Here is a 72,089-nt window from a genome sequence, read left to right on the forward strand (position 1 = left end):
GTTTTTTTCAACTTAAATTTGACCAAATTTAATCCAGTTCTTTCTGAAAAAAGTACACACATAATCATCTTATATCCCGATAGCAAGTCGTCAGCTGTGTGCTATCTTGTGACAACGACCATTTAGTACTATTTGAGAAAGTCGATTTTTAAAGTTTGATGATAAATATTTTCAAAATTATGAATGGTAGAGCCAAACTTTTTGAAGCAATCGGTTTGTATACTATCGCTTAACAAACGCTCCAAGTTTCAACTAATTTGGTTTTACCAGTTAAAAGATACAGTAAATTATGTAAACAAAAATCTAAAAAGCACGTGTCACAAGTGTGTTTCGAAAGTAAATTTGTATTGTACAAGTGTGCACAGAATTCCCATACAAACTAAAATAGGCTCAAATCAATAGTTTAACCGACTTAATCAGTATATTTTCAAAAACAAAAGATTGCATTGCCTTCAGAAAATGTGTATCAACAACATGTATGACGTGTCACACGTGTGCACGATCATTTTGATGATAAATTGGTCTATGTCACAAGTGTGTATTGCGATATCCGGGAAACGGAAGCGAGTTTTCAAAATCGGGTTAAAGCGTCTTGTAGTGTTTGTTAAGTATGGCAAAACGTCATTTTCGACCAAAATGGTCTATGTCACAAAATAGCACACAGCTGACGAAATGTAAATTTTCAGGAACATATAAAGAATAATACAGCCATTCCACGTCAAACAGGAAGTCTCCAAATCAAGAGTGCTCCGATTTGGCTCAAATTTGGAGTGGAGGTTCTTTGGCTCAAATAATTAGACCCGTATTTTTTTGTTTGGTGATTAGGGTGGTCATATCCGAAAAAGGGTGGTCCATAAAATTGCGTTTTTCGTCGATTTTGGCAAAAACCACAAAATCATATCTCCGCAACGGTTGAACCAATTCTGGAGCGCCATAATTCAAAAGAAAGGTTATTAGTTGGGCTTATGGAAAAATATGTTGAGGTCCAAAAAAACTAGCTGAATATTTGAAAAGGTTCTATGAAAATTTCATTTGCCGATTTCAAGGTCTCGGGACCAAAGAGCCCATGTCTGAAAATATGTTTTGCTGATTCCTTGTAATATTTTACACAACATATAAAAAAAATTGTGAATATCCATTAACGCGTTTCGGAGATATGATTTTTTTTAACATAAAAACTGGGTTTTCGACGCGCTGCGTGCAAAAACGGCAAAATGACGAAAACGGGTAAAAATCAACTTTTTTCACTAAAACTGCAATAACTTGAAAATTTCAGCAATGACTTATACATGTCTGGGTACCAAAAGTTGCGTCTTTCAATTACAAAAATTTTCTTTGGTCCCGAGACCTTGAAATCGGCAAATGAAATTTTCATAGGACCTTTTAAAATATTCAGCTAGTTTTTTTGGACCTCAACATATTTTTCCATAAAAGCCCAACTAATAACCTTTCTTTTGAATTATGGCGCTCCAAAATTGGTTCATCCGTTCCGGAGATATGATTTTTTGAAAAATGTGGCTTTTGCGAAAATCGACGAAAAACGCAATTTAATGGACCACCCTATTTCGTATATGACCACTCTAATCGCCAAACAAAAAAATACGTATCTAATTATTAGATCAAAAAAACCCCGCTCCCAATTTGAGCCAAATCGGAGCACTTTTGATTTCGAGACTTCCTGTTTGACGGGGAATGGCTGAATAATCACTTTTTATGGAAATCGGAAAAAAATCACTGACAACACATAATCAACGAGTAAACTGAAACCTCTCTTTATGCGGCGAAATCACTAAGTAATAAAGTTTCAGTTCAAAAAAATTAAAAAAAGAAGTGTCGAAAGTTTTCCAAGCTTCTAAAACATATTTATTAAGGAATTTCCTTCATGAAAATCATGAACAAAAATGACTTGTTCGAAAATTTTAGTGAAGGATTTACTTTTTTTTTTAAGATAATCATTTTTTCATTTTTGTTTTTTTTTTAATGCATTTATTGTATCAAATCTTTTTGTAATTTTTGATTTTTAAGAATCATTAAACCAAAAAGTCATTTTGCATAATTAGTTTGTCCATACAAGTTTTCATACAATTTTGGCCGGTGCCCAAACAAAAATGCTACAAAAAATTTCAAAAATCGGTATCTTGAGAAAGGATGTTCTAATAGATGTGGTATCTTTAGCCAAGCTGTAGGTATTGCATAATACAATTCAGAAAAAATAGAGAGACTTTTAAAAATATTTTTCAAGTTTACGTCCCTCAACTTTTATCAAAGTCTTGGAGGGGACAAAATAATAAAAAAAAGTTAAAGAATTGAAATACAAAACGAATTTCAAAATATTTACGAGTATTGCGGTGTTAAACATTGTAATTTCATAAAAGTTGAAAATATGTTTAAACGTTTAATATTTTAGATTGATTTCAGTTTATTAAGCTTCTATTTTCCTTTAAAATTTTGAGTTAAAAAAATGGGTAATTCTTAAAAAAATGTTTTAAAAAAGCTACTTTTTGCGTTTTTCTTTATTTCGTCGTCCATGTCTGTCGCGGGTGACCATGAACGGCCATGGTTAACGATAATCAACTCATATATTTCTTTTTGGTAAAATCGCGATAACTCGTGATGTAGCAAATCCCTTATGTTTACGCATCAAAATTTTTCTAATTGTCTCGTCTACATCTTTGTAGAACATAGTTACACTCTAAAATATAACCCTGCAAAGTTACAAAAAACACAAAATTTTAAAATGAAAATTTGTGTCCCAAATAAAAAAAATCACCCTTCTGGCATTGAATTTCCCTTTAAATGACATGCTCCAAAATTTGTTTATTGTTTACTAATGGAAAATGGCAGATTTTCAAAAACTTTTTAAGTGTTTTTTATGAAAAATACGTTTTTTAGAAATTCATAGTACGCTATCAAATTGGGCGTCCAATTTTAGAAAAAAGCCCCTTTGACACTAAATTTCTCTCTCATCGCCGTTTCAAGCTGTAAATTATTGAAAAATACTTTTTTTCGCACGTTCAAAAAAAAATAAAGCAATGTCTTCTTTCATGATATTTTTTCGACCTTTTTCAACTTTTTCAAATAATCCTGATTTTTTCGATTAATTGGCAACACTGCCAAAAGAATTTTGACCAACTTTTAACATAGCTCATACGATGGAATATTTGGTCATCTTAAGAATATATAATTATACTATGTCGATGACACAAAATCGACCAGAAAAAAAACCGTTCTCATGATGCGATCATTAACCATAAACCACGTGGACACTTTTTTTGAGATTTCAAATTTCAAAGTATGTTAATTGATTAAAAAGCCTTAATTTGATGAAACGTTGTTATAAAATGTATTTTGGATTGATCAAAATCGATTTTACAAGTTTTTCAATCAATATGACATACATTTGTAATTGTTTCAATACGGTGAATTTGCTTAATTTTATTTAATACCTACCCTATTATGAGTTCAGAACAAAACAATATTGTTATTATTTTTATTATTATTATTATGTTTAACCACAAACCACCCCTTTCTCAGCACGTGTCACCCGTTGGAAAATTCGCGCAACACGTGGCAACCACTCTCTTTATCCACTCCTACATTCCTTCCCGCGAGTGTCTCTCACTGGAAAATGAGAGAGCGTGGCTTGTTTTGGCGCGCAATTTTCCAGACGGCCCCCCTTTTAAGGGAGGGGCAGAAGCGGGCAAGTCGGAAGTTGAGGAATGCTGGCAGTCTAGGACCATCCATTCACAGACACAGTTCAGAACGGTTCAGTTCGATTTCGACCGGCGACGCGACAAGAAGCGTTTTCTGAACGGGGGTGCGCTTTGAGGGATAAGTGTCAGTGCTCAAAGTAAAGAAGTGAAGCGGGGCAAATTGAAAAGAAGTTTTGCTTTCGATTTCGAAATCCGATGGAGAAGTTGGGAAAGTGGGAGTTGAGCAGATGAAGCGGAAAATTAATTTCCCATTGCCCGAGTGATGGTCAAGTGCATAGAGGAATAAAAAGAAGGAAAAAAAGAAAAAAAGTGAAAGTGAGCAAATGGAAAATGCAAAAAAAGGAAATAATTTAATGCTGATTTTCCGGGGGCAAAAAAAAACGCAAATACGAATCCAATTCCTTCACTGATGGTGTTGATGGAGGAAAAGTTTTTCACTCAATTGTTGATCCAATCTTTGGAAAGAAGCTGCTGAAAGCGTGAGCTGCATGTTGATCCCAAGGAAGAAGATTGTGATTTAAAAGCTTTTTTTTTTCATCTGGATGGAATATTGTTCGATAAATGTGTAAACTGCAGGTCGAAAAATATGATACCAGTTCAAAGGATGTAAAAGTTGTGCCAGAGTCGAGTTTTTGCTGACCAGTTGGAGGCGTTTCCCACGCAAACATTGTTTGGATTAAAGTGAATCAAAGGGGTGCCAAATACCAATAGATTAGGAAGGTGAGTTAAAGTTTATGGGTGTTTATTTTATGGATTGGATAAGTAAAAGACGTAGAAAATAGAATCATAACATTTTCTTGAATGTTTTTTCTGTACATCGTGTGGTTTACTTAGAAAATAAAATCAGTGAGTCGATTGTTGTAAAATGTACTTGTCAATATTTTAAACTTGAAAAAGATATCACTTTAAAATATCATCTCCTGTAAAAAGTCTGCAAAAAATCAACTAAAATAATTGTTGAAAAAAGTTATCAATAATAATGTGATATAATTTTTTATGTAGTTCTAACAAAAGTTTTAAATTTTGAGCGCATCAACCAGAATTGTTAAATACTGGAACCATAGAAGCATGCTAATCTGAAAATTAGACGAAAATTTGAGCTCATTTGGTTAAGGTTTAGTGGTTTAGGTTTGAATAGAATTGAAATCAATCTTTTTTTTTTAAATCACATTTTAAATTGAGGCTTGATTTTTTAAGGTAGTGCTTTTGGAATATTTGAAGAATGCATGAATTAATAATAAATTTCAAGGTTTTGAACACGACGTTTTCCATATCAAACCTACCAGACATATTTTAGGTTGGAACTTGTAGGGATTAATTCTTACGAAACTACCAAACAAATTATGTAGCACTTTGAACAAATTCTTCGAACTCCGACAATTTAAAATTGGACTACGGTTTAGTGTCGTTAATATTGAAATTTTCTTCTTTTATATTGATAAAAACATTGAAACATCATGCATTTCCATCGAGCTCTAATTTACAAACTTTCAGGAAAACCTTAAGATCAGGGTATAACCCAATGAAGGGAACGTTTTTGGGACCTTACCAATCCACAAGAAATTTTCAGAAATTTTTTGAACATTACTAAGCGATTCTCTGAGATTTCGGTCATTCGATTTTTCTTTTGATTTTTTTATCCGGCTGAAACTTTTTTGGTGCCTTCGGTATGCCCAAAGAAACCGTTTTGCACCATTAGTTTGTCCAATTAATTTTCCATACAAATTTGGCATTTATGAAAATTTCAAAAATCTGTGTGAGGAAATTTTTTGATCGATCTGGTGTTTTGGCAAAGTTGTAGGTATGGATAAGGACTACACTGAAAAAAAAAATAAAACACGGTAATTTTTTTTTTGTGGTTTTTAATTTCACTTTCTGTCACTTAAACTTAACACACAAACAACCCATCATTGTCTAATTTTCAAATGTTATGAATTTTTGAATCAATACTGATTTCTCAAAAAATCGAAATATTGGTAGCAAAAATTTTTCAACATGATTGTTCGATGTAAAATCGAATTTGCAATCAAAAAATACTATGGGGAAATTCAGGTAAAGTGCACCGTTTTCAAGTTATAGCTATTTTAAGGCAACTTTTATTGAAAATAGTCGCAGTTATTCATTTTTATTTAAATAAGTGAACTTGTTTGCCCACTTAAAAAATTTTAAAGGCTGAAAAAAACTCAATATTTTGCTTTTTTGAACTTTGTTGATACGACCCTTAGTTGCTAAGACATTGCCATGCTAAGATTTAAAAATAGAAAAATTGATGTTTTCTAAGTCTCATCCAACCATTTTCTTATATTGATATCTCAGCAACTTATGGTCTGATTGGTCTCAATGTTAAAATATGAAACATTCGTGAAATTTTCCGAACTTTCCGAAAACATTTTTTTTTTTTTTCATTTAAGACTAACATTTGATATTACGGTCTTTTGAAATGTTAGTCTTGATTTAAAAAAAAGTTTTCGGAAAGGTCGGAAAATTTCAAGAATTTTTCATATTTTAACATTGAAAATCGGACCATTAGATGCTGAGATATCGATATAAGAAAATGGTGGGTTGTTTAGGTGAGACTTAGAAAGCATCAATTTTGCTGTTTCTAAATCTTAGCATGGCAATATCTCAGCAACTAAGGGTCGTATCAACTAAGTTCAAAAAAGCAAAATATAGAGAATTTTCTCTGCTTTTCAAAAATATGAAAAAATGAAAACTTGTAAACGGTGCAGTATTGATTCTAAAATTCATAACTCGGTCAAAAAATGTCGGCACATTCTGGAAATGTCTGAACAGTTTGCATTTGATATCCCCTAAGACATATCAGAAAATAAAATAGTGTTATTGTAAATCAAGCTTTAGTGACCAAAAGTTAAATTAAAAATCAACAAAAAAAGTTTACCGTGTATTATTTTTTTCCAGTGAAGTCCGTATCCATACCTTCAACTTTGCCCAAGAAACCAAATCGTTAAAAAAATCTTTCAAAAGATACATATTTTTTAATTTTCATAATCATTTTTGTATGGACAGCTGCAAAATTTGTATGGAAAATTATATGGACAAACTAATGATGCAAAATGGCTTCTTTGGGCACACCAAAGGCACCAAATAAGAATCAGCTGAGCTGAAAAATACAAAAATTAAAATAAAAAAAATAATATCGATTTCGTGGACCATTCTTCTACTAGTATCTGGGATCGGGGACACAAAGTTTTAAGGTTTCAAAATGTCCAATATCTTAAAATGGCTGTAATTAAAAATAGGCAATGCAAAATATAAAAAAATCTATTATCAAATTTGGTTTGATCTTAATAAATTAATAAACAATCCATCCAGATGTCCACTTGGTTCAAATGTTTTGACAGTTTTAATTTTTAATAATATTTTTTTATGTTTTGCTTTGAGTTTTAGTGGAATATTTTCTGTGGCCTAAACTGGCGGTAGGAAGTTATCAAGATTTAATCAATTCCCGGGCAGACGGTAATAACAAAATTCATGCCATTTCAATAACAAATACTGTTAAAATAACAAAAAGCGTTATGGAATATTCTTGCAAAATCCATTTTTGCATAAGAGTTGAATATCAGTTTATGTTGTTATAACAAAATTTGTTCTTGGTCTGATATTGATTGAAAGCAAACACAACTTGGGAATAATATTTTTTGTTATGGAAGGATAACTCCAAATGTTATTGGGATGATCGGATTAGTTGTTAAAATAACAAAAAATAATAACAAAGATTTGTTCGAAGAATAACTAAAAATGTTATAAGTCTGTTATTACAATAACAGTCCAATAACAAAAAAATCATAACGGCGAATAACAAAACTTGTTATAAATAACATAAAATGTTATTGGCCTAGTGTTTTCAAATATTAAAAAATGTTATTCCAAAGTTATTACCGTCTGCTCGGGTTGGAATATTTTACCCTTTATTTTGTTGAATTGCTTTAGCCCTTTTAGTTGATTGTTGAGTTTATAGATTTAATTAAATTTTCCTTTGCTATAGACATTTTAGATTTTTTGACGTGTTTAACCCTTAAAACTTTGTGTCCTGATTTGCCCCACTCTCATATTATGCCTAGATGTTAGTAATATATGTCCAAACAACCCTTGGAAATTTCAGACGGCTTGATGAGGTCAAAACGAGATGGGTGCCAAGAGGCACAATACTTTTTTTCAGCAATGTCAAATTCACGATAATTTTAATGCACTATGAAATGAGGCTAATGCTTGTAATACGATGCTGATCAATTGCTCCCCGAAAGGCGAATAATATTTGAGTTCATAATGATGCGGATGATTTCTCAAGTGTTCCCATTTTCATAAATCTTGACGATAATGGAGTTCATACGTGTGTATTAAATATTGATATAAGTATGTGGGGTATGGGGAATAAGGTGGTGTTGCTTAAACGTTGCCTTTTAAAAAAAATGAACTGAAACCAACCGGTGAAACGTTTATTTACCCCCTGATTCGATTCCTCAGACAAAAATTAGATAATGTTAAAAATTTTGAACAAAATTGGTTCGTTAAAGTTGGTTAAAATAACCTTTGTATACAAAAACATCTTCTTTAAATGGCTGATAACTTGTCAGAGTTAACTCAGATCGTTTTGCAATCTTTGACAAAGTTATTTGTCATAAAATTGTACAAAAGAATCTCACACTAGACAATGATCCGACTTAATTAACGGGTGGCATTTTGAAACTTTGACATTTCCCCATAATTTTTTGCGATTTTTTTTCCATACAAACGACATTGGCAAACTTTAAACCTTAACCGATTTAGTTTAAAATTAGCACAGTTACTTGTTTTTACCTAGGCGCCATCCATAAAGTACGTCTCTAGGGTGGTAGTGGGGGTTTTTGCAAAGGGGGATGGAGGGGTCCGTGCGATTGTGACGTAACGTTTAATCTTTTTTTTTTGAAAACTGAAAGTTAAAATGTTTGATAAACTTAATTCGTCAATTAATATGCTTAAATCATATGCTTAAATCATCAAATTTAACAAAAAATCTATTGATGGTGACTGCTATCACTAAAACATTTAACAAAATTAACCATTAGAACCAGCTTCGAATTTTAAAAATAATCTTTTTTTTTAAATCGTGAAAAATTGTACATAAAAAATTAATGGTTTGGGGGTCCGATTAAACGTGACATCTTTTTGATGGAGGGCAGCGTGAAAAAGTGTGACTAAGGGGGATGGGGGGGAGGGTGGGTTGATTTTGGCGACAATTATTCCTGTCATTCAAAGAATCATTCATACTTTGTGTTGTTTATTAGTGGAAATTTAACAAAAAATATCAAAATATATATAAATGGCTACAATTTTTATTATTTGAAACTTGCGAAAACCTTATTCTTCCAACTTTGCGATGTGTATCAACAAAAGTTTATCAGCTCATCTTTTTGCAAGCTTCATTCTTAATGTGCCCAAAGGCAGCCTAGTATGCCAAAGTTCCACAGAAAAGGGTAGCAAATTTGCATATATATTTGCCGAGGGAGCAGCTTAATCCGCGAAAATTTGCGAATACTTAGAAACACCCACGTCGGATGAAACATTTTATGCGGTGCCAACACATAAGAGCTTTATTCATAAAGCGCGAGCAGCGATGGATGGCAAACAAATTCAACGAGGGATTCTGACTATGGAAAAAAATGAGGGATTCTGATTGTCAAACAAATATGACATTCCAAGAACACTGAGTTAAACTGATGAACCTTTTGTATGTTGCATTGGAGAATGGTTCAATTCACTTGGGTTTTGTTTGATAGTTTCTGACGCTAGGCGAACACATGGTTTAATTTGTTAGCCATAAAAAAAATCTAAATGTGCACACATGTGGAGCAAATATGCTACTCACGTCCTTGTTTTCAAATTTATCGTTATCTTGTGGATTTCTTAACCCCCACATTTGGATTGGGGAATCTTTAGTTCATCAATCTTAGTACCCAAAAAGAAAGGTTCACCACAAAGAAAATTACGGACCTGCTTGATTTCATGCATTATTAACTTCCAATTTAGAAGAAAAGCCCCGGCTGTAGGATTCCTTATCTGTTTCGTTCCAGACAGCTTAAGGAACAAAATGGTCATTATTGTTAGTCCAAATGAAAGTTTTTTTCACTTTATTTTTGTGTAATGAACGAAACAAATTTCACTTTGTTTTAAGTATAAAGCTTGGAAGATTTTTATGGATTTTCCAGCTCGTTTCCAGCAGTAAAAATTCAAGGTTACTTTTAAAATGGAACTTTTCAACTTCACTGATATTTTTCTAATCAGAACAATAGATTGATTACGAAAAATCTTATTCGCAGCATTGTTTTTTTTTATCAACAAATTGACTGGTGATGCGTTTTTTTAAGGATTTTTACAAGAAATAATTAACATATGGATAGAATTGCCTCGTGATTAGTTTCAAGGAATTTACAACCGGTTTGGCCACACTGTGCACTGTTTAACCCAAAACTTTTTCGTTTTCCCCCGTATTGACACTATATTGTTGATTTACACCATGCTTAACATGAAAAGATAAGTAGAACATCCAGCTTCAGATTCTTCAACCCACGTAGATGATTTATTGCTTCGCTCAGTGGTTTAATGGCAAGCCATAACAAAGTCGTGATTTAGAGAAAAATTGTCGAGAAAAAACAAAAGCTGATTTTCAGAGTCTCAGTAGTACTCCTCATAATTTTATTTTTGCAATTCCGTCGTGAAACTACTTACTTTTCCTGTCATTCTTGAACGACGAAATAGCCTACTTTTCTGTACCAAAAATAACAGAATCGAATGGCAACACTTTTCAAAATAAATGCTGAAAAGTTCTACTTTTCAGCACTCAAATGGGTGCTGAAAAGTTTAATTTTCAGCACTTGTTTCGAAAAGTAACACTTTTCAACATTTTTTTAGATTTAAACGATTTATTGACAAAATACATGAAAATTTGACATAAAATTTCACTCAGTGTGTTTTTTTTTTGAATTGCAAAAAATGTTGTTTGGAACTCGTTACAAAACTTGATTTTTTCAGCACTCTTCGTATTTATCCAACTCGGTGAACCTCGTTGGATAAATGTACGACTCGTGCTGAAAAAATCCTCTTTTTGCAACTTGTTGCATAAACTACTATTATTATATCAATTGAATTTTATAACATTTATTTGAACCGTACTAAATACTAAAATGGATAACAAAACGAAAACTGTAAACAATGGATGTTAGTCAAAGTCTTGGGCAAAACTGATACCGAAAAAGTGCCTTAACAACAGTCAAATCACCCAAACTAGTAATATACTGAATATTAAAAAGCTTTCGTATGCAATACTTCCATAAGATCATTTTTTCAATGCAATTAATTTGTGAATTTTGAAGAGTAATATCATTGGCAATAAACGCAAACTCACTCATCTTTTTTTCTGTACTCATTTCAGCATGCACGTTGCGGATACGATAACCTACCATTATGCAAATAACTACACGTTAAATATAAGTGATGCGGAAATAATCAACTCACACGGTAATGCAAACAAAACTAATTTGTATATTATAACTAAATTGAAAACGTCTAACGCGGTAAAAATTTAAAAATTGGCGGAAATGCTTGCTTACAAAGAAAGTTAACATTGATCAAAATGCAAAATATAAAATATTTGTTTGTTTATGGTTGAATGTAACCTGTTTTTCGTGTATTTTTAACCTAATTAGGGTGTCATTACAAGCAAAGATGTCTCTCAATGCAAAAGCGACATTTACTACTTTTACAACATGAAAAATTAGATAGGTAAAATGTAATGTTAGAAGGTGGAAGAATAGGCCAAATACAACTAAAAAACATAAACTTAACATGATATTTGTATATTAAAATACCGAAAATCAAACAAGAAAAACATAAAACAACAGATGAGCGGAATCGGTCTATTTTCTTTAATTTTAATTTTTTTGGTGCCTACCTTATGCCCAAAGAAGCCATTTTGCATCATTAGTTTGTCCATATAATTTTCCATACAAATTTGGCAGCTGTTCATACAAAAATTATATGTGAAAATTCAAAAATCTGTATTTTTTGAAGGAATTTTTTGATCGATTTGGTGTCTTCGGCAAAGTTATAGGTATGGATACGGACTAAACTGGAAAAAATGTTACACGGTAAAGAATTTTGTGGTGTTTTTTAATTTAACTATTTGTCACTAAAACTTGATTTGCAAAACAACCTTTTCGAAACAATATTTTCAAAAATAAAATAAATCAAGAATAACATTTCAAACGGGCCAAACATTCAATATTACGCCCATTTAATATGTTTCTCTTGATTTGATTTTTTTTAAATATTGTATTTGATCGGAAAATTTCACGAATGTTTCAAATTTTCCATTAGTTGCTGAGATCTCGACATTAGAAAATGGTGAGTTGTTTGGGTGGACTAAGAAAACATCAATTTTCCTGTTTTTAAACCTTTGCATGGCAATATATAAACAACTAAGAGTCGTATCAACAAAGTTCCAAAAAGCAAAATATAATGAATTTTCTTAGCTTTTCAAAAATATTTTTTTCAAGAGTGGGCAAACATGTGCAATTTAAAAAAATGAAAAACTTCGACTATTTTCAAAAAAGTCACCTAAAAATGGATTTATCTTGAAAACGGTGCACTTTATCAAAATTTAACTCAAGTACTTTTTGATTGCAAATTTAATTTTACATCGGAAAATGAAATTGAAAATATTTTGCGACCAATATTTCCATTTTTTGAAAAAATCAGTGTTGATTAAAAAAATCATAACTCGGTCAATGATTTTTTGCACAACCTGTAAATTTCTGAAAAGTTGGCATTTTATGTCCTCTAAAACATATCAAAAAATGAAAAAAAATGAAAATAGTATTTTTTTGCAATTCAAGTTTTAGTGACAATAAGTTAAATAAAAAATCACCAATTTTTTTTTACCGTGTGACATTTTTTTTCCAGTATAGTCCGTATCCATACCTAGAACTTTGCCGAAGAAAACAAATCGATCAAAAATTCCTTCAAAAGATACAGATTTTTGAATTTTCATACATCATTTTTGTATGGACAGCGGCGAAATTTGTATGTAAAATTATATGGACAAACTAATGATGCAAAATGGCTTCTTTGGGCACCGAAAAAGTTTCAGCCGGATTAAAAAATACAAAAAAAAATCGAATGACCGAAATTTGAGAGAACTGCTCAGATGTTATTTTTTCGTAGAACAAAAGTTGCTCAAAATATCCTTCTAAACACGGTAAAAATAAAAAAAAATCGAAAAAAATGGCCAGTACAAGGTTAACCAACAAATAAATTTAAATTGTAAAGCTAGGAAACAACAAAATGTCAACATTCCAATCACTCGAACATTGACTTTATGTCGATGGTCAAAATTGAAAGACAACACTTCAACGGGCTCGCTTTCCCGAGAGTCATCTAACGGAGTGAACATTCCAGAGCAGAATATCCCGCCTCCGTCATGCTTTCTCGTTGCTGTTGCCTTTCGATGTGTATACGAGTTGTAGTGTTTCCTCTAGTTCGAAAATTCTGAGATGGGCATTTCTTGACATTTTATTAGGGGACCATCCACAAACCACGTGGACACTTTTTTGGAAATCTCAACCCCCTCGTGGACAATTGTCCATACAAAAAAATCTTTTTGTATGGATCGTGGACAATCGGCGTTACCCCCTAAAGTGTCCACGTGGTTTATGGATGGTCCCTAGGAAAGGTTTTTCACTTAACTTTGAAGTCAGTCCAATGGCAATTGGAGTAAGAGCACACAACAGCTACGTCCTGCTTCCAAGGAAAAATAGAAAACGAACATTGACTCTCGTTCCGAAAGTATGTTCCACCAAAGCAATAACACATTCCTCAACTCCGGGCCAAATCCTCTCCGCCCTCTCTTTTCCTCTTCCGCAGACGTCCTGTACGACGTTCCGGTGGGGCTGGTCGTGCTGCTGTCGGTGTTCTACGGCACCATCAGCGTCCTGGCTGTGATAGGCAACTCGCTGGTGATATGGATCGTCCTGACGACGAAGCAGATGCAAACTATTACAAACATGTTTATAGCGAACCTGGCCCTGGCCGACGTCATCATCGCGATGTTCGCGATCCCGTTCCAGTTCCAGGCCGCCGTCCTGCAGCGGTGGAACCTGCCGGACTTTATGTGCCCGTTTTGTCCCTTTGTGCAGCTGCTCAGCGTCAACGTGTCCGTGTTCACGCTGACCGCGATCGCCGTCGACCGGCACCGGGCCATCATCAACCCGTTGAGGTAGGTACTTTAACCATAAATGATTCTCCGCGACGAAATAGTAGTTCAGCAACAAGTATCTAGGTGCGATAGAGCCTAACCTGCATCTGGCTAAACATTGGGAAAACAAGGAAAAATGCTAATCAGTTTAGGCTAATGCAAACATCATCATTTCCATGAAATATCCTCTCATAAACTAAATAGCCTGCAACAATGTCCTCTCCCACAGGGCCCGCACCTCCAAAAACATCTCCAAGTTCGTGATCAGCGCCATCTGGACGTTGTCATTTTCGCTGGCCGCCCCGATGCTGGTCGCCCTGCGGGTCGAACCGGTGTCCAACCTCGTCCTGGGGGAAAACAACGACACGTACGTCAACGTGACGAAACCCTTCTGCCAAGTGGTCAACTTTGAGCAGTCCGAGATGCTGTTCTATCGGTACATTCTGACGCTGGTGCAGTACTTTGTCCCGCTGTGCGTCATCAGCTTCGTGTACATCCAGATGGCGTTCCGGCTGTGGGGCTCGAAAACGCCTGGAAACGCGCAAGATTCGCGCGACATCACCATGCTGAAGAACAAGAAGAAGGTTGGTGTGGGAAGGGGGAAGGTGGGAGATGCGTGCAATTGCTAACGCTTTGTTTCACTTAGGTTATCAAAATGTTGATCATTGTGGTGGCCCTCTTCGGCATCTGCTGGTTTCCGCTCCAACTGTACAACATTCTACACGTAACGTGGCCAGAGGTTAACCAGTGAGTATTAATTCAGTTGCCTTGCCTGTGGATTGCTAATTAGTTTTTAGCAATCATAATGCCCACCACAATCCATAGCAATACTATTGTGATAAATACGTCGAGTCACACTCATAAGTTCAACACAAATCTAACTTAATTAATTCATCGAATTTCCATCCATCTTTTTCCAACCACTACAGCAGCATTATCAGATTTTAATTAATATTCCAAAATCCACTCTATCCCTCCGTTTCAAAACCAGGTACCGGTACATCAACATCATCTGGTTCATATGCGACTGGCTAGCGATGAGCAACAGCTGTTATAATCCGTTCATTTATGGCATTTACAATGTGAGTAATGAATATTGGCTTGGAAAACATGTATCTAAACCACTTCTACCTCAGCGTATGTTTGAATTTCCAAAACAAAGCCAAGTACAGAATTTTTTAAGTCTTTTTTTTTTGTTTTGGCATATTACGTAATTTTTTATGAATGGCAAAATATGTAAATAAAGATCATTCAAAAAGTGACCTCTAACATATTAGTTTTGATCAGCACAGAAATATCGACGTTTGGTGTCAAAAATTCATTCCCCAATTGGGTACTAAAGCCCTATTTAAATTTTAATGTAAAACGTTAAAAAACACGATTAAAAACCATTTCTGACCACTTTTTTTTTCATTTTAATGCAAATATTTTTTTGGCAAGACAACATTTTTTCGATGGATTAACTATGGTCCCCTTGGAACGAGCTGTCAAGTAGCAGCTTTTCTGTCAAGAAGGACCGCGAGGTTAATTTTTCAAAATTGATTTAAAAATCCGTTTTAAACTCTTTGTGGTCGTACAAAGGATCATTGTACTCAGAAAAATAAGCTTTATCGCTGTAAACAATAATATCAGCAATCTAAGCTTCATTTTAGGACCCAATTGAAAGTACACTCAACCCCCGGTGGTTGGTCACTTTTTCGTTTGACACTTTTGTAGTTTGTACCCTGTTGGTTGGTCAAAGTCGAACTGTCACTTTTTACACGGCCCTCACGCACACTATCAAAACAAACAAACTCCGTGTAAAAGGAGTATCAAACTAAAACACCCGTTTGACAACAGTTGGTGTCGTTTGACAACAGTTGGTGTCAAAACATCGGGGTTTGAGTGTAACATTCATTTACAACTTCTGAGCATCACCTCTGACACTGCCACTTTTTGCGTTACTAGCGTTTTTTCGTCACCCAGAAAATTGAAGATCAAAAGCGGTTACAGGCGTCCTGCGTAGCACAAAAAATAAACACGCATAACTATCGTCAATCATCATATTTCAGCTGCCTGTCAACGCAACGGCTTGCGCTCTAATCTATATTTACTCGCCGATGACAACAACATCAAAAACAACACCACCGGGACATCGTAAAAACTTTATTAATTAACTTGGCTTGATTAGCTTCCTGATGTACCTAATGCTATCTTGACCGAGTTTCCATTTCCATTGCAACTTTCTTTGCATTGTGATAGCTTTGTTGAATTCAGTATCAGTTTTAGTCCTGAAATTTTTTTAAAGTTCTCATTGGTTTAATTTAGTTTTAATTTTTTGTTTTGCCTTTCTTACAAAAGAAAGGTTTAAGGTTTGCTTTTGGAAAACGCTTTTCTCAGAAATCTTTAAAAAATCGTGCATGATAGGGAATCGTTCCAGAAAAAAATCCTTTACTAATTTAAAGGTTCTGATGCGCTCTTTCGATTGAATTTTGGCCCGAAACCCGGAACTCAAAGCCTGATTTTTGAATGCTCTTTTTCTGAAATACTTGTGCGATGTCTGTATCCGATCTTAAAAAAATGTGTCTTCCTTGGAAAACCGACCCTAAAACCCACAATTTTTATATTAAAGATTTATAGCCGTGGGGTAGGAGAGGAACATTCTATTTTTCGATTCACAATTTTCGACCAGGAAATGTGGTCAAAGCCATTTTTGGAGGTATTTTTAGGACTATTTTACATATAACACTATCAAATAAAAAGAATTCAGTTTCAAACAAAAAGCCATTCGAAAACAAACGCCATAAACTGCTTGGGCACAATTTTTAGGACCAGTTCTCTCAGATTTTGGTCATTCGATTTTTTTATGTTTTTTAATCCGACTGAATCTTTTTTGGTGCCCTCGGTATGCCCAAAGAAGCAATTTTGCGTAATAAGTTTGTCCATATAATTTTCTATACAAATTTGGCAGCTGTCCATACAAAAATGATGTATGAAAATTCAAAAATCTGTGTCTTCTGTTGGAATTTTTTGATCGATTTGGTGTCTTCGGCAAAGTTGTAGGTATGGATATGGACTACACTGAAAAAAAGATACACGGTAAAAAATTGTTAGGTGATTTTTAATTTAACTTTTTGTCACTAAAACTTGATTTGCAAAAACACTATTTTCAATTTTTTTTCATTTTTTATGTGTTTTAGAGGACACTAAATGCCAACTTTTCAGAAATTTCCAGGTTGTGCAAAAAATCTTTGTCCGAGTTAAGATTTTTTTAATCAATACCGATTTTTTCAAAAAATCGAAATATTGGTCGCAACATGTTGTTGAAAATGGAACCACGAACAAAGTGTTCAAATTTCATGGTACGTTTTTCAAAATCGTACCATGGAATTTGAACACTTTGTTCGTGGTTCCCATTTTCATGAACGCTTGTTCACGATTTTGGGAACTCTTTTTTCTCCGTGCAAATTGTCAACTTCATTTTTTGATGTAAAATCAAATTAACAATCAAAAAGTACTTTAGTGAAATTTTGATAAAACGCAAGTTAAGGCCATTTTTTGGTAACTTTTTTGAAAATAGTCGTAGTTTTTCATTTTTTTTTGTGTAATTAGTGCACATGTTTGCCCACTTTTGAAAAAAATATTTTGGAAAGGCTAAGAAAATTCTCTATATTTTGCTTTTTTGAACTTTGTTGATACGACCCTTAGTTGCTGAGATATTGTCATGCAAAGATTTAAAAACAGGAAAATTGATGTTTTCTAAGTCTCACCCAAACAACCCACCGTTTTCTAACGTCGATATCTCAGCATTTAATGGTCTGATTTACAATGTTAAAACATGAAACATTCGTATAATTTTCTGAACTTTTTGAAAACAATATTTTCAAAAAAATTAAAACCAGGAATTTCATTTTAAACGGGCGTAATATTAAATGTTTGGCCCGTTTGATATGTTAGTCTTACTTTTAAATTTAAAAAAAAATTCGAAAAGATAGGAAAATTTCACTAATGTTTCATATTTTAACATTGTAAATCGGAGCATTAGTTGCTGAGATATCAACATTAGAAAATGGTGGGTTGTTTGGGTGGGACTTAGAAAACATCAATTTTCCTGTGTTTTAACCTTTGCATGGCAATTTCTCAGAAACTAAGGGTCGTATCAAAAAAGTTCAATAAAGCAAAATATAGAGAATTTTCTCATTTCTTCAAAAAAAAAAATTCCAAAGGCGAGCAAACATTGGCACTTATTCGAAAAAATGAAAAACTGCGACTATTTTCTTTCTGAATTTGAAAAATTTTTGCGACCAATATTTCGATTTTTTTTTAATCTGTATTGATTCAAAAAATCATAACTCGGTCAAAGATTTTTTTGCCCATTCTGGAAATTTCTGAATAGTTGGCATTTGCTGTCCTTGAAAACATATCAAAAAATAAAAAAAATAAAAATAGTGCAAAATCAAGTTTTTGTGACAAAAAGTGAAATTAATAATCACTTAATTTTTTTTAACCGCGAATATTTTTTTTTTATTTTCAATGTAGTCTATATCCATACCTACAACTTTGCCGAAGACACCAAATCGATCAAAGAATTCTTTCAAAAGATACAGATTTTTGAATTTCCATACATCATTTTTGTATGGACAGCTGCCAAATTTGTATGGAAAATTATATGGACAAACTAATCTTGCAAAATGGCTTCTTTGGGCATACCGAAGGCACAACAAAAGTTTCAGCTGGATTAAAAAATACAAAAATTAAAATTCAAGAAAAAGACCGATTCCGTAGATTCAGCAATTAAAAGAAGGATCAAAAATGTAAAATCATAAATTATTTCCTAATCCATAAAAAAAACTATTTTTACGATAAAAACAAGAAAAATAAATTGCAAATTTTTACTTAATCTTTTAAAATTTATCAAACTCCGTTTCGATAGGATTTTTTTTAAATCTCAACTGGGAAATTAAATGGTTAAAAAAATCAAACCATATTTTTTTTAGAGCGATATCTTTTTTAAGACCTGACCACAAATTTACCAAGGACACGCAATCGATTATTTTAACATAACTTTTGAATGTAAAGCCTCTGAATTTGTATAGAGTCTTGTATGGGGAAATAAATGATACACGTCTACTTTTTTGGACGCAAGGAATAAATCAACTTTATGCTTAATTAAACAAAACAGTTGCGTAAGTTTAGGTTTTTATGAATATTTAGAATAAAATAAATATTCATAGGGAGCTTTTATAACGTGATAGTTTATTTGAAATATTTTTTTTTCTTCAACAATTTCATTAAATTATTTCTTTCGTAATTTTGATTCGTAAAATTGCATCGATTTTTTGAAAATATTTAAAAGCGCAATTTAATATACCAAAGTAGCTTTAATTCATGAAGCTTGTTTGCCATGAAAAACCATGAGGGGAGGGGGCGGGGCAAAAGTTTTAGAAAAAAAGGCACGACTTCATTAAAGGCAAAAGAATAGTTTCCGGATTACGAATCTGCCTTCATCTGTTTCCGAGATTTAAAGCACAAAAGTGATTTTAATTTTCAATTTCTGATCAAAAATTGTTACTCACAAATGAGTACCTACCATTCCAAACTAAAATTTTCTTCAGCATCGATGAAAATGCGTCAAGAAAGCATAACGATGTCACATTGACGTTGCATTTTTGCTTCCAGCACTATCAGCTAATCAGGTTTTATCACTCTTTATCTCTTGCCCTCCTTATCGCAGGAAAAGTTCAAACGAGAGTTCCACAAGCGTTTTCCGTTCCGGGGCCGAGGCCAGGGCGGCTACCACCAGGACCAGTCGATTGATAAAACCCTGTCGATATTCACCCGCGTCAGCTCGGTCCGGTCCAGCTACGCGACGTCCTCGATCCGGAACAAGCACGCCACCGGACGGCTGGCGGCTGCCATCGGTGGCTTTGGAACGGGCACAAACTTTTATCACCAGCAGGCACTGCAGTACAAAACGACGAATCTCAACAACCAGGACCGCAGTCCGAATGGCCGACTCAACAACGGCCCGGCACCATGGGATTCCAAGGCTTGTTCCTGCCGCAAGTCAACCAACAGCAACGGTTCAAACTCCGCCAGCGTGCAGCTGCTCGGCGCCGGAACCGACTCCTCGTTTCCCCGCAACGAACCGGATTGTGCGCGATACCAGGCCGGATCGACGCCCCCGAGCGAGCGGAAGCTTATCAACGGAACTGCGGACAAGATCGATTTTATCGACATTGTCTCGTTGAATCATCCCCACCCGGACAGCGCCGACGACGGTGAGGTGGATGACGAGAATGGTCTGAACGATCTGAACCGGAGGCAAAAGTCGGCGGCTTCCGGCGATCGGTTTCACTTGTACTGTAACAATTTGCAGACCTTTAAGCTATATGACTAGGTCCGGCAATGAGACAGGGATGGGTAAAAGTGGCAGCTAAAATAAGAATGATTAATTAATTGGAGTTGTATTCAATTTCCCTTTCTATTGAAACCAAAGAGCACACGAAATATATCTATGTATATCTGTTGAAACACTAACAACTATGTTGAAAGCTGATAAGTGGTTTTTAGCTCCAAGAATAATTGAAGATTTTCAAAATTAGCCGTAACTAAAAAACCAACTATCATGTTTTCATGTTATATTCATTACTGATGACCAGGCCTGCAAAATGTTTCCAACCCAGCGTACACATGAAGCAACCCAAAATGTCAGTTCACTGCTAGCATCTGACTAAAGGCCTACTGTGTCCGTTCAACCACTGCCGCCTGACTCGTGCCGGTCGGCTGCTGGAGAATGAGAGACGTGAAAAAATGAGCTACACTCACTCAATTCGTGTCGTATGACTGACTCATAAAATCCCCTCTAAACACTATTTTGACTATTTTTAAACAATTGAATGGTTCGAGACTGTGCAAAACACTTAAAACAACCATAACTTATATTCAAAATTACATTTCCACGCATAAATACCAACTTTTTGTGTAAAAACATGTTTCTTTATGTGTGTGCGTGCAACGTCGAATGAGCGTTGGTCGACTACTGCTTCGCATTGCAGCTGCTCAGTGAGCTAGGGCACTCACGACTGAGTCGGGTTTGTTTATGTCACGGTTTTGCGGTTCAGTGAATGAATTTGAAAAAATCGTGTATGCGTCGCCGATTTTCGCGTCAGGACCCCTGACATTTTCAGCTCTGCTGATGACATCTCTCAAATTTTTAAGCAGTTTTTAGTTAAGGTTAAGGTAGTTAAGGTGAGTTAAAATATTGCAACCTATATTAGTCAATGTTTTGTTTTATTTTGGTTTAAATACTATGAATAAAATTAGGTGTCAAAAAGATTGTTTGTGTAAAATCGGACGTCGGATTTGATTACGTTCTCGAAATTCCAAGTTACGTATTAATCATTAAGAAAAGTTGAAAAATATTTTCAAATTATGCCTTCTCCGTTACTCAGCTGTCAAAAATTGTGAGACTTGTGGGTAATTCTCCGCCAACTCACACAGCAGTTGCCCCGATCCCTCTTCGATTTGCATGAAACTTTGTCTTAAGGGGTAACTTTTGTCACACGATAACGATACGAGGTCCGTTTTTTGATATCACGTGACGGAGGGACGGTACGACCCCTTTCATTTTTGAACATGCGAAAAAAGAGGTGTTTTTCAATAATTTGCAGCCTGAAGCGATGATGAGATAGAAATTTGGTGTCAAAAGAACTTTTGTGTAAAATTGAACGCCCGATTTGATGGCGTACTCAGAATTAAAAACCATATTATTCATGGAAAAAAACGCCAAAAAAATTTAAAAACTTTGTCATATTCCGTAACTCAACTGTTCTTTTTTTGGAAATCTAAGTCATTTATTTTACTTTTTTGGAAATCTAAGTCATTTATTTTACTTTCTGAGTCTACAGTAACAAGGGTATTTTTCATTTGAACAACATTTTTCATTTTAAAATTTCGTGCTTTTTCTAACTTTGCAGAGTTATTTTTTAGAGTGTAACAATGTTGTACAAAGTTGTAGAGCAGATAATCCGAAACTTTGATGTATAAACAAAGAAAAACACAAAACTAAACCGTACCCCAAAAAATGTACTTAAACTAAAATAGGTGCATGGATACAACAAATGTTCTAAAATGCAAAATGGATAAACTTTTGGTGAAAAATCTCAAAATTAAAATAAAATAAAGATAGAGTTTAATAACACAGTTCGTCGACGCAGCTCAAGAGGTTCGGACGTGTTTAAAGGAAGCTGGACAAAAAAGTGTGAAAGTACTGCTATTGTGTTCTGGGCATTGTTGCGCAGAACAATGGAGCCGAGAAAGGAAGCAACGATAAAGATTAATTTTGGATCTCAAGGTCGAAACCCTACCAATGAAGAAATCTTCAATTTCTTCAAGGTTAAACGATGGAGCGCAGCTGAGTTGAGCGCGATGTACCGCGAAAATTATAGCGTTTTCGTCCGGTTCCAATCGGTGCTTCTGATGCGCAAAGCTTTGCAAAAGCTGGGACCTCAAGAAATTTTCACTTACGCGGATGGAAAAACGGCACACGTGAGCATATTTGAGGCGTCGGGTGCATTTAAATATGTTCGAATTTTCGGTTTGCCTCCAGAGGTTGAGGATGGTCAGATTGCGGAAGCGATGGGCAAATTTGGAAAAATCCACCATCAGGTGAGGGAGCGGTTTGCGGAGGATACTGGTTTTCCTATTTGGAATGGAGTTCGAGGTCTGCTGATGGAGGTTATGTCGGAAATTCCGGCAAAGCTTCGCATCCAGCACGTGGAATCCCGGATTTATTATGATGGTTTGAAGAACAAATGTTTCAAGTGTGGGGAATTGGGTCACCTGAAAGCAGGCTGTCCAAGAAAAAGTGAAATTGTGATGAAAGAACCAGCAGCGGAGGTAACAGGAAGCTCATTTACGGAAGTTTTGATTGAAGGTACAGTGGAATCGCAACAAAAGGATTCGAAGCAGGTAGTCGTCAACGGAAAGGGATCAGAAGTTATTGACAAGAGAGTAGAAGCAGAAAAGGGAAAACAAGCAGCACAGGTTATTCAATGGAAAGGAAAAGAAAGTATTCATGGAGCAAATAATCAAGTTACCAGAACAAAGTATAAACCTGAGCAGTTAGCTATACCACCTTACAAAGGGAAGAAGATCACGATCGAGATCGCCTATAAGGGAAGCGTATACAGATGATGAAAGTTGGTAGTAATGTAACGATTATGTAACGATTATTGTATAAAATATTGAAAATAAACAAAAACAGAAAAAAAAAGAAAAAAAATAAATTAAAAAAAAAAAAATTAATTGTCTATTGTTTAAAATTAATTTAAAAGTCGAAATAAATTTCGGGTTTTATCGATTCAACGTCACAAACATATTTTTATGTGAAAGCAAAATATTTTTTCAATATTTCAACAAAACAAAAACATCCTCTCTACACAATTCATCGAACATCATTTTTTTTTTATTCAACTCCATACCTTTCAAAATCACAATACAGTTGACGGAAACTATTTAGTTTACCGTTGTTGACAGTCAATATGTATATGGATTCCAATTTCTCTAAATTCAACATGAAAACTTCACTATTGACACAAAACTGTCCACATTGAAACACTAAACGAACTGTTTTTATCCAGTGGATATCCACACACACACACAAAACACCGAAACTTCCAACTTTTCCAACTTTTCCATCCCACTTATCCGACCACTGTGGTGCAACCACCTCTTTCATTTTGCACAATTTGTTGGCTTTTCCGGCCGGGAGCTGTGAGGGGGAGGGAGCAGCGTTATGCAATCAAAAGTGCAAACAAATTTTCCGCCACAAACTTGGACGTGACACGGGTCATCCGCAGGCAGACCCAGATCCACACCAGCTTTTGGACGAGCCTTTTCATGAAATGGAACCTGAAACGAAGAGGAGAAAAAGTTTAATTAAAATGTGCACTTGTTTACTTACCATGTCGAGTCAATTCTGTTTGTTAGTTATGAGGTTTGTTGAATTGGCAAAGGAATGGTTTTTTGTAAGATTTTATGATTTTATGGTTTTATGATTTTATGATTTTATGATTTTATGATTTTATGATTTTATGATTTTATGATTTTATGATTTTATGATTTTATGATTTTATGATTTTATGATTTTATGATTTTATGATTTTATGATTTTATGATTTTATGATTTTATGATTTTATGATTTTATGATTTTATGATTTTATGATTTTATGATTTTATGATTTTATGATTTTATGATTTTATGATTTTATGATTTTATGATTTTATGATTTTATGATTTTATGATTTTATGATTTTATGATTTTATGATTTTATGATTTTATGATTTTATGATTTTATGATTTTATGATTTTATGATTTTATGATTTTATGATTTTATGATTTTATGATTTTATGATTTTATGATTTTATGCTTTTATGATTTTATGATTTTATGATTTTATGATTTTATGATTTTATGATTTTATGATTTTATGATTTTATGATTTTATGATTTTATGATTTTATGATTTTATGATTTTATGATTTTATGATTTTATGATTTTATGATTTTATGATTTTATGATTTTATGATTTTATGATTTTATGATTTTATGATTTTATGATTTTATGATTTTATGATTTTATGATTTTATGATTTTATGATTTTATGATTTTATGATTTTATGATTTTATGATTTTATGATTTTATGATTTTATGATTTTATGATTTTATGATTTTATGATTTTATGATTTTATGATTTTATGATTTTATGATTTTATGATTTTATGATTTTATGATTTTATGATTTTATGATTTTATGATTTTATGATTTTATGATTTTTAGGTTTAATTACATGGTAAAATTCTGGGAACCAGCGAAAAAATAATCCCCTTACAGTAGCTTAACCAAAGATAATCCAATCTGTCTACACCACCCTCGTACCTCCTGTTCGCCGCTGGTTTCCATCGATCCCCGCGAACTGCCCCCTCCCGGAACCAGTAACGCCGGATGCCGGGGATGTACGTCCGGAAGTACTCCGCCCAGTTGATGGTGCCCATGTCGAATTCGAGCAGCCGGCTCTCGTCCGCGGACAGCAACCCTCGCAGTCTTCGAACGTTCTCGTTGGCGATGGTCCACTCACGAGTGCCAAAGTAGGACATAAGCTCCAGGAACCGACCTGTCTTCTGCATGGCCTTTCGATAGCTGCAAAAAAAAATGTGTACAAGATAAGCCACATCATCATTAATTACTGTACAGAAGAAGAGAAAGAGAAAACTTTTGGAATTACTTTTTCCTTCAATCTAACACCATTCATCACAAGTTAACTTTCTTTATTTTATCGCTGATTAAATCGTTATTGATTACCAGCCGACAGTGAGCTTATCGAATGTACTGACGGTGACGCAGATGTCAAAAAAGTTCAACCTTGTTCAACGGAAAGCCATCCACTCCGATGAAGTAAATGGAGTTGGAGTGGAGAAAATTGGTTGAGCTTTTGTCAAAGCTATGCGTGCCCAAGTGCCTGCCGATGCCAGATGGTTTGAAATTGGGAAAACATTCCAGACCGGATGAGCCAAAAAAGATGATTTGATTTGAAGAAGGTCCGGTAAATGTTTTGCTTTTCGACGGAAATCATTCATTGAGTTATTGACCAACTCGGTCAACTAATAAAAAATCTAAAAGTTGTTCAGACCCTCGTTCGGTTTTGTGTATTATTTTCTAATAAAGGTTTCTTAGTCACGTTTCGGTTGGGCTTCATAAAATTTATTGATTTTTCTACACACACATTGAAACTCAAGATTCTGGCAGCATTCAACACCAAATCCATTAAAAGTAAACTCACAAACATCAAATAAACACAACGTATTGAATTCTACACAAGCACTGTTTCCTGTTATCCTTTTATCGTCTACTGAATTCCAGTGCACTTGATGAAATGAATTAAAACCCCATTTTAAGAAAAATCCATTTGAAGTCGTTTGATCTGACACGAAAATTATAAGGAAACCAGTTAAAACTTGTATTGAGCAATTATTGCAGGAATCAGCGCTTTTTTTGCATTTTTTTATTTGCATTTTTTTAAATTTGGATAAAACTTTGAACTTTGCCTTCTGTAACCAAAGTTCATACAAATCATCAAATAATGTTGGCAGTTGTCCTTACAAAAAGGCAATTAAAATATTCCGATATCTAATTAAATTCATGTCTTGGCATCAAATTATCTAAGATTTTGAATTGAACATTGCGGATTCCCCTACAGCGTGATACAGACCCGAAATGCTATGCAATATCTGGTCAAATTTAAGTTTTCTGCAAAGTTGTAAATATTGTCTCCTCAGAAAAAAAACATAATTTGACTAGTCTGCGATCAGCAGAGAAGCGAGTCAGACGTGCGTCCCTCACAAACCAAAAAAGTGCTTAAAAAGTGCAAAAATGCCTCAGGGCAAGAAAAAGAGGCGGTCCTCACCAGCAGGATCGGCAGATTTGAAGAAGCTAAAGAATGCCGAAGCGCTACCTGCAAAGCCAGGCAGTTTGAGCAAGGACGCTCAAAATTGTCTGAAACCAGTTCGCTACCCTCCCTGTGGACGTGAGCGAGAAGGAAGAATTTGAACGACGGGAAAAGTTGCCACCCATTTTTGTGAAAACATCGTCATCGGATTCGGTGCGAAAGTGGCTGACCGGATTTATCAAATCTGGTGCTTTACGAGCTTCCATTCGCTTGTGTGCTGATGGACTCAAAATTCTGCTACCTACCAGAAAGGATTACAACTACGTCCGGGATTTCCTGAACAACACAAAGATTGAATACTACAGCCATGACGATCCAGGTAAACGCCCCATGAAACAGGTCCTCCGAGGCCTGTACGACATGGATGTGAATGTGCTGAAAGAAGAGCTCAAAACTCTTAAGTTGAACGTGATCGAAGTCTTCAAGATGACGAGACACAACAAGGACATCAAGTATCGTGATCAACTGTACCTGGTTCATCTCGAGAAAGGATCGACAACGCCGTCTGAGCTGAAAGCAGTTCGGGCAATTTGCAACATCATCGTGACTTGGGAACGTTATCGTCCAGTGCACCGTGACGTGACACAGTGTTCGAACTGTTTGCAGTTTGGACATGGTGGAAGGAACTGTTTCATCAAGAGTCGTTGTGCAACCTGTGGAGGGGAGCACAAAACACAAGCTTGCGAAACCATCAACGAGAACATTGAAGCCAAATGCTTCAATTGCGGCGGCGACCATTCGACCAAGAATCGAAGCTGCCCAAAACGTGCTGAGTTTGTGAAAATTCGGCAGCAAGCGACGACGAGGCACCAACCAAATCGTCGCAAAACACCACCAGCATACACGGACGTAAATTTTCCTGCTTTGGCGTCACCAGAAGCAGGATCTGTTCGAGTGGTTCCAAATCTGCAGCCATTGCCGTTGAATCAGCGGCAAAAAGTAGCAGAGAATACAACACCTCCTGGCTTCAGTCAGCAACCGAGGAAAACCAACCAGCATCAACGGATGAAGGCAGTAGTGACCTGTTTTCACCACAAGAACTTCTGAAAATTTTCATCGAGATGACAACAACACTGCGTGGTTGCAAAACTCGCCAGGATCAAGTAAGAACGCTTGGAGGATTTATCTTAAAATACAGTTCGTAGTTTACTCGTTCTAATGATTTTGAATATTTCAATGAATTTACTTTTTTAATTTTAAGTTAGGATTAGTTGTTAAAGTGATTTTTTTTCTCTTTTTTACCCAAATGTATTCGATTCAATGCAAAAATGTAAAACAATTTGAAGTAAATAAATAAATGTGAACAGTTAATAAGAAAACGAAAAATATAACAAAGATGAAGAGCATGTAGCCATACCACTTAGAATGTAAATGAAATGTAATTATTATAAGAAAGTTCAATAAAGACATATTTAATTTAATTAAAAAAACATAATTTGACTCTTCACACAAGCTATTAGAATGCGCTAAATCACGATTAAAAAAACTATTTTTGTTTTGTTTAAAAACACAAAACTTGCAGCTGACCAATACGTTTTTTTGTATTTTTTAATCCGGCAGAAACTTTTTTTATGACTTTGGTATGCCCAAAGAAGCCATTTTGCCTCATTGGTTTGTCCATGTACTTTTCCAAACAAATTTGGTAGCTGTCCATACAAAATGATATACGAAAACTCAAAAATCTGTATCTTTTGAAGGAATTTTTTGATCGATATGGTGTCTTTGGCAAAGTTGTAGGCATAGATACGGACTACACTGAAAAAAATTATACGCGATAAATTTTTTTTTAATATTTATTTCACTTTTTGTCACTAAAACTTGATTTGCAATAAAAAACTAATTTAATTTTTTTCTGATATGTTTTAACACCTAAACTTCCAAGCTCGAGAAAAAGGGAGAGTTTACATGGAAACTTCCCCTTTTTCTTGAGCTTTGTAATTTAGGTGTAAAAGGCATCAAATGTCAACTTTTCAGAAATTTCCAGGTTGTGCAAATCATCTTTGACCGAGTTATGAATTTTTTGAATCATTATTGATTTCTTCAAAAAATCCAAATATTGGTCGCAAAAATTTGTCCACTTCATTATTCGATGTAAAATCAAATTTTCAATCATAAACTATTTCAGTGAAATTTTGATGAAGTGCACCGTTTTCAAGTTATAACTATTTTTAGGTGACTTTTTTGAAATAAATATTCGAAGCTTTTCATTTATTAAAATTAGTGCCTATGTTTGCCCACTTTTGAAAAAAAAAATATTTTGAAAAGCTGAGAAAATTCTTTATGCTTTGCTTTTATGAACTTTGTTGATACGACCCTTAGTTGCTTAAAAATTGCCATGCAACGGTTTCAAACATGAGAATTGATGTTTTCCAAGTCTCACCCAAACAACCCACCATTTTCTAACGTCGATATCACAGCAACTAATGATTCGAATAACAATAATAAAATATAACATTCTTGAAAATTTCCGATCTTTAAAAAAAATCAATTTTCAAATCAATACTAACATTTTAAAAGGGCCAAACATTTAATATAACAACCTTTTAAAAAGTTTGTCTTGGTTTGATAAAAAATATTTTTTTCGAGAAGATCGGAAAATTTCACGAATGTTTCATATTTTAACATTGTAAATCGGACCATTACTTGCTGTGATATCGACATTAGAAAATGGTTGGTTATTTGGGTGAGACTTCGAAAACATCAATTTTCCTGTTTTTCAATCTTTGCATGGCAATATTTCAGCAACTAAGGATCGTATTAACAAAGTTCAAAAAAGCAAAATATCGAGAATTTTTTCAGATTTCAAAAATATTTGTTTAAAAAGTGGGTGCACACTAGGGTGGGTACGTTTTTCAAAAAGTTCTCGGATCAAGTTTTAGTATGGTTCCCCTTGTAGGGCATGCCCATAGGGACTTTCATGCCAAATATCAGCTCATTTGGCTGTAAACTGGCTGCGCGCATCAGGGTTAAAGTTTAAATGGGAATTACTATGGGAAAATTGGAAATTTCGTTCAAACGCTCCTACAGGTCTGGGAAAATAACGCGCCAACTTCTGGTACGGTCAGGCATATGGTGAATGGTCTGGAGAACACTTTTCCCGAAGAGAGCATATGGATTCGTTGTCCCTAGACCTGGCGCATCGGCAAACAATCCGATATCTCCGGAATCAACGGTTTTCCCCTGAAAAAGCATAAAATTTTCCTTAGCATGCTATGAAAGCTCAAGGTTACTGTAAGAGAGTCTTAGAGTAACCTTGATGAAAGCTTGATGAACACCGCGACGCCATACGTCAGACAGCTACCACGTGGGTGAGAAACGGCTGGAATATTCAATTGCAAACCTTCTTTTAACTAGAAAATGATCATTTCGAGCAATCCTGATATTATTTAGTCGAATTCAGAATCGTTGCATAGCAAATTTGTATTTTTTTGCAAATATTTCAACCACGTGGTAGCTGCCTGACGTATGGCGTCGCGGTGTTCATCAAGCTTTCATAGCATGCTAAGGAAAATTTGATGCTTTTTGGGGGAAAACCGTTGATTTCGGAGACATCGAATTGTTTGCCGATGCGCCAGGTCTAGGGACAACGAATCCATATGCTCTCTTCGGGAAAAGTGTTCTCCAGACCATTCACCATATGCCTGACCTACCAGAAGTTGGCGCGTTATTTTCCCAGACCTGTAGGAGCGTTTGAACAAAATTTCCAATTTTCCCATAGTAATTCCCATTTAAACTTTAACCCTGATGCGCGCAGCCAGTTTACAACCAAATGAGCTGATATTTGGCATGAAAGTCCCTATGGGCATGCCCTACAAGGGGAACCATACTAAAACTTGATCCGAGAACTTTTTGAAAAACGTACCACCCTAGTGCACACCCACTAAAAAAAATGAAAAACTACAACTATTTTCAAAAAAGTCACCTAAAAATGGATTTAATTTGAAAACGGTGCACTTAATCAAAATTTCACTGGAGTACTTTTTGATTGCAAATTAGATTTTACATCGATAAATGAAGTTGAGAAATTTTTGCGACCAATTTTTCGATTTTTTGAAAAAATCAGTATTGATTCAAAAATTCATGACTCGGTCAATTATTTTTTGCAAAACCTGGAAATTTCTTAAAAGTTGACATTTGATGTCCTCTAAAGCATATCAAAAAATAAAAAAAAATAAAAATAGTGTTTTTTGCAAATCAAGTTTTAGAAATAAAAGTTAAATAGAAAATGATCAAAAAAATTTTTACCGTGTATCATTTTTTTCCGGTGTAGTCCGTATCCATATCAAAAACTTTGCTGAAGACACCAAATCGATCAATAAATTTCTTCAAAAGATACAATTTTTTGAATTTTCACATATCATTTTTGTATGGACAGCTGCCAAATTTGTATGGAAAATTATATGGACAAACTAATGATGCAAAATGGCTTATTTGGGCATACCGAAGGCACCAAAAAAGTTTAAGCCGGATTAAAAAATACAAAAAATTAAAATTGAAGAAAAACGACCGATTTTGTAGTGAATTGCTCAAATGTATTTAACGTGAAAATGGTGCACTTTATCAAAATTTCACAGGATTTTACATCGAAAAATGAAGTGAACAAATTTTTGGGACCAATATTTCGATTTTTTGAAAAAAATATGTATTGATTCAAAAATTCATAACTCGGTCATAGATTTTTTGCACAACCTGGAAGTTTCTGAAAAGTTGGCATTTGATGTCCTCTAAAACATATTAAAAAATAAAAATAATTAAAAATAGTTTTATTTTGCAAATCAAGTTTTAGTGATAAAAAGTTAAATAAAAAATCACCAAAAACATTTTTACCGTGTATCAGTTTTTTCCAGTGTAGTCCGTATCCATATCTACAACTTTTCCGAAGACACCAAGGTGATCAAAACATTTCTTCAAAAGATACTGATTTTTGAATTTTCAAACATAATTTTTGTATGGACAGCTGCCAAATTTGTATCGAAAATTATATGAACATGCGATACAAAATGGCTTCGTTGGGCATACCGAAGTTACCAATAATGTTTCAGCCGGATTAAAAAATACAAAAATTCAAATTGAAAAAGACCGTCTTCGTAGAGAATTGCTCAAGTGCATTTCTCATTTAAAAGAACTCGAATTTGATGCTAAAAAAATAAGAAAAAAAATTATATGGTCGAACTATTCATGCAAAATGTTGTTTTTTTATGAAAGCAAACACAGAAATAAAAAAAAATAGTACCAAATTCCTTTATTCTAGGTAATTTGCCTCTTTTCCTTATTTAGTATTCGGGTTTTTGGATTACCGTAAACTGGGGTGACTTTGATAGCCCGGGGTGGCTTTGATAGGTTTTTCAAATGCCCGTCAAATTAATATCTAAACATTTTTAAGAATTTTGAGTATGCAAACATTAAGGGATAGCTTATTATCGAACATATATGCAAAAATATGACTGTTACATTGGATGTATCAAAATTAGTGGCCAAATCAAATTTCCATCAATGTCACCCCGGGCTATCAAAGTCACCCCAGTTTACGGTACTTAATAAGGAAAGGAGCCAAAATTCCTAGAATTTAGGAATTTGGTACTTTTATTTTTTTCAGTGAAGGTTTATTCAATTGAAAAAAAAAATACAAAAATTAAACTAACAAAAAATTGCTTATACTAAGGAGAATATCTCTTAACACTGGAACGCCCAAGCCTCCCAAAAAAGTTGTAACGGTAACTCGGGAGGATTCCTGTTTCCAGTGATTTGTAAAAATGTCCAGATGATCCTGAAATTTTGCAGAATTTGATTCGAACAAACCTGTGATTGTTGCATCCGAAAACATCGATCCACCTTTTTTTTAAACCGACTACCTCCGCGGAATTTTTGGCAATTTTTTTACGCGTTGAAAAAAGTTACAACAATGTTTTAAATGCAAAAAATACATATTTGATCAAATTTCAGTAGTTCAGTAAAGCTCTAGGATCATCAAATCACTGGAAAAAAGATTCGTCTGGATTGGTTGAGAACCAGCGAGTTGAGGTACCGTTCCAACTTTTTGGAGCCTTGAGAGTTGGAATGTTAAACAGATGATCTGATATTGCTTACATATGTATGAAAAATTGCTTAAGTTGTATCATGACGAATTGATTAACATCCACATCTCGTGCAAGTTCTTCTAATGAAAAAACTCTGTATCCTGTTTTTCAAGATTTACCCATGAAAAACCAGAATCACTCAACGTTTCCAGTCTTCAATCTGGTACAAAAAAAGCAAGGAAAACAAAAATGTAATTTAATAGTCATTTAATCTGAAACAGGAATTATATGGTGACCAGTGGAAACCTAAATTGATTTTTTTTAAATGATTTTTAATTTAAATGATATTAAATTGATTTAGGGTAATATAACAGTGTTACTTAATTTAAAAAAACATGTTTATCATTTAAAGTTATAATTCCGGTCACCCTGGCGTAGCACCGGAAACCGGCACACCGTACTTACATTGGCTTTTTTCGGCGAATCCGCTGCACCACATCAAGGACAAAGGCAGGAACGGTGTGAAAGCAAAACGACAGAGCCCGGAAAAGTGGCCCGTACGACGTGATGATGTACGAGTAGTTCCTGGAAGCAACGTGACAGGAATTAGCTTTGCACAATGGAGAGGATTTTCGATCCATGGACGATGGAAGACGAGACTCATGTTTTCCCTTTCAAAGTTTTATTTTTTGCGAAAAATTTCGAACTGGTTTATTTCCCCTATATTGATTACGAGTAAAACAAAACTCCTTCTCCTGTTCCCAGCGAAGAGTCATTCAATCATTACTTACCACACTATCTGATGTAATCGACTTTCGAAGCCCAGATGGACCATGTCCATGTACTTGCCCCAGGTCAGACTGAACGCCGGATACATGTAGTTGTACGTGGGCAGCAGCTGGCTATTTTCTTCTTCGACAGCTTTGGCCGCCCCCGCAACCCTTCGCCGGCTTCTCCTCCAGATGTCGTATGCGGCCACAATGATGCCGTTGACACAGTAGTCCACCGGAACGAGGTTGGCCCGTTTGCCGGCGCCGCCCCAGATGGTGTGGATTAGTCCCTTCACCGTCCACATGCACACGCCGGAGGGACCGTTTAGGTTGTCCGTCCAACCGGGCATCGGTTCCTGGTAGGTGGATATCACTGTGAATCAGAGCAGGAGGAATTTTGGTTTGCAGTGACGTTCATTAGTATCAAAATCCATGCAACCAAATACAAGACTCTTAAATCACTAGTCCGAACTCCTCAATCAAAACCGTCAGTTCAATGTATAGTACCTATCGGTGGCCGGAAGATTCCAATCGGCAGCTGCGAGTAGTCCTTCTGGATCATAACTTCGGCGCACTTCTTGCTGAACGTGTACGTGTTGGGCATCGGTCCGAGAAAGCAGTGCTGAAACCTGTCCATTTCCTGCTCGCTCAGCGCGTTCGTCAACTTGGAGTAGGGTGGGTAAATACATAGAATCTAAGTTATATCATCATCATTTTGCTTGAATTCATTATTATCAATTCTGTGGAAAGATTGGAGGACTGCGAGTTCTGAGTAATCTTCATTTGGAACGAAATTTCAGTTTGGAAATTTCAATTAATTTAAATTGTTTTACTAAGAAAGGTAACACAACTCTTTGAATTTTTGTTTGTATAATTACAAAATGTAATCACATCAAACTTCCCGGGAAAACCGTGTTACCTGCAGGATCATCCCATGATCCATCGGGATATCGTCGTACACGCGCTCCTCAATGTCCGTCCGGTGGCAGTTCGAGTACAGCGTTGACACATGCACCACCGACCGAAGCCGGGGCATCCGTTTGGCCAACTGCAGCACCTTCCCCGTACCGCCCACGTTGGTGGCCAACGCGTTCCGGATGGATTCGTTGAATTTGACGGACGCCAGCACGTTGAAGATAATTTCGGTTTCCGCCAGGAGGCGCTCCTCGATGGGGCTGGTGTCGTCGTCACCCATGTCGTCCCGAGGGAACAGTGTCGTGCCGTTGTTCAGGTCGATTTGGACGGCCTCCACCTTGGCGTAGAGCGCATCCATGCTGGGATAGCAGGAGCGTGCCTTCTCAAAGACCTGCGAAGGGAGACGTTAATGAGGTGTCAAAACATGGATGAAATGGTAGAATCGGGATGAAAACAACTTTGAAAACAAGGAACTGTTTGAAGCAGGGTACCAGGTCTAAATTTGAAAAAAAAAATCTAGCAGACAAAAATTTTACAATCTGAACGGTGAAGGGGAGGAAGGATATAAATTTATTGAATTCAAATGGTTTAGAAAACCGAATTCTTGTTTTTTTTCAAGTAAATTAATCATTTCTGCTGAAATGTTTCATAGGCATCCTAAGCACCGGGAAGGCAAAGCAGAATTTTTTGGTTCTGATTTCCTTAAATTCTAGCAATTATTTATACAAAATATCGATAGTTTTGATGTTAACATCTTATTTGAAACCTAAACAATGCCATTCACTAAAATTTCGGCCCAAATTTGTGCGCTGTATCTTCCCAAAGATTGGACATAGGACAATGGTCAATGTGGAGACTTTTATGTAAAATTGTCTGACAAATCGATTCCCACTTCCTGTTTTTTTTTATTTTGACGTTTAGACCACTTTGAAAAAAAAAAACAGTTTTAGTAAATGATTTTTGTATTTTTTTTTAGGAGAGACATATCATCCTGCATATTTCGTCAGTCTTTTTGTAACATCTCTGGCCATTTTCTCAAAAACTTTTAATGAAAACAAAAATCGGGACATCACTTTAAAATTTGACTTTTAAACTTAAAAATCCAAAAATCTCATAGAAGTGGCGTGTGTTTTTATTTCAGTGTATTTTTTCAGAAAGCCCGTCTAATTTCCTGCAAATTTTTCTTTGACCACTTTTTGATATGTTGCAACGGTTTCGAGATACAGAAATATTTAAATTGCAAAACACAACAATATTTAAATAATTTACGCCCTTCTCAAATGTTATTTTCGAATACAATTGGCTCCATATACACAAAAATGGCTTATATAGGCCTAGGATAACATGTCTACAAAGTTTCATTGAAGTCGGAGAGGGTCGGGTACAAAAGTACAAAAGGAAAAATTCCTGATTTGAGCTGGAATTGCTCTATAGTCAAAACCCTTATCTTTATGTATTATATTTTTTGTAATTGTCTGCTCTACAACTTTGTAGAACATTGTTACACTCTAAAAACTAACCCTGCAAAGTAAAAAAAAAACACACAATTTTAAAGTAAAAAAAAAATGTTCTAAATTAAAAAATTACCCTTCAGGGTTAAAAAAAACCTTAAATTTCCCATGAAATGACAAGTTCCAAAAAAATTTACAGTTGAGTAACGGAAAATGCAGAGTTTTAAAAACTTTTTTTAATGTTTTCTTCGATGAAAAATACGTTTTTTCGGAATTCTGAGAACGCCATCAAATCTGGCGTCTAATTTTACATAAAAGTCTCTTTGACACCAAATTTCTTTCTCATCACCGTTTCAGGCTGCAAATTATTGAAAACACCTTTTTTTTCGTATGGTCAAAAATTGAAGGGGTCGTACCGTCCCTCCATCACGAGATATCAGTAAATGGGCCTCGAATTCGTGCTCAGGAACAAAAGTTACCCCTCATGACAAAGTTTCACGCAAATTGATGAGGGGTCGGGGCAACTGCTGTGTGAGTTGGCGGAGAATAACCCTAATGAAATGCTACGGCTTCGAGATGCAGCAATATTTAAATCACGGAAAACAAAAGTATTTAAATATATAACGCCCTTCTCACATGTCATTCTCGATGGCAACTGGCTTCAAAAACATAAAAATTACTTTATAAGGCTTTATGTTTTTAAAGTTTAATTAATATCTTAGAGGGTCAAGTGAAAAAGTACCTAAAAATCCATTTTGGGCTGGAATTGCTCATTTAAAAGGCTGTTTTAGTGAGATTTTGAAATAAAAATTTGCTTATTCTTTATTCATCTACATCTGTTTCTTAGACACATTTTTAGGAAATTTACTTTGTTTAGAAAAAATATTTTCAGAATTTGCAACTATGAATTTGCAAAATGGGGAAATCTACCCATTTTAATCCTAATAAGCGGTCGTGTTTGAATGATGCTGGATAATCTAGAGTCTCCCTTGAATTTTACTATAACCAAGTACACCAACGAGTAGAGCAAGTTTTTGTGAACATTTCTGCTTATTTTCACTTTCACTAAAAGTTATTCTATTTCTTTACCAAGCATTTAACAAAAAAAAAATCCCAAGGGTATTCTAATCGAGGCGAATGCATTGGGCCACGCCCATTTTACTAATATCGGCTTAGTTTTTTTTTCTTCCAGCACTCTGTCGAGTGTTGCCATTTGCGCTGACAGTTCAAACGAACACTCACTAATAGTGGCATTCATAGGGAAAGTTTCCTGGCATCGCTGGCTGTGCTGCTGGTGGTGTTGACGGCCAGCCTTTGTTCTTTTTGCCTTCGTCTCTCGCTCGGTTTTCTTCAGCCTTCGATTGGAATGCAAAGTGAAAATTGAAACGTCAAACGACTTGGCGCGTTTGTTTTTTTGATGGCGCTTGCTAATTTATTACATTTTTCGGGATTATTCTTCAAGTGAGTGCCTTACTAATGATCAAAAGAACATGTTGCCGTTAAATGGAAGCAATTTCATATCTTAAGCGCCGTGAAAAAGTAAACGAAAGTGAAAGATAATTTTGGCGATATTCATTAAGCGTTTGAGGGATTCTCGTGTGTGTCACTGTGTGTGTCAACAAAATGATGAGAAGTGGTCTCGCAAAATACAAATTATGATCAAAAATGCATTAAATGTGATCTTTTTGGCCAGTAAGTGGCATACATTTGCGTGCTTACTCGAGGCGGTTCTGTTGCTTGTAAGTTTATAGCCCAAATAGTATTTTTGGAGCTTTAATCGAGCATCAAACTCTCCATATGACGAAGATAGGTGTTTGATTGGAAAGGGTAGATTTCCCCTTTTTATTTAAAAACATCGAAAACTGGAGAGTTTTAATTAAAATCAAACTTTTTGTGGCCATTAGCGTGAAAACAATTAAGTAAATTTTAGAGACATCCCTGGCTCGATTTCTCAGGCAAATTAAGCATCTATACTAGTTTAGAGCCAATCGGTTAAGGTTTAAGGCTATTACAAATTTAGGTTGGTGAAAAAAAAATCACGCTAAAAATCTTGTTAAAAACACTAATAACTTTTTCAGGATTAACTCGGATCGCTTTGCACCTTTCAAAAAAAGAAGTTTCACATAAGAATCTCACTGTTGACAAAAAATCCAATAAATAAACACCAACTTCCGGGAAATTTTAGCCACAGGTTTTTTTTTTTTGCATACAGTGCTATACCAATTTTGGCAATACCACCTTTCGACACATTTTCTCTCGTCCATAATGACTGAAAAGTGAGACAAGCTTCATTATTCTTCTAAATTGTTGATCAAAACCAGTCTAAAATAAATCACAATAATGAACTGTTTGACTTTTCTTCGAAAATTATCAACATGCTTAAGAACTCCACAGAAAAAAATCCAGTGTTATTTTCCCCGAAAATGGTCAAATTTTCACTTTTCTGTAAATCTCCATATAATATCCAAGTTTCGTGCTAACTAACTATTTTGACAGCTTGAAAACCCGCCTTACCTCACTAATCTACATACCTTGACGTTCGACATGATAGCACGACAGCGTCGTAATGCTAATGTTTCAAGGTTATATTTTTTTTCATTTCATTTTATTAGGTTGCTCTAACAATTACATTGGTGCAGTTGTTATCCTGGGCTGAGATATGGACTACCTTTCAACAGCTGATTTGTTCGAAATGGGGAGAGAGTTAACTGGTACTAAGGAGAACGAATTGGACACAGAAGGAAAAAAATGCAAAAATTACCTTCGAAATAGCTAATAGATGTGGGATAGTTTTTTTTTTTTTTTTTTTTTCAAGCATTTTATGCTATTTATGTAGTAGGGAAGATATTCTAGGGCAGAACTTTGATTGGGTTCACGTTATCACACTCACACGCAGCGATGGAATAATCATCATCAAAAGAAAATCTATGGATGTTCATCAAGAGAAAAAATCCGAATGGAGCATGGCTCTCCTCTCTCGCGTACGAAAGATCGGTAAAAAGAATCTAAAAAAATCATCATCTTGATTATTCGGCAGAACATCTTTTTCACTACTGCACTTGCAAGTGTAACGTCACACGTCGAAAAATGACCTGTCACATTTTGTAGATGGGCAATGTGTGTAAACAAAGTGAAATAAATATTATTGAGTGGTGCTGACAAGAAAATTCACAAAAAATCATCAGCAGATTAATTTTCTTTAAGAATTTCGGGAGCGATTTTTTTTTTGCGTGATTTGCCTCCTCTCTCTTTCGCAGGTGAAAAAAGTTCGCAAGCGAAATTGATTTTTTTCGCGATTATTCCATCCCTGCTCACACGTGTATCTATTTTTCTGAATAGTCCGCATCATTACCTACAACTTTACCGAAGACACCAGCTCGATCAGGAAATTCCTTCATAAGATACATATTTTCGAACCAGTTTCGTATGGGCAGCTGCCAAAATTGTTTGGAGACTTGTATGGGTGAACCAATGACACAAAATGGCTTCTTTGGTCAGCCCCCCACAAAGTTTTGGCCGATTCAAAAATACAAAAAATCGTCCATATCTTAAGTCATTTCACCGTTTTCCGTTAATAGTACCATGTTTTTTCAACGCATTATATTTTTTAAATCAAGACTCGTCTATATTTTTTTCTCATAATTTCAAAACTAAACCAACTTGTTATCACATGACATAATTTACCAGCTGATTATATCCAATTATCGTGACTATCATTTAGCTCATCCCCAGAGCGCTCAAACTCAATTTACTTTTACATTCCACGGTGATAACGGTTCACCAGTCCCAACGAGCGCGCAAATTCAATCTAGATCAAATCAACACGCGTGGAATCACACTTATGTTATTGGAAAAGTTTCAAACCACTCTGGGGAAGCGATGGTAGGTCGGATAGAAATCACAACGTCCCGACCACGTACCGGGTCCTGCAACAGCCGCACCAACCGTTCCCGCGCACTCAGGTTATCCTTCCGGCGAATCAACAGGAATATCTTCCGCACGTTCAAACACCGCAGCGCTTTCTCGAGCAGAACTTTTCCCAGAAATCCGGTCCCCCCAGTGATGAGTACGGTGGCATCGTGGTACATGGCCAGCACCCGGTTTACTTGACCACCGGCGGGCTCTTCTTGGTCACCATCGCTGCTGATGCTGCTGCTGTTGCTCCAAGAACAACGTTCTGCCGCGGAAACCGACGCCGCGGTCACCATGTTTAAGTTCGGCGAACAACCACTCGGCGAGCACCCCGGAAGTGCACTGGAACCGATGGGCGATAAGGCGCAACCCAACGACCTACAAAGGCGTTGGGAGGTGCTGAATGAAACCGCAGTCAAGTTTTACCACCCCGTGTAGAGGGGTTCATTCTCGGGTGGTACCTGCTTTGAATTATTCAAAAACGGGGTTCCTGGTAGAGAACCCCACCAGTGAGCTGAGGCAAATAGGAATGATTGGAGTGGGATTTATTAGTTTAGGAGAGATTTGAGTGAAAATCAGGACAAATGAATAGATTCAGATTGTCTCCAGAATATTAAACAGCAAAATTAAACCAATGGAATGTGTCAACTAAATCAGATAAGAAAAAAGTTGTGTTCGATATATTGGGGGTTCTCGAACAATTTTCATTATGCAGCAATTCCCCACGAAAACAGCATGATTCTAAAAAAAAGTTCTCCGATCGAGCTCAATTTTTTTCTGGGGGATCCTTGGCCGAAATAATTAGACCCGTATTTTTTCGTTTGGCCATTAGGGTGACCTACGCCGTGTTAGGGTGGTTCAAAAAATGACAATTTTCGTAGATTTTCGCAAAAACCACTTTTTTCAAAAAGTCATATCTCCGCGCCATTTCATCCGATTTTAGCTGTCCTAGACGCAAAAGAAAGGTGATTAGTTTGGCTATTTGGAAAAATTGTAGGTAAGAGGTTTCAAAAATCTAGCCTAACACTTGAAAAGGTCGAATGAAAACTTAAAATGCTGTTTGGAAGGTCTCGGGACCAAAGAGCAAAAAAAAAAATCAAAAAATCAAATTATTCGCTCTACAGCATTGCCTTGGCGTTCTCCAAAGAGCCTATGTCTGAAATTATTTTTATCGGATTCCTCGGAAAATTTCACATTACATCTCAAAAAATTGTGAAGTTATGTTTTCGATACTCTGAGATACGATTTTTTGAAAATAAAAACTGGGCTTTTCGACGCGCCACGTGCAAAAATGGGATAATGACGAAAACGGGAAAAAATCGACTTTTTTTACTAAAATTGCGATAATTCTAAAATTTCAGCAATGCCCTATCCAGGTTTTTAAGCGAAGGTGGCGTTCGAATGTTGAACGTCCGAAATGTCAAAATCGCGCAGTAGCACCAACATTAGAAAAAAAATGTGGCTGTCATGTCATGGCACACTTTTTACGTAATGCTGGTACCACTGCGTGGTTTTGAAATTTCGGGCGTTCTCCATTCGAACGCCATTTTCGCTTAAAAAGCTGGATAGATGTTTAGTACCAAAAGTTGCATCTTTTAATAACGAAAATTTTGATACCCTAACATGTATAGGTCATTGCTGAAATTTTAAAATTATCGCAGTTTTAGTAAAAAAAGTCGATTTTTCCCCGATTTCGTCATTTTCCCATTTTTGCGCGTGGCGCGTCGAAAAACCCAGTTTTTATTTTTTTTAAATCGTATCTCAGAGTATCGAAAACATAACTTCAAAATTTTTGGAAATGTTTTGTGAAATTTTCCGAAGAATCCGATAAAAATATTTTCAGACATAGGCTCTTTGGTCCCGAGACCTTCAAAACAGCATTTTATGTTTTCATTCAACCTTTTCAATTGTTAGGCTAGATGTTTGAAACTTCTTACTATTTTTCCCAAATAGCCAAACTAATCACCTTTCTTTTGCGTCTAGAACAGCTAAAATCGGATGAAATGGCGCGGAGATATGACTTTTTGAAAAAAAAGTGGTTTTTGCGAAAATCTACGAAAATTGCAATTTTTTTAACCACCCTAACACGGCGTAGGTCACCCTAATGGCCAAATAAAAAATACGGGTCTAATTATTTCGGCCTCCTTAGGCCCAGAAAAAAATAAGCTCGATCGGAGAACTTTTTTTACGAATCATGCTGTTTCCGTGGGGAATTGCTATATGATTAAAACCAAACTCATGAACCTTTTCAAGGCATTGCTGATATACAACGCCTAGAAGAAAACAATTTAGAAAAGCTTTGTAAAACTGCATGCACGATACATGAATTAGTGCGTCCATCCCGGGAATTCCAGGAACAAAATACCGGGGATTTTTCCAAAACATATATCAGCATTAATTTGGTTTATCTGGGATTTTTTTTTAATTATAGTTTACAGATCCGTAAAATGCCTAGTGCTTTTAATATTTTCTATTCTATTTTATATATTTTAAAATTACATTTGCATATATTTACAATTTTGAATTTTAAAATTAAGTCATATTTTTTAAAAGATCATATACGCTATGCTGTTAAATGTTTCATATGTTTACAGGGCCTTTTCTTAAGAAAAAACTCTAGATATTAAATTAATTTTCATCAAACACCGGAATGTGAGGCAATTCAGGACATATGTAACGAATTACGACAGCTATTTAACCCATTTTTGGAATATGTTTTGAATGACTCCGGTCAAACATGATCAGAACAAAACAATTAGTCCTGCGATTATTGCTTATTGCTCTAAAATCTCTTGTACCTATTCCGACTGTAACTGCGATTTTCCCCAAACTATGATCTAAAATTTTACATTTACTGGTATCATTTTATTAGTTGCTTTTCTTGTTTTTTAGACATTTTCAAAGAAGCTGAATATTTTTTTCTAGTCATGACAAATAAAATAGATAAATAAATGAAATACATTTATAAAAGACTTATAATGTATATCACATTGAATCAAAAGCTGTAGTTAATTTAAAAACCAAAGTACAACAAAGAACAAAGAATCAATTATTAATTTCTGCAAAGCTATGAAGCTAATAAGCCAAAATACGATCGTTCTTGTTTAGATTGAAGTGTAGATTATCACCAATTGATATTATTGAGCTAATTCCTTGATTTTAAGCTTGAAAACTATAAGAATTATAAAAAAAAAACATATTTTTAAGGCTGTATAAAAATTTTCCCGAGATTCCGAAAATAGTTTTCCCGTTTCCCGGGAAATTCAAAACCCAGGAAAATTGGACGCCCTAATATCAATGCATTGAAATGCTAACCCCTGGAAGTATGCCTTAGTTATGCATACCGTGCATACCAACCAGAATCTAGTGCATACTAGGGTGACAACAAAAAAACGGCATCAGAGATACCCTCTGCCTCGATTTCTTAGGCAAAAATAAGTATCTGTGCCAATTTTGAGCCAAATCAGTAAACGGATCACTTTTTATCGTAAAAGTTTATATGGGGAAAATCGCAAAAATGCATGCTGAAAAATATCGTTTCGGTATATTTCTGACAAGTGGCGCGGGTCTCACCCAAAATTGTCCAAGTGTTAGATTCTTGCATTAAATTCAATTCCCTACAACTTTGCCGAAAAGTGCAAAACGATCCGAGTTGATCCTCATCTTTTTATAAGCCGATTTCTTGTCATCATTTCATCAGGATCAACTCGAACGCCAGCTTCCCCTAACTTCCTATTACTTTATACTTGCCCGACACAGCACTTGCAATAACACACATCGAAAACACACACTCGTCCTTTCGAAGCATGTCCTGTCCCAACGAGTGAGTGATGACAAACCAATAAGAGAAGCGAGAACCGTCGCCACCACCATCGTGCCCAATACAACCAAGCATGCGAACACAAAGCCCCCTCATGCCACTGCCCTGTTGTAATAATTGATATGGGAATATTGACCATCGGCTGGGTTCAATCCAAACTAACCGACCAGGTACTGTGTGGAGTGGGACAAAGGTATCATTCGACGTCACGAACTGATATTCCATTGGAACAGGGCAGTAGATTGAATCAACTTTAGTGCTGGAAAAAAACAGAGCTCGATAGCAATGTACAACTAATATTGGCAGAATGTTTCGAAGAATAATCATAACAGAAACAAACTCGTTTTTTTTTTCGGTTTTTAGTGACAATTTATTCCAACGTTATGATTCCAATGAATAAACAGCATCCACAAAAAATATTGTTCTTCACAGTTCACTTAATAATATGGACTCATGCCTGAAAAAGATAACCAGTTATAAGGTAGAACATATATTTTAAAAAAAATGAGCATCATTAGGAACAAACGCAGTTTCTACATACATTTGCTACGGACACAAACAACAGATACTGAATACAAACAAATGACTGATGAGTTACATTTGAACCAACTTCTGACTTCTCTTTGTAAGATTTGAAACTTTACTTCTTTTGAACCTTTTTTTCAATCGAATTTATACTTGTATTTCCATTGTGGAAAAAAAACAATCTGAAACACAAACATGCAAAAGCGACCGCCATTCTGATACTTTTATTAATTTATGATTCTTTAAGAATGCCTTTTTGCTAATCTAAAATTTGTTGAAAATCAGATTTAACTTTTTTCGAAGAAATAAAAAAACGAAGTATTCAAGTACAAATATGCAATTCTCACTTCCAAGAATCAATAAAGATTTTTTCATCTAAGCTAGAAACTTCCCCGTCGGGATTAAGTGAGTATGTGCCGACAATACAAAAACCAACAATTGCCTTTATCGGGAAAACAGCATTATCGAATTACCCATAATGGCTTTCGATATAGCAAGGGATAGAAATCATACAGTTTTGAATCGTTCGATTGAAGTAGATCTATGATCACATTAAATAATATGTTAGGGTGTCTCAAATATAAATTATAACCGGTCAGAAAAAAAACTATTTTTTGAAAATCAAGATTTTTTAATGGCATAGAAATTATTGTACAAAATTTTTGTAGAAAAAGAACTCTTCATTTGAAAAACCTACACAGGAACAAAACTGATGGCAATATTCATCAGGAAATGCCGACAGATTTTGTGTCAAAAAATGTGTAATCTCACAGCAGAAAATGATGAATTCTCATCAGTTTCATTTGAATATTCATCAGGTTCACATTTTTAAACACTTTTTAGGTAATATTACTCAAAAAAGAGGCAATATACAACCTACCAAATTTTCAACATTCCAAAAGTAAACTTGCTATGTACTACCTAAAATAACAATTTTAGTTCTCTGATTTGTAAAAGACAACGACATACAGACCGAATATTACAACAATTAGTTTGAAACACTTAATACACTTATTGCTATTAACGATTGACTACTTTACAAGAGCGATGAAACACCCTTATACTTCTACAAACATTGAAGAACTGTATTGATGACAAGTTTCCCACAAAAAAACCCCGAAAAATTATGATGACATAATTCGCATAATTTGCATAAGAATGACCCCTTGGACGATTGTTGTGACTTGTGCATTGCGAGAATCAGATTTTTTTTTTCAAAAAAAAAAATATTTTTGTGATGAGTGAGTGTATCCGGTTTGTTTTTTTTTTTTAGAAAAATCCTCATGTACAAGCAATGCACAAGCCGCAACAATCGTCCAAGGAGCGGGTCGGTACGACCCCTTCCATTTTTGAACATGCGAAAAAGAGGTATCTTTCAATCATTTTCAGCCTGAAACGGTGATGAGATATAAATTTGATGTCAAAAGAACTTTTATGTAAAATTAGACGCCCGATTTAATGGCGTACTCTGAATTCCGAAAATACGAATTTTCATCGAAAAAACACCAAAAAAGTTTTAAAAGCTTTAAGAATTGATTTTATGTTTATTTATAAAAAAAGAAAAGTCATTTAATCAAAACCAAATATTATATCATAAGATTGACTATAATCTAATGAAATTATTTTTCCCAACCCTGTACGAAAAAACTCCAAAACTCGAAGCTCAATCCACTTCTTCTGTCTAGAAAACCCCCGTTAATGAAGCACACAACAAAGAAAAGGATTCATGGACTCAATGATTTTTTTCTTTTTCTTCGATTTATTAAGTTAGGATTTAGCCAAATGAAATAAATTACGCGATTCCGCAAGTCTGACGATACACTGGAAGCTGCTTTGGTTTGTTTGCCAGGACGGTGTTTCATAAGTTATTTATCACAATTACGTTTCACGATTACGACGCTACACATACACATACACACAGGCACGTTCACATATACAACCACAGTGCAAAAGCACACGTATAAGCACTTGATTCAAGCTGGACGTAGGTGGCGGTCAATTGTAACCCCGATATCCGCTAACCAGGCTGGTGCTCGTAAATCCGGCCGGATTTGTGCCGGAGTAGTAGCCGTAGCCTATGTTGCGATTACCGTAGTAATTGCCACCACTGTACCCCAGGTAGGATTGCAGCCCTCCGTTACCTCCAAATCCGCCGTAACCACCGTAACCGCCTCCGTAACTGCCACCGTAGCCACCCCCTCCGTAGCCCGGATATCCTCCGAGTGAGTTCGTGCCCGGATAATAGCCCGATGATCCTGGGTAGCCACCGGTACTCTGGAAGTGGATGTTTTAAAACGAGAGATAATTAAAAATCTGCTTTTGCTAGAAACAGAACCAATGGCCAGTAGTATCGAGTTCTTCATCGGATTTGTGAGCCGGATTTGTGTTTTCACGTGAAGTGAATGAGGTAGCTTAAGCGGATTATTTCATCCTCGAATGTCACTAGGAACTAATGATTCGAGAGCTAGCGTATTGAGAAGTGATGCTTTGAAACTAAAAATATCTTTCATAAGAACTAGAATGAAGCTCTGGGATGTTGCTAGCGTGTGGCGCGTCGCTCTATGCCGTTTCGACAAAAATTCAAATCTTCAAAGTGTTGGTAAATTTCCGAGAACGTTGTTTTAGTGATGTTTCGCCAAGTACTCAGCTCTGCTTGAATACTTTCAACATTCCTGCTCTGCTGGCTGTCAGCGGATTAAACATGACACTAAAAGCACTTCTCAGCAGAGTGGCTGCAAGTCCCCTCCAAAAACCACAATCAAAAGTCATAGAATAACAAGCTGCCAACCCAAAGTGCATATACTCTGACGTGCCATACCACGTTGCATACTTACAGGGTAATATCCCCCGGCGCCGTAGTACCCGCCCTGGGGATAGTATCCGGCGCCGCCTCCCTGAGGGTAGTAGCCCCTATTTCCACCGTAGTACGGTTTGCCAAACATGCCCAGGTCGAAAACTGCAAAAAGCTCAAGGATTAAAAGCGTTTGTTCAAAATCAAAAGCAAAACAAGGAAACACGTACTTCGTTCACTCTGGGCGCCAGGATAAAAGCTGCTCCGCAACGCTCTTCCTCCCTCGGCGCGGACACTCGGTTCTATGGCCGCACCGTGCGTCTGTGCGGTCGAGTCTGCCTCGGATGATGCCGGTCGGAAGAGATGCCCCTGGTCGGTGCCGGTGGTTCTCTGCTGGCAGTGGATTACGTCCAGTCCGAGGAACGTGGCCAGCAGCAGTGTCTGGTGAAGAGCGAAAATTGTGTAAATTGTGTTAGGTTGATGACCATTTAATCATTTTGTGACAAAATGAAATCGACTTTGATTAATTCATAACTTATGCCGTCAAACTGTTGTGTCCTCTTGGATTTTGAACTGCTATGTTTTCTTTATTTCCATTTTAAAATGCCCAGCTCACAAAATTAACAGGAATTGTATTCATCCGCTTGCCCTTTCGTTGACCTGCCTGTATTTATTCTGAATAAAAGTTCAGCGGTTGACTCCGCTTTTCTGCGTAACGGGGCGCATAAATACGATCCGTTCCAGGAACTTTGCAATGAGTCCTCGTTATTTGCCACTGTTTGGTGTTATTTTGCAAAGGTTAATAATGTGTAATCAAAGTCATTTTGTAGCAAACAGTAATTTTTTTTTGAAAAAAAGGTCCAATAAACCAAATTTTCAGTTTTTGCTTTTTGGGTGTTGACTCAAGGCGGCTTCAAAAACACCCAAAAAGCAAAAACTGGAAATTTGGTTTATTGGACCGTTTCAAAAAAAACTACAGATTTATTTGTATTTTTTTATTTGAATGAAACTTTGTCCATGCATTCCTTATGTCAATTTTCCATCATTAGTTTTTTTTACAAATCTCTATACAATTTTGGGGGCTGGTCATACAAATTGGGTTTGTAAATGTATGAAATTCTGTATCTTGAAAAGGGATTTTCGGATCGATTTAATGTCTTTGGAAAAGTTGTAGTTTATGATTATGACTTTGAAGGAAGAAATAATTTTTTTAATATAACTGTTGGGTAACTCTCCGCCAACTCACACAGCAGTTGCCCCGACCACTCTTCGATTTGCGTGAAACTTTGTCCTAATGTGTAACTTTTGTCCCTGATCACGAATCCGAGGTCCGTTTTTTGATATCTCGTGACGGAGGGACGGTACGACCCCTTCCATTTTTGAACATGCGAAAAAAGAGGTGTTTTTCAATAATTTGCAGCATAAACGGTGATGAGATAGAAATTTGGTGTCAAAGGGACTTTTATGTAAAATCAGACGCCCGATTTGATGGCTTACTCAGAATTCCGAAAAAACGTAGTTTTCATCGAAAAAACACTAAAAACGTTTTAAAAATTCTCCCATTATCCATTACTCGACTGTAAAAAAATTTTGAACATGTCATTTTATGGGAAATTTAATGTACTTTTCGAAACTACATTGACCCAGAAGGGTAATTTTTTCATTTGGAACAAAAATTTTCATTTTAAATTAACGTGTTTTTTCCAACTTTGCAGGGTTATTTTTTAGAGTGTAACAATGCTCTACAAAGTTGTAGAGCAGACAATTACAAAAAAATAATTTTATAGACATAAGGGGTTTGCTCATAAACATCACGAGTTATTGCGATTTTACGAAAAAAAAGTTTTGAAAAAGTTACTTTTTGCGTTTCTCTTTGTTTCGTCGTCCGTGTCTGTCGCGGATGACCATGAACGGCCATGATCAACGACGACCAACATTTTCAAAACTTCGCAATAAATCGTGATATTTCTGAGCAAACCCCTTATGTTGAAGAACATTGTTACACTCTTAAAACTAACCCTGCAATGTTAGAAAAAACACGAAATTTGAAAATGAAAATTTTTGTTATAAATGAAAAATGACCCTTCTGGGTCAATGTAGATTCGAAAAGAACATTAAATTTCCCATAAAATGTCATGTTTCAAAGTTTTTACAGTTGAGTAACGGAAAATGGGAGAATTTTCAAAACTTTTTTAGTGTTTTTTTCGATGAAAAATACGTGTTTTTCGGAAATCTGAGTACACCATCAAATCGGGCGTCTAATTTTACATAAAAGTCCCTTTGACACCAAATTTTTATCTCATCACCGTTTAAAGCTGCAAATTATTGAAAAACACCTCTTTCTTCGCATGTTCAAAAATGGAAGGGGTCGTACCACCCCTCCGTCACGAAATATAAAAAAACGGACGTCAGATTCGTGATCAGGGACAAAAGTTACCCCTTAGGACAAAGTTTCACGCAAATCGAAAAGGGGTCGGGGCAACTGCTGTGTGAGTTGTCGGAGAATTACCCGTATACATTTTTCTTTTCTTTTTGATTTCTGTAATGTGAAAATTTTCGGTCGCAGAAATTATAGATTTGTTCAAATCAAATTCTGCAAAATTTTAGGATCATCTAGACATTCTTACAAATCACTGGAAACAAGAATCGTCCCGATTGGTTGAGTAATGCCCGAGAACCAGCGAGTTGAAGTTACCGTTCCACCTTTTTTGGGAGGCTTGGGCGTCCGTGCAAGTTGGACATGCGTTGGGCGTTCCAGTGTTAAAATAAAAAAAAAACCTTTTTTTTAAACTAAGAAAATTTGCTTAATTTGACATGGAATTGCACTAAGGCAAACCACAATTATTTTAAATGATTTCAAACGCTAGGCTTGAATCTTTTTTGAAGAAAAAGAGCAGAAAATTTCTTTAAAAATAATCATTCAAACATTGAAAAACGAACCTAGGGCTCGTGCATAAATCACGTGGTCTCTGTAGAAAGAAGGGAGGGTTTGGCGAAAACCCACGCTCCATACAAAATGTTGAAAATTTGTGTGGAGAAAAAATCATGGAGAGGAGGGGGGTTTGAAAATGTCACATTTGAAATCCACGTAGTTTCTACACGACCCCTAATAGCAACCAAGATATCATAAAATGAAAAATTATGGGTATTTAAGTGACACTGTTGAAACTCTTTTTTTTTTTGTAGGACTTGATTATTTTCTTAAAATGTTATTATTTTCAAGATTCGGATGGATCTTTTTGATTTTTTACCCATACAAAATCTAAACACAACGAAATGTTGATTTGCGAAAGCAAAGAGGATTATTTCAATGCAATTGTAAACTCTTTTAAACGTGAGCAACTCTCTACGAAATCGGCCGATTTCGAACATTTTTATTTTTTGTATTTTTTTATTTGACTCAAACTTTGTGGGGGCCTTCCCTATGACCAAGTAAGCGATTTTGCGTTATTGGTTCACCCATACAAGTCTCCATACAATTTTGGCTGCTGTCCATACAAAAATGGTATGTAAACATTCAAACAGCTGTAACTTTTGAGTGAATTTTCTGATCAATTTGGTGTCTTCGGCAAAGTTGTAGGTATTGTTAAGGACAATTGAGAAAAAAATAGGTACACGGAAAAAAAATTGCAGATTTTGTTATCAACTTTTTTTTCACTAAAACTCAGTTTCCCAAAATACGTATTTTTTGATTTTCGAGATTTTTTTATATGTTTTAGGGGACTAAAATCCGCAACTTTTGAGCTATCGAGAAACATGGTCAAACAATCTGACGCCAAGTTATGAATTTTTGAAAAATAGTGATTTTTGTAAAAAAATCCAAATTTCATGCAAAAACTAATTTGAAGTTATATTTTAATGCAAAATTGAATTTGCAATCGAAATCTACTCTACAATTTTTTTGATAAAGGGCTTCGTTTTCAAGATATAGCCACCGAAAGTTAGATTTTAGCAAAATATGTGCAGTTTTTCGATTTTTAAAAATAGTGACCATGAGCGACCATTTCTAAAAATATTTTTTTTGAAAAGTTCAGAAAATTTGCTATAAAATTGTGTAAGAGACATTGAAGATTGGACATCGGGTTGCTGAGATACAGCCGCTTTAAGAAAAAGAAACACGAAAATTGAAGTTTTCTAAGTCTCACCAAAACAACCCACCATTTTCTAATGTCGATATCTCAGCAACTAATGGTCTGATTTTCAATGTTAATACATGAAACATTCGTAAAATTTTCCGATCTTTTCGAAAAAAATATTTTGAAAAAAATAAGTCAAGACTGACATTTTTAATGGGCGCAATATTCATTGTTTGGCCCTTTTAAAATGTTAGTCTTGATTTATTTTTTTCAAAATATTTTTTTCGAAAAGATCGGAAAATTTTACGAATGTTTCATGTATTAACATTGAAAATCGGACCATTAGTTGCTGAGATATCGACATTGGAAAATGGTGGGTTGTTTTGGTGAGACTTAGAAAACTTCAATTTTCGTGTTTCTTTTTCTTAAAGCGGCTGTATCTCAGCAACCCGAGGTCCAATCTTCAATGTCTCTTAGACAATTTTAAAGCAAATTTTCTGAACTCTTCAAAAAAATATTTTTAGAAATGGTCGCTCATGGTCACTGTTTTTAAAAATCGAAAAACTGCACATATTTTGCTAAAATCTAACTTTCGGTGGCTATATCTTGAAAACGAAGCCCTTTATCAAAAAAAAAATGTAGAGTAGTTTTCGATTGCAAATTCAATTTTGCATTAAAAAATAAAATTTGTCAAAGGAGAATGGGCAAATTTGGTCCAAGGATGTACACGAACGGGACCATCTTTTTTCGAAAGATCTCGCCGAGACATGAAAAAAGTCTTCTGGACCAACTCTCTAAACCCCGGAGTTCAAAAGTTACATGCTGTTGAAGTTTGAGCATTTTGGGTTAAAGTACAAAAAATCGAATTTTTGCTATTTCTAAAATCATTTATAAAATCTCTGTTTCATTATGGATTTAGATTTTCTTGACTTCATTCGACGCGTATCAGCAAAACTATGAGTTCTGATATGTCTTACCATGATTGAAACATGATTTCTCTTGTTTTTATCCGTTTGAACCGTTTGTGCAAGAGGCATCCCATAGAAACAAGTCGAAACTTCAAGGTTTTGAAACCGGCTCCGACCCAGACTGCTTCAGTGAGTATGGAAGGCTTCAGTGCAATGTTGTAACAACTTATTGGGATGGTCTGAGTCATCCGAGAACTCCTTGGAGTTAAGACCGGTGAGTCTACCGCCGTAACAAGCAAGATATCGGTGGTTTTTGACCACTGATCATACCCGCATGGCTTCAGTGAGTATGGTAGACTACTATACTGATGTGTTGGAGTGTCCTGGGTTCTCCTAGGACTCCCTTGAGTTAAGATCTGTGGGTCTACTACCGTAACAATCCAAATGTCGACCGGTTTTGACAACGGAACATACCCGCATAGCTTCAGTGAGTGTGGTAGACTACTTTGCTAATGTGTTAAGATGTCCTGGGTCATCCAAGGACTCCCTGGAGTTATGATCTGTAGGTCTACGGCTGTTACAAGGACTCCCTGGAATGGTCCAGAACATCCCAACATAACAGCAATACAGTCTGCCATACTCACTAAATCTTTGCGGTTATGATGCGCGGTTAAAAATCATCGACCTTTTTCTTGTTACAGTGACCCAAATATCTAAACTCCAGGGAGTCCTAGGATGACCAAAGACATCCCAACACATTAACAAAGCAGTCTACCATACTGTCTGAAGCTATGCGTGTATGTTCCGGGGTCAAAAACCGTCGACCTCTTGCTTGTTACGGCTGTAGCTCCACAGATCATAACTCCAGGGAGTCCTTGGATGACCCAAGACATCCTAACACATTAGCAAAGTAGTCTACCACACTCACTGAAGCTATGCGGGTATGTTCCGTTGTCAAAACCGGTCGACATTTGGATTGTTACGGTAGTAGACCCACAGATCTTAACTCCAGGGAGTCCTAGGAGAACCCAGGACACTCCAACACACCAGCATAGTAGTCTACCATACTCACTGAAGCCATGCGGGTATGATCCGTGGTCAAAAACCGCCGACATCTTGCTTGTTACGGCGGTAGACTCACCGGTCTTAACTCCAAGGAGTTCTCGGATGACTCAGACCATCCCAATAAGTTGTTACAACATTGCACTGAAGCCTTCCATACTCACTGAAGCAGTCTGGGTCGGAGCCGGTTTCAAAACCTTGAAGTTTCGACTTGTTTCTATGGGATGCCTCTTGCACAAACGGTTCAAACGGATAAAAACAAGAGAAATCATGTTTCAATCATGGTAAGACATATCAGAACTCATAGTTTTTGCTGATACGCGTCGAATGAAGTCAAGAAAATCTAAATCCATAATGAAACAGAGATTTTATAAATGATTTTAGAAATAGCAAAAATTCGATTTTTTGTACTTTAACCCAAAATGCTCAAACTTCAACAACTTGTAACTTTTGAACCCCGGGGTTTAGAGAGTTGGTCCAGAAGACTTTTTTTCATGTCTCGGCGAGATCTTTCGAAAAAAGATGGTCCCGTTCGTGTACATCCTTGGACCAGCTCCCATACAAATTTGCCCATTCTCCTTTGTTTTTGCATGAAATTTGGACTTTTTACAAAAATCACTATTTTTCAAAAAATCGTAACTTGGCGGCAGATTTTTTGACCATGTTTCTTTGTAGCTCAAAAGTTGCGGATTTTAGTCCCCTAAAACATATCAAAAAATCTCGAAAATCAAAAAATACGTATTTTGGGAAATTGAGTTTTAGTGAAAAAAAGTTGATAAAAAAATGTGCAAATTTTTTTTTCCGTGTACCTATTTTTTTCTCAATTGTCCTCAACAATACCCACAACTTTGCCGAAGACACCAAATTGATCAGAAAATTCACTCAAAAGTTACAGCTGTTTGAATATTTACATACCATTTTTGTATGGACAGCAGCCAAAATTGTATGGAGACTTGTATGGGTGAACCAATGACACAAAATAGCTTATTTGGTCACAGGGAAGGCCCCCCCAAAGTTTGAGCCAAATCAAAAAATACAAATAAAATCCATTTCCGGTTTTGGTAGAGAATTGCTCTCTTATAAAAAGGCCATTGATAAATTCTCAAATGCTGTGGTATATCAAAAATCACGAGTTTTATTATATTAATTACGCCATGTTTTATTTGTTATTTAGAAATAATTTAATTTCTATTCATCTAGCAAGCAACGAAAAATGTCAAACTTTTTAACAATATGTTGAATCTGTAACTTTTAAAATTTTCTACTGCAATGTAAATTAGTTGTTAAATGGACTGCAAATCTACCACCTTTCAAACATATGTCCGTTCCCTTACTTGTATGAAACTTTTGAAAAGTTAACGAAACGAAGAAATCTCTTTCAAACCCAACTTTGAAACAAACTTCATTATATGAACATCATATTGGAAACTCACCTTTTTAACCCACCCCGTTGAAAGCATTTTTAGCTCGATGTCTTTCACGAACTGTACAACACTCCAAAGAAACACACCTGATCGTAAACTTTTATAAAACTTTTCCGTTCTTTTTTTCTGCTCGTCAAAGAGTCCTTTCAAACCACTTTTATTCGTTCTTCACTTTACGCTGCTACTTTCCTCTGTAACTGCGAAGAAAAAGTAAAACTTTGAGAAACAACAAAAAAAATCACACCGCGCAATCTTATCGAAAACTTTGAAGTAATTTTCCTCCCCTCCACCAATCAGTTCACGTTTCCCACTTTTCCTCTCTTGCTCTGGAAAGAAAAGGAAAAGTGCAGGAAATTAGATTATTTCTGCGTTTCTGTGCTGATTTTGACAGACTCCTTTCTATTTTATTTTCACTGACTCATCACTAACACCAAAAAAGAATTATTGCCGACTGTTTGCACAATAAATTCGACGTTCACTTTTTTTCGGCCGCGAACCCCTTCAAAAAAGTTTCTTCTGGCACTGATTTTGTGCTCTTCCCCCAAAAAAGCTGCCAACGCTAATCGTCTCGTAATGCTGCTGATGGTGACGTTGTGATGTCTCTCGTTCTCTTTCCCTTTCCGGCTGGCTGCATCAGCTTGGTGTGCCCAATTGTATGCAATCAGTTAGAGTAGCAGCAATTTTCCCACACCCCACTTTCCAGCAGTACACACTCCCTGCCGCCGGCGTAAGTCATGCGAAAAACGCGGAAAAAATGGCGAAAAAAAGCGCGCGCAAAAAAAGAACAACACACCAAAATATGCTAAATCACTTCGTTTGGGGTACACCTTAACTTTAAAGCAAACTTTAGAGCGGCACTTGCCGACTGGAGACGGTAACGCAAAGTAAGCACAGTTTCGTGAAGATACAATGATTTTATAGTACGAGACAGAGAGCTTTTGAGCTGTGTGTGCGCGTGCCGCGCCAACGTTTTCCACGCGCGCACTGAGTGTGAGTGACAGACGCGTCGCGATGTGTCACACTTGGGCTAATCTGTGACCTCCTCCACCTCTTTGCGCGATTTTCCTCATGTTTGATGGGCACTCTAGGGTGGGTGGAATGTTAGCCCTCGGTGAATTTACTTAATCTACAACTGGAAATTAAAATTAAGGCTCGATTAGTTGCAAAATTGTGATGCAAAACGTAACTTTTATGTTTACTATTTTGAGGAATAGGTATGAATCACCCTAATGAATTTCCCTAAACGCTAATTGTGCTGCTTCTGATGAGCATTAGAATGAAGCATCGCCGTTCAGCAGTTCATGTCAACTCAATTACATGAGCAGTATTCCAGTAAATTTACTATTGAAATCACAGAGTTTGTGATTGTAGTTGTCTCACATTTGATTTAGAGTTAAAAGAAATTACATTATTCATTTAATTATTGGTGAAAAGGAGCGAGTTTAAATTTTTTCTACACTTTAATTGTTTTTTTTTTAATTATAATTTGAATGAAACATTGTCCATCAATCCATCGATTTCGAACCAATCTGCATCAATTACTCAAAAGTGGCTTAAAATGCATATGGGACATTTATGCGAAAAGGAGCAGTATGTATCGTTTCTGTGTCTTCAACAAAGTTGTAGGTTATGTTTAGAACTGTTCGAAAAAATCAAGGCAAAAAGCTTTTTCGCTATAAAGTGGAACTTCACGCAAATTTAATACATTTTCTAAACGATTCAAAACATGAAAAATGAATTTCAAATTATTTTCAATAAATAAGACTTCTTTATCCAATAATGTTTTGAAGTTCTTAAAATAAAAAAAATAACGTCATGATTCGAAATTCGGACACTTAGTAGCATATCATTTTTGTTATAGCTGGCAAAAAAATATGTAATTAGTTGGAATTGTAGAAATATCACCAGGATATAGCATAAACAGTTAGTTTTAATAGAATACATGCACAATATGTCTTTTCTAAAAAAAATCATCAGATTTTTATAATTAAAATGACTTTTGGGCTTCGAAATCCGGACACTTTTGCTTCGAATTCCGGACACTCAATTTTGCTTATGAATCGCACAAAATTGGGCTAAATATGTTAGTGGATGGTATTCTTTAGGTCTCAAATAAGCTGTTTACATCAGAACAATCGATATTTTATGTAAAAATTTGCTAGAATTTAAGGAAATCAAAACCATAAATTCTGCTTTGCCTTCCCGATGCTTCGGACGCCTATGAAATATTTCAGTGAAATGTTTCGCATTTTTGGTAATCTTATAATTTTATTTTATTTTATTTTTTTTTTGCATTCACTACAGCGTTCGAACAAACTTTATATGAAAGTTCTAGTAACACAGTTTTGACATTCATAATGCGAACTCATATCCAAATAATTGTTAAAACAAGATGAGGTGTCCGGGTTTCGAAGCGTCCGGGAATTCGAATCATGACGTTATTCCCCTTGTTTTGTTGACCCATCTTTGAATGGGGGGCTGCATAAACATTGCAAAGAATGTTTAGATAAACGTCGGAAGGGAAATTGAATTATTAGGCTTTTTAAATTTAATTTAATTTTATTTTTTACAGAGATGGACAACAATGAAAACATTTTTGAAAACTTTAATATCAATTTCATTAATGCTTACAAAAAAAATTCCCAAAACGACATTTTGATTCGATTTTAATTTTAAGGTCAAAATATACTTTTGAAAGATTGGAATCATAATTAATTTAGAAATGACATTTTTTTAATCTTATTTATCAACATTAAGGGGTTACATACATCGGCCAAAATGTCAGAGGTAGGTATGAGCACACATTTGCACATTTTTTTTTCAAATCTGCGTTCAAAGTTATTAAAATATACGTTTTGATCTATTAACAAAATAAATTTGAAAACATTTGGCTGAAGCAGTTACAAAAAACGGCTGCCACAATATCTTAACACTGCTTTAAATTTAGGTGAAGACTCGTTAAACCAATCCCGTGTGCATAATGAAGGCCGATTTTCAAAAAGTTTTTTTTTTTTTTTGAAAAAAGGTAAAACATATGTTTGAGTTTTTCATATAAAAAATCGTCAGTTTTTGAAGTTTTGCTCGGTGTTTCGAGAAAAAGCCTCAGAAAGTTTGACAGTTCGCTTTGTTATAGTTTTAGGCTTAAATCGTCTCTTACTCATTTCAATAATAAAATATCTTCATGAAACTTTCAGGAGTGATTGAAAACCATATTGATGGTGAATTTAATGACTTTTAGTAATATTATTTTTTGTGATTTTATACATGTATGTAACCCCTTAAGGCCGTTGCAAATATTTTTTGGAGTTTATGTAACTCTCCCACAAAAAAATTATTCAAAAAATTTTAATATTTTAATGCAGCCATTCTCAACCTTCTTCTACGCTGGTACCCCCTGCTATGTAAATCAAGTAGGCCCGGTACCCCCGTTGAGAATCGCTGTTTTAATGGAAAAAGAAGTCTAGTGAGCTGAAAACAATTTAAAACTTATTTTCCTGCGTTTAAAATCATATTTAGCATATTTGAGATGGATCAACAATATTTTTTTATGAAATTCCATTGTACAGTACTGCAAAAAGTTTTTTTTTCGACTAAAAAAATATTTCGCCTGTATTTTTTTTGAAAATTCTGCTGTGCAGTACTGCAAATAGTTTTTTTTCGACAATAAAAATCGCAAATATTTTGATATTTTGAAAACTAAAGATTGCAAAATATCTGGACAGGTGTAAATTGCATTTTCAAACACTCTTTGAAAACCATGCCTTGTGATTTCAATTTTTATATTGTTTTTATTTGTTTAGACCGTTGCAAATATTTTTTGAAGTTTATGTCCCTCGACTTTGGCCAATGTCGAGGGGTGGGAGGGGTCATGGTTTTAACATTTGAATGCAAAAAATGTTTTAAAATCCATTTTACACCTGCCCAGATGCTTTGCAATCTTCAGTTTTCAAAATATCAAAGTATTGGCGAAATATTTTTTTATCGAAAAAAAAACTTTATGCAGTACTTTACAACAGAATTTTAGAAAAAATAATTATATTTTTGATTGATCTTGTATATGCTAAATTTTATTTTAAATGTTTCAGTTCATTATATTACTCTTTCCATTAAAATTTTGAAGTTCTTTGAAAAAAAATATGTCCCCTGATTTTTCGGACCATTCTTGAAGGGGGGAGGGGGGGGGGGGGTGACATAAACTTCAACAAATATTTGCAACGCCTTATTTATTTACATAAACTTCAAACTTTTATGTTAATTTAACTGAAGTGCAAACTTGATTGATTGGCCTTGCATCAATGCATCAATTGATTTTTTGGACCAGTGATTTTTGAAACATTCAATAACACGCCTTACAAAATGTTCAAAACTCATTCTTATAAAAAAAAATTGTGATATAATACACCATTAGTGTGGTTCAGGGCCCCTTGGAAATGCAAAAATGTCAGCTAGACCGTTGCATTGTTGATAAAATCATTGTTCTATGTCTCCTGAAGCTCCCCTGAAATTTTCAGCAAATTTGGTTCAGGTTTCGTCACAGCTCTTTAGCATTTAAGTTTGCATGGTATTTGCATGGGAAATCTTCAAGTTTTTAATTTTCTAAAAAAAATCTTCTACCGAACCAAAAATTCTGAAACTTCAGATATATATCAAAAATAATATAGGGAACAATTTTGTAGAACACTTCAACTTAATCTGAACAGAACTGACTTAGTTATAAGTGGATTAAGTGAAGGTGTCGAAGTTGTATTTTGCAAAGGGCCTCTTTCGCCAAATTTTCACCTGATGGCTCACTTTGATCGATGGCAAATCGTTTGACAACTTGTTTGTTGTTGATGTCAGAAGAAAAAAAATGGAACGGCGGTTTCAACTCCAGTGGAACAAATTAATCCGTTTTCTTCGTCTTTTCAGGTTAAATTTGAAGATAAGCTTTTGGCCAGCGAAGTTCATGACTTGGACCCGATCTCTAGAATAAGACGGATTCAAGGATTTTTTTCAACAACTTATTCAGGGCTTCTATTGAGTGTGGGAGTTGATGTGTTTGGTGGTGGTTTATTGAGGTGCTGACCGACGTTCGCGCTCCGGCGATGTACGTGGGGCCAGCTCTACTCTGCCGTTTCCCCCTTACTGGGAGGGGGAAAGCTGGGGGAGGTCTATTGGTTGATTGGTGGCTTGTAGTTGCACCTGCAATCTTCGTCACCGGTGCAGCGTTTCTTCCACATGAGGGATGCATTCTTTAGTGCCGAATATTCTAAGGGAAAGCCGACAGACGTTACATCTTTTTCTAAACCGGGCATGCCGAGAAGGAGGGCCTCATTAGCGATGGAGGCCAGCAGACTGAGGGTTGTCACCCTTAATGGCTATGGCGCGGAGGATGCCGCACAGGACTTACACTGACTACACTGACTACGCTGACCACTTATAAGAGACCATCATTACCACTTATAAGGGCAAACATCGCGGCGGTGAGGCAATCCAAACGTCTTTTGAAATTTCGCGCCCATCCACCCCGGGATTCGAACTGACGACTTTTGGATTGCGAGTCCAACTGCCAAATACGACGCTATCCAGGCAGATTTGTTTCCCAAGGACTCCTCACCTGGACTGACCTTACGACCTAAATTCTGGGTTTGGCCAGGACCGACATTTACTTTCCCATCCGACGGAAGGCATGATCAGACAAATCTCGTCTCGAAAAATACCATCTGGGTCGACTAGGACTTAATCAAGGCCAAGAGGCTTATCATTACACCACCGGACCCCGCACACGATTACCCACAAATCTATCCTAAATCTAGTCAATCTTTACTATCCTGGGGTCCGAGTGGACAGTTCACGCTCGTTACACATGGAAGTGCGGGACCAGGTGATTAAGTTAGTGTGCGTGCATCCGGTTTGGTCAGTGTAGTCAGTGTAAGTCCTGTGCGGCATCCTCCGCGCCATAGCCATTAAGGGTGACAACCCTCAGTCTGCTGGCCTCCATCGCTAATGAGGCCCTCCTTCTCGGCATGCCCGGTTTAGAAAAAGATGTAACGTCTGTCGGCTTTCCCTTAGAATATTCGGCACTAAAGAATGCATCCCTCATGTGGAAGAAACGCTGCACCGGTGACGAAGATTGCAGGTGCAACTACAAGCCACCAATCAACCAATAGACCTCCCCCCAGCTTTCCCCCTCCCAGTAAGGGGGAAACGGCAGAGTAGAGCTGGCCCCACGTACATCGCCGGAGCGCGAACGTCGATCAGCACCTCAATAAACCACCACCAAACACATCAACTCCCACACTCAATAGAAGCCCTGAATAAGTTGTTGAAAAAAAATCCTTGAATCCGTCTTATTCTAGAGATCGGGTCCAAGTCATGAACTTCGCTGGCCAAAAGCTTATCTTCAAATTTAACCTGAAAAGACGAAGAAAACGGATTAATTTGTTCCACTGGAGTTGAAACCGCCGTTCCATTTTTTTTCTTCTGACATCAACAACAAACAAGTTGTCAAACGATTTGCCATCGATCAAAGTGAGCCATCAGGTGAAAATTTGGCGAAAGAGGCCCTTTGCAAAATACAACTTCGACACCTTCACTTAATCCACTTATAACTAAGTCAGTTCTGTTCAGATTAAGTTGAAGTGTTCTACAAAATTGTTCCCTATATTATTTTTGATATATATCTGAAGTTTCAGAATTTTTGGTTCGGTAGAAGATTTTTTGCTTTTAGAAAATTAAAAACTTGAAGATTTCCCATGCAAATACCATGCAAACTTAAATGCTAAAGAGCTGTGACGAAACCTAAACCAAATTTGCTGAAAATTTCAGGGGAGCTTCAGGAGACATAGAACAATGATTTTATCAACAATGCAACGGTCTAGCTGACATTTTTGCATTTCCAAGGGGCCCTGAACCACACTAATACACCATTTGCAAGTTATAAGTATTTTACAATCATTGTTTAGTTAGAGTCAAAAAAGGTTTAGAAAATTATCTGATTATTTTAAACATTATTAACATTATTTAACGAAATCCTTAAAAAACTTATTTTTCTGCACTGAAATGGGTTCTGAAATGTTGAACATTTCAGCACTTGCATCAAAATGTTACATTTTTTTAATATTTTTTGTGAATTTACTTAACACGTGGATGCTTGGCATAAAATTCCATTCAAAAGCGTTTTACAGAACTGCAAAAAAAAAAATTATTAGCAACTTGTTGCAAAACTTGATTTTTTCAGCACTCATCGCCCTAATCGGATTTACCCAATTCGGTAGACCTCGTCGGATAAATGTACGACTCTTGCTAAAAAATCTTCTTTTCGCAATAGTAATTCAAGAATGCAAATCGCATTCAACTAGAAGAAAAGCAATTAAACTAAAATAAAAATCAAATTTGCAAACAAATTAAAATGATTTCTACAATTCATTGTCATCAATGCTTAAAAACAACCAATCTGATTCCCTCACAAGTATTGAACTCCATTCACCATAAAATACTCCAGAGTAAACTTCCGTCGAAAATTGCTCTAAACTAGACTTTGTCACGCCTGAACTGAACCGTTTAACTTTGTTTGCTGGTGAATGAATGATCACTTACACACTAGGCTACAAGCCAGTAAAAAAAAGTTAGTTGGATAAAATCTATTATTGTTGACAACACCGACCAACAAAATTTCTGCGCAGGCTCAACTCGAGGGGAAGAATAAAGTTTGCGGTCCCCAGAATCATGTGCATTTTGAATTTTTTCAAAAATAGTTTGTCTGAGCCGAATGGGGTTTCTCCATAGTTTGTATGGAGAATTAGTGCGGTTCGGATCTCTTTTATATTGCATGCAATTTTTGGGTTGTATGCAAGAGCGACGAACCTCCCGAGTTCTCCATACAATACATGAGGAATATGTAAAATTAGAAATTTTTCATGGTAATATTATCATGATTTTTTTACGGTGTATGTATGTCTTCTGTTCATACGTCGCACGCTTATTTGCGGCAACAAAACCAATTTGGCGAATAGTTCAACAACATTGTCGAAGAGCTCATTTCTATGAATGAGAATTGCATCATCATCATCATCATTAACCTATTGGTTCTAGTACGATGCTGGCTAGTGACATCGATCGGCACTGCTTGTCAGTAGAACAGTGATTGTGGGGTAAAATCACAAGTGAAAAAAAAATAATAAATATGTTATTCTTCAATTTGAAAAATACAGTTGAGCTCTACCGAAATACTAAAAATAATATAAGAATCCAATCACCACAAATTCCTCTATGAAAAGTTGTTCTATGAAGAAGACCCCAATGATGCTGGCGGTTAACGTTCCAGTGACATGGTTTTCCCATCAGGCCGCTGAAGGCAACCATTACGTCACTTGCTGGGAAAAAAGACCGTATCATTGATGCTGGTTTGCGAGTACGTTTCAAAATCACCCACGTGGTGCGTACATAAAACATGCACAATATGACACTTTGAAATGGTGATTACGCGCTTCTGCGTGAATGAAGACTACATTCGGATGCTTTGAACTGTATAATTGAACACTGAGGAGCAATGCTAAAATTAAGGTTTGCTACATTTCTAGGTAGGTTAAAAATAGAATTTCGTTGGCTTATTTCAGAAAGAATTTAATAATCATTTTTTTTTTGAATGTTAATATCTATTTTTGTCAGCTCTCTTTGCAGCAGGACTCCAATAGCTGTGAGATATATTCCAAGAAAATATGAAAAAGCATCCAACTCTACAAATACATCGCATTTGCGTTTGCATCGTTTGTACTTCGTCACCGTCTCCCGCCCTCAAATATTTTCCTATCAATTTCCTACCTTTAATCCTACTTGATCCATCAATTTCTATTAGCACTTAGTAAACGTCTCTCCCACCCTCTCTGGCTTGTTCGTTCAAATTTCCCAAAAACGTTTCCGTCACTCTATACTAAAAGGTCAAGGTGGTTTAAGTTGCCACAAAAAAAAAGCAACAAAAAACGTGAAAAACCACTTTTCGCAAGACTCGTCAAGTTTCCACCTGTCCCAAAATGATGATGAATGGGAAAAGTTTCGCCGATGACATCGACAAAGTTTTACCCAGAAGTTTACCTTTTTCCGATGACCTGTGAAAATCTGAGCCGAACCTCTTTTGTCAACCGATAAGAAGCGTAAATATTTACTTTGCGAGAACGTTTATCCGTCCGAAAGATAAACGTCGAGCAATGGGTTTGGACTGAAAATACCACAAAGAAACTGAACTGAAAAGTACGATAGAAAAAGGAAGCATCGCAATATCCGGTGAACGAACCTTCCCGGCAAGCCCCTGTAGATAGAACAAAACGGAAACCTGTAATGGATGAGAGTTTGAAAATTTGAAGTTCAATCTCAATATAAGAAAAAATGTGCAACATTTCGAGCAAACTGCTAAAAAAGGTTGTAAACTCAGAGGTAAACAATAAATAAAAAAAAGTCAGAATGATCAACGATTCCAAGATAACAGAAAGGTCGACTTTTCAAAACTTACAAGAGTTCTATAAAAACGACTACTTTGTTCAAGTATGGATTTATAAAATGACCCATTGTCTCTTACTCTTAAAAGAAGTAGGTTTAGGCTAACTAAAATCAAAAAAGTTCTGTTTGAATTAAATTTCTTAATGGAATAATCAAATTTAATTAAATTAAATTGTGCTTGAATCCACTTTTTTTTTCTAAACACGAACCCAGAAGAAAGACAAAACAAAAAATTATCAATTATTTTCATTCTCCCAAAAGAGTTAACGTAAGCTTTTGAGAATTTTATCTACTAAGAAATCTTTAACTTTGGCTTACGTTACGGAACCCAATCTTTTTAAAAATCGCATTTAAAAAAAATCAATTTAAATTATTCACTCTACAGCATTGCCTTGGCATTCTCGATTGCGAGATTCCTACTCGAAACGAAGTGTCCGAAGGCTTGATTGTTGAGGCAATTTCAAACCCCTTTTTAAACCTAAGCTTCCATCCACCGCGGGTTTTGAACTGACGACCTTTGGATTGTGAGTCTGCCTACCACCGACTCCACCTGGACTGAGCTAACGGCCTAACCTCTAGGTTAGACCGAGGCCAACATTTACTTCTCCGTCCGACGAAAGGCGTGATCAAATTTCGTCTCGAAAAATGCCACCGGGACCGGTCTGGGATCGAATCCAGGCTTACTGGGTGAGAGGCCACCACGCTTATCCCTACACTACGGCATTTTCAAAGCATTCTTTTTGAAAAAGTTGGAGTGATGCCTGTATCCTCGGATATAATGTGCCTTCCAGCGCATGAAACCACCCATCAAAGCCAAGATTTCTAACAAATTTGTCGCCCTCAGGCTACACATGGGCTTACATTTCATAGCTCAAATCCTCAATTTCCAAAGCACTCCATTCGAAAACTTGAGTGATGTCTGCATTCGCAAAAATTAAAAACACCTTTCATCACTCCAAAATCGCCCATCAAAACCACATTTTTCCTTCTTTATGCTGACAAAGTTGTCGCCTTGAGGTGGGAGTTGGGCTTACACTTTAGAACACGATCCCCAATTGTTCAAAACTCTTCTTCTACTGAGCTTGAGTGATGTTTGCATCAACCAAAAAATAATACCTTTCTTTCACTACTGGAAAACCACCCATCAAATTCAGGATGTTTTTTTTTCCTTGCAGATTTGTAGCCATGGGGTGGGATTTCGGTTTCCAAGCTGCACATTTTCAGAGGCATTTTTTCTCAAGGTTCGGTGATTGGTCCGAATCCGCTAAAACCCGTGCCTTCCATTTCTCGGAATGCACCCATCAAAACCATGGTTTTGTTTTGCCCGTGGACATGGAATTAGCCACTAAAGATCTGGCAAAAAAAGTGTTGGTGTGATCAGTTCTCTACGGAATCGTCCTTTTCTTTAATTTTAATTTTTGAAATCTTAAATCCGGCTGAAACTTTTTTGGTGCCTTCGGTATGCCCAAAGAAGCCATTTTTCATCATTAGTTCGTTCATATAATTTTCCATACAAATTTGGCAGCTGTCCATACAAAAATGATATGTGAAAATTCAAAAAACTGTATCTGTAAAAATTTTTTGATCGATTTGGTGTCTTCGGCAAAGTTGCAGGTATGGATATGGACTACAATGAAAAAAATGATACACAGTAAAAAATGTTTGGTGACTTTCAATTTCACTTTTCGTCACTAAAATCTAATTTGCAAAAAAAAACACAATTTTTTTTCATTTTCTGATATGTTTTAGGGGACATCAAATGCCAAAAAAAAACGGAATCGACGTAACACCTTATAATGTGGCCCTCTTAAACCTTGCGGTTACGTCAACGGATCCACAGGCGTGTATCGTTCTTTTCGCGACAAGACTCCGCCTCCCGGGTCTGCTAAGTGTGAAGGTATGGGCACGGGGAGAGGGCACCGAATACCTATATTTACACTTAGCATTTTTGCGTCCGCCTCGGGATTCGAACCGGCGACCTCTGGATTGTGAGTCCAGTGCGCGGTCCGATTGATCCACACAGTCGAACCACACAAATGCCAACTTTTCAGAAATTCCCAGAATGGGCAAAAATATTTGACCACGTAATGAATTTTTGAATCAATACCGATATCACTCAATCAAAAAGTAGTTCAGTGAAATTTTCATAAAGTGCACCGTTTTCAAGCTAGAGGCATTTTAGGTCGCAGCTTTTCATTTTTAAAAATTAGTGCACATGTTTGCCCACTTTTGAAAAAAATATTTTGAAAAGCTTTGAAAATTCTCTATATTTTGCTTTTTGAACTTTGTTGATAAGACCCTTAGTTGCTGAGATATTGCCATGCAAAGATTTAAAAACAGGAAAATTGATGTTTTCTAAGAATCACAAAAAAAACGAAATTTTCTATCGTCGATATCTCAGCAACTAACGGTCCGATTTTCAATGTTGAAATGTGAAACATTCGTGACATTTTCTGATCTTTTCAAAAATGAAATTTTCTATTTTTTTGAATCAAGACTAACATTTTAAAAAGGCCAAATATTCAATATCACGCCCTTTTAAAATGTTAAAATTGATTCGAATTTTTTTTAAATATTATTTTCGAAAAGATCAGAAAATTTCACGAATGTTTCAAAATTTAACATTGAAAATCGGACCATTAATTGCTGAGATATCGACATTACAAAATGACGGGGTTTTTTTTGGTAAAACTTAGAAAACATCAATTTTCTTGTTTTTGAACATTTGCATGGCAAAATCTCAGCAATCAAGGGTCGTATCAACAAATTTCAAAAAGCCAATTATAGAGAATTTTCTCAGCCTTTCAAAAATATGTTTTTCAAGAGTAAACAAACATGGGCACAAATTTAAAAAAAATGAATTACTGCGACTATTTTGAAAAAAGTTTCCAAAAAATGGCTATAATTTGAAAACGGTGCACTTTATCAAAATTAAACTGAAGTACTTTTTGATTGCAAATTCGATTTTACATCAAAAATGTAACTGAAAAAAATTTGTGACCAATATTTCTTTTTTTTTTAATGCATTGATTCAAAAACTCATAAATCGGTCAAAGATTTTCTGCCCATTGTGGAAATTTCTGGAAAGTTGGAATTTGATGTAAATTTTTTTTACTGTATATATTTTTTTTCAGTGTAGTCCACCTACATACAGGTTTTTGAATTTTTATAAATCATTTATGTATTGACAGCTGCCAAATTTGTATAGAAAATTATATGGACAAACTAATGATGCCAAATGACTTCTTTGGGCATACCGAAGGCAGAGAATTGCTCCAATCGAAAAAAAAAACTTTGAGATTTTTTTCATAAAATGCACCATTAGTGAGTAATAGTCGTTTCCAGTTTTTTTTTAGAAAAACATCAATTTTAGCCTTTCTATAAAAATCTGATTTTTAAAAAGATCAAAAAAAATGACAGGAGACTTGAACGAGTTTGGTCCAACCCAAGAAATTGCAAAGTGACTTTTTCAAAACCAATGTTGATGAAGAAGTGATTCTAATAGTAGTTTGTTCTTATTTTCACGCAGAAAAAAACACATATTTGAATCAACTAAACATTTCATTGGTTTGAAAAACTAGTTTTTCGAAACAACAAATGACATTTCTGGAAATGAGAAAATTTATGGTTTGATTCAACCCAATTGTTTGTTGATTATATTTATTTCTTTTTTATAAATTTATTTATTTAGCAATTCCCCACGAAAATGGAATAAACAAATGTGCTCGGATCGGCCGAAATAATTAGACCCGTATTTTTTTTTGTTTGGCCATTAGAGTGACCAACGCCGTGTTAGGGTGGTCTGGAAAATGATCATCTTAGTCGATTTTCGCAAAAACCTCCTTTTCGAAAAATCCGATTTCAATTGTCTTATTAGGGTGTAATATGGTTGTATGGAAAAAAAATAAAGTTGTCCAAATTTAGTGAGCACAGCACTTTTTTAGTTCCTTCTGGGGTCCTAAACAACTTCTCAAAGTTTGGGACCGATTAGTTTAATCCTCACTTTGCGCAAAGCGATTCAATTTTCCATATAAATTTGTATGGGGAAACCCATTTTTTTGGATTTCGATATTTATCAAATCCACGTTTCATGTTATATCAAAACCGGACTCATATTCGGATGCTCTGAAATGTCTTCTACAACTTTCCCGAAGAGAGTATGATGCTAGCATGCCCCCAAAAAAGATACAACGTGTTCAAAACTCGTCTAAAACGTGTTTTTTACTCGAAAATCACGTTTTAGACGAGTTTTGAGGACGCTATATCTTCTTTCAGGAGCAAGATAGCACCATACTCTCTTCGGCAAAGTTGTAGAGGACATTCCAAAATCCAAAAAAATGGTTTTCCCCATACAAATTTAGATGGAAAATTGGATCGCTTTGCGCAAAGTGAGGACTAAACCAATCGGTTCCAAACTTTGGGGAGTTGTTTAGGACCCCAAAAGGAACTGAAAAAGTGCTGTGCTGGAAAATCGATTTTGATATTACACCCTATTGTCTTATACGCAAATGAAAGGTGATAAGTTGGCTTTTCAAAGAAAAATAGTAAGAAGTTCTAAAAACCTAGCCTAGCATATGAAAAGGGCGTATGAAACTTTAAAATGCCGTTTTGACGGTATCTGGCCCAAAGACCCTATGCCTGGAAAAATTCATATCGGATTTCCGGACATTTTTACGTAACATTCTAAAAAATGGGAGGAGTTCATCAAAAGGATTCCGGGATATGATTTTAAAAAAAATAAAATCCCTGTTTTCGACGCGCCACACGCAAAAACAGAAAAAAGAAGAAATCAGCAAAAAATAAGGTTTTTTCACTAAAACTGCGATAACTTCAAAATTTGAGCAATGACCTATACATGTTGGGTACCAAAAGTTGCGTCTTTCAATTACAAAAATTTTAATACCCAAACATGTAAAGGTCATCCCTGAAATTTTAAAGATATCGCAGTTTTAGTGAGAAAAGTTGATTTTTTGTTGATTTCGTCATTTTCATGTTTCTGCGCGTGGCGCGTCGAAAAACTCAGTTTTTATTTTGAAAAAAATCATATCTCGGAAACGTACGGTTCGACATCGCCCATTTTTTTGATATGTTATGTGAAATTTTTCGAGGCATCCGATAAACATATTTTCAGACACGGTCAAAACGCCATTTTATCTTTTCATACGACTTTTTCAAATGTTATGCTAGATTTTTGAAACTTCTTTCTATTTTTCTCAAAGAGCCAAACTCATAATGTTTCTTGACAAAAAATGTCATTTTTCGAACCACCCTTGCACAATGTGGTTCACCCTAATGGCCAAACAAAAAATACGGGTCTAATTATTTTAGCCAAGGAACCCCCAGAAAAAATTAGGCCCGATCACAGAACTTTCTATCGGTCTAGGTTCTTTTCAAATGGAATTGCTAATTGTTTATAAATTAATCAATTGGAAAAAGATTTTGGGCATTACATCAGTTTTTCAATTTAAGTTTTTCATAAAATATCATTTAACGGTCTCCAGTTCATAAATATCACCGCACAACCGCAAAGAGATAACGACTTGCACGCGATTTTTCCCCGCTTCACCTCATCGTTTGAACTTTTGTTTACTCCGCGCTCAACACATTCAACCTTGCCTGCATCCGCGGGGGTGGCGGACCAAAAAGCTTAGCCAGCGAAGAGGTGCCAAGTCAATGTCAAGTTGCGTGTTGTTGGTGTTTACCTGGTTGGAGTTTGTTTGGAATGGGGTGTGTGTGTGTGTTTGGAGTAAACCGGAGCGTAACTAAATGGTGTTTATTGTCGCTTCTCGTTGCACGAATTTCCTAAACAAGAAACAAGCAAAACATTGAGGAAAATTTATTTAAGTAGGTGGGGGTGACTTATGTTGTATGCGAGGTAATTTTTGTTATTTGCGCAGCCCACGGCATGGCGCTGCTAGTAACAATTAGACCGTTTAGCTTCCGTTAATTAGTGACTAGGTGGTGCTGCTAACTCTTTTGAAGTTTTGTCTCTTTCAAACAAGATAAAACTCGGGTGACTCAGCAGAAGATCATCATCGGTTGAGCTGTTGGTAGTGGCATATTTATGAGTCGCAATGTTCAGATAGTTTTGCATTTACCTTGATTGTTTCTAGGTTTCTGACAGGTCGTAAGAGCCCTGGACTGGTGAAAAAGCACAAATCTTCACTTTCAATTTTGAAATGTTGTATGATAGCTAGTCGTTTTTTTTTCAAACTTTTGTTGTATAATCATCAAAACTATTTTATTTTATTCACATAAGTGGTATTTATGTACTTTTCCATGACGATAAAAATTGTTTTTATACCTTCCATCAATTTTTCCAGAACTCCACCGACTCATTCACATCAGAATCGTTGACCGAGATTACTCCAGGTTCCTTCCGTCCAGTGATTCTATCTCCGTCTCGTTGTCTTTGTAGCTGCTGCTTTTATTGTTGTTGTTATTGTTGCTACAGCCAACCCAGTCAGCATGCTAAATCTGTTGGCTCTGAGAAGCATTACGCGTTGACTCCATCCGGCCATGAGCCATCAAGCTCTGTCAACAGTACATCTTCATGGACTTGCTTACATAAGTCGTTTTCCTCCGTCGTTCTGCAAAGTGAGAGCACTTTAATGGAACGGTGTTGCCAGCAGAATTAAAACTTGGATTTTTTCAATCATTATATTTTGAAATAATGTTAATGTTAGTATATCAAAAGACAATTAAACAATTGTAAAAAAAAGGAACGGACAAAACTGTAACACTGGCAACACTGTTACCATAGAACGCGTTTCGTAAAGTATATTCCAGGGTAGTTGGGTGGGGGGAAAACGGCCAAGTGGCCAGTAGTCGGTGCTTTATTTTTTTCCTATCCGGCCAGCCCAACCAATGTCACGGCCAAATGGGCGAATTATGATGCCAAGCTGCCGTACTTTGTTTGCTAAGCTTCAGCACTGGCGGTAGATACAACAACAAAAAAACGCTGGAGAGCAACAAGGGCGACGCCATCTGTCCGGGAGGCTTTGTCTTCGCGGTGACAGCTGTCAATGTCATTTCGGGCAGATGGCAACCGTAATTGACTTCCAAGGCAAAGCACATTGAATTTTATAAGGTTGGAAATAGTGAGAATTTTTTTATTGCGTTGAATAACTTTATTCACCTTAAGGGAGCGTTCTTCTATTACGTAACGCAAAAATAAAGATTTCTCGGATACGTTTTCAAAAAGCCGTAAGAGCCATTGGTAAACAAAGTACTTTTTGCATCGGTATTCGACCTACTTACGAAAAACCAATATCAAAAATGCTTTAGATTGTTCATCTACACGTCCTTCAAGTGCCCCAAAAAAAAACTAAATGAAATTTTGTTTAATTTAGAAGAAAAGCGAAAATTAGTGTCAGAGGTCACGGTGGCTCTTACGGCTTTTTGAAAACTCACCCGAGATTTTTGACCGTCCCTTCCCCTGGTAACAAAATTTCCAATTCAAATTATTTCATCCTTTTCACGTGGGCCACTGCTTGCACGTGTTTTATATTTTCCTCCCGAAAATAGAAGACAAATTCTACACAATTTTCGTTCGTAATTCATGGAAATGTGATGCGACTGTAGACATGCTTTGTCATCACAAATTTCCCACGAGATCAAGTTGACGTTCAACGGTGTAGGCACACACGTGGAAACATTACAGCAATCAGCATCAATCAATTCAATCTGGTTGACTTGAAACCACTTGGCATGGACTCATGGTTTTTTTTTTCAATTATGCTCTTATTGAAAATCAAACAAACTAGTATGAGTATGATGAGAGCGATTACCTGCTGAAGTGTACCGTAAACGTAATTAAAAAGTTTATTGGCTAAATAACATTCAGATTTTTATCAATTAATTTACTTCTAATTGGATGGGTTTTCCATCAACCACGCAATTGGATCCTTAAATGAAGCTTAGATTGCTGATATTATTGTTTACAGCGATTAAGCTTATTTTTCTGAGAACAATGACTCTTTGTACGACCACAACCACAAGTTTAAAATGGATCTTTAAATCAATTTTGAAAAATTAACCACGCTGTTGTCGTGTCAAATTTTTTTTGCGTTAAAATGAAAAAAAAAAGTGATCAGAAATGGTTTTTAATCGTGTTTTTTTACCGTTGACATAGGACTTTAGTACCCAGCATTATTATTTGAGGCGATTTACTGGTAATATGTTTAATCACGATGGTGGTAGTAATCGTCGATTGATTTAAACATATCATATCAAAATAATTCATTTATGACCACATCAGTAATGTTAGTCAATTTTATGATATCTTTTGACGGGGGCGGTACAACCCCCTCCTTTTTTGAGCATTCGAAAAAGACGTGTTTTTAGTGTCAAAGGAGCTTTTATGTGAAATTGGTCGCCCGATTTGTTGGCGTACTCCGAATAAAAAAAAACATCGTATTTTTCCTCGAAAAACACGCAAAAATAGTTTTAAAAATTCTGCCATTTTTCGTTACTCGACCGTAAA

The 72,089-nt window shown here is 35.8% G+C and overlaps 3 protein-coding genes across 11 annotated transcripts; 1 reads left to right on the top strand and 2 right to left on the bottom strand.

The window, feature by feature from the left end:
* The first annotated feature begins 3,745 nt into the window (after positions 1-3,745).
* Positions 3,746-20,481, top strand: LOC6045031 (substance-P receptor). 3 transcript variants are annotated; one of them, XM_038257081.1, is made up of 8 exons: positions 3,746-4,192; positions 4,290-4,433; positions 11,143-11,228; positions 13,632-13,983; positions 14,192-14,546; positions 14,609-14,709; positions 14,954-15,044; positions 19,676-20,481. In XM_038257081.1, the coding sequence occupies exons 3-8, from the start codon at positions 11,144-11,146 to the stop codon at positions 20,339-20,341; spliced, it is 1,650 nt and encodes a 549-aa protein (XP_038113009.1). In that variant the 5' UTR covers positions 3,746-4,192; positions 4,290-4,433; position 11,143; the 3' UTR covers positions 20,342-20,481. The 3 variants fall into 3 exon arrangements, with proteins under 3 accessions (XP_038113009.1, XP_038113008.1, XP_038113010.1); XM_038257080.1 differs by having other exon boundaries at positions 3,746-4,433; XM_038257082.1 differs by lacking the exon at positions 11,143-11,228 and having other exon boundaries at positions 3,747-4,433.
* Positions 20,482-23,381: 2,900 nt separating this feature from the next.
* LOC6045033 (fatty acyl-CoA reductase wat) lies at positions 23,382-39,876 on the bottom strand. Its single transcript, XM_038257223.1, has 7 exons — positions 39,533-39,876; positions 34,166-34,552; positions 33,754-33,910; positions 33,268-33,619; positions 32,942-33,061; positions 24,893-25,153; positions 23,382-23,856 (listed from the first exon to the last, which is right to left on the bottom strand). The coding sequence occupies exons 1-7, from the start codon at positions 39,818-39,820 to the stop codon at positions 23,739-23,741; spliced, it is 1,683 nt and encodes a 560-aa protein (XP_038113151.1). The 5' UTR covers positions 39,821-39,876; the 3' UTR covers positions 23,382-23,738.
* Positions 39,877-43,687: 3,811 nt separating this feature from the next.
* LOC119767736 (glycine-rich RNA-binding protein 2-like) lies at positions 43,688-55,060 on the bottom strand. 7 transcript variants are annotated; one of them, XM_038257096.1, is made up of 6 exons: positions 54,924-55,032; positions 54,140-54,327; positions 46,891-47,101; positions 46,704-46,825; positions 46,011-46,143; positions 43,688-43,801 (listed from the first exon to the last, which is right to left on the bottom strand). In XM_038257096.1, the coding sequence occupies exons 2-6, from the start codon at positions 54,164-54,166 to the stop codon at positions 43,782-43,784; spliced, it is 513 nt and encodes a 170-aa protein (XP_038113024.1). In that variant the 5' UTR covers positions 54,167-54,327; positions 54,924-55,032; the 3' UTR covers positions 43,688-43,781. The 7 variants fall into 7 exon arrangements, with proteins under 7 accessions (XP_038113024.1, XP_038113022.1, XP_038113019.1 ...); XM_038257094.1 differs by lacking the exon at positions 43,688-43,801 and having other exon boundaries at positions 45,597-46,143; positions 54,964-55,060; XM_038257091.1 differs by lacking the exon at positions 43,688-43,801 and having other exon boundaries at positions 45,597-46,143; positions 54,958-55,058.
* Between the last annotated feature and the right edge of the window lie 17,029 nt (positions 55,061-72,089).

Source organism: Culex quinquefasciatus, chromosome 2 (assembly GCF_015732765.1).
Source record: "Culex quinquefasciatus strain JHB chromosome 2, VPISU_Cqui_1.0_pri_paternal, whole genome shotgun sequence".
Taxonomy (NCBI): Eukaryota; Metazoa; Arthropoda; class Insecta; order Diptera; family Culicidae; genus Culex; species Culex quinquefasciatus.

What these genes read in the sequence shown, in the direction of transcription:
- LOC6045033 (XM_038257223.1), bottom strand. Translation starts at nt 39,820, where the DNA reads ATGGTGACCGCGGCGTCGGTTTCCGCGGCAGAACGTTGTTCTTGGAGC. An exon ending in AATCTTCCGGCCACCGATAG is followed by an intron (nt 33,620 to 33,753) that starts GTACTATACATT and finishes TCTGATTCACAG; the next exon opens with TGATATCCACCTACCAGGAA. An exon ending in CGATTACATCAGATAGTGTG is followed by an intron (nt 33,062 to 33,267) that starts GTAAGTAATGAT and finishes CGTTGCTTCCAG; the next exon opens with GAACTACTCGTACATCATCA.
- LOC6045031 (XM_038257080.1), top strand. Translation starts at nt 11,144, where the DNA reads ATGCACGTTGCGGATACGATAACCTACCATTATGCAAATAACTACACG. An exon ending in GGAAATAATCAACTCACACG is followed by an intron (nt 11,229 to 13,631) that starts GTAATGCAAACA and finishes CCTCTTCCGCAG; the next exon opens with ACGTCCTGTACGACGTTCCG. An exon ending in TCATTTATGGCATTTACAAT is followed by an intron (nt 15,045 to 19,675) that starts GTGAGTAATGAA and finishes TCCTTATCGCAG; the next exon opens with GAAAAGTTCAAACGAGAGTT.
- LOC119767736 (XM_038257094.1), bottom strand. Translation starts at nt 54,166, where the DNA reads ATGCTTTCAACGGGGTGGGTTAAAAAG. An exon ending in CAACGGGGTGGGTTAAAAAG is followed by an intron (nt 47,102 to 54,139) that starts GTGAGTTTCCAA and finishes GCTCTTCACCAG; the next exon opens with ACACTGCTGCTGGCCACGTT. An exon ending in TGGCGCCCAGAGTGAACGAA is followed by an intron (nt 46,826 to 46,890) that starts GTACGTGTTTCC and finishes AGCTTTTTGCAG; the next exon opens with TTTTCGACCTGGGCATGTTT.